This window comes from Henckelia pumila, chromosome 3 (genome assembly GCF_033568475.1).
Source record: "Henckelia pumila isolate YLH828 chromosome 3, ASM3356847v2, whole genome shotgun sequence".
NCBI lineage: Eukaryota > Viridiplantae > Streptophyta > Magnoliopsida > Lamiales > Gesneriaceae > Henckelia > Henckelia pumila.
In genome coordinates, this window is record NC_133122.1 from 19,250,244 (window position 1) to 19,321,641 (window position 71,398).

General features: G+C 34.9%; 8 protein-coding genes across 12 annotated transcripts in view; 3 read left to right on the forward strand and 5 right to left on the reverse strand.

The window, feature by feature from the left end:
• The first annotated feature begins 16,570 nt into the window (after nt 1-16,570).
• On the forward strand, nt 16,571-19,193 carry LOC140887732 (serine/threonine-protein kinase-like protein CCR1). Its single transcript, XM_073295171.1, has one exon. It carries the CDS (start codon nt 16,863-16,865, stop codon nt 19,191-19,193), a length of 2,331 nt encoding a protein of 776 aa, XP_073151272.1. The 5' UTR covers nt 16,571-16,862.
• A 291-nt stretch (nt 19,194-19,484) lies between these two features.
• Nucleotides 19,485-21,233, reverse strand: LOC140887733 (putative serine/threonine-protein kinase). Of its 2 annotated transcripts, none has more exons than XM_073295174.1 (5): nt 20,824-21,233; nt 20,519-20,735; nt 20,119-20,299; nt 19,859-20,009; nt 19,485-19,764 (listed from the first exon to the last, which is right to left on the reverse strand). In XM_073295174.1, the coding sequence occupies exons 1-5, from the start codon at nt 21,016-21,018 to the stop codon at nt 19,492-19,494; spliced, it is 1,017 nt and encodes a 338-aa protein (XP_073151275.1). In that variant the 5' UTR covers nt 21,019-21,233; the 3' UTR covers nt 19,485-19,491. The 2 variants fall into 2 exon arrangements, with proteins under 2 accessions (XP_073151275.1, XP_073151274.1); XM_073295173.1 differs by having other exon boundaries at nt 20,119-20,356.
• Nucleotides 21,234-30,292: 9,059 nt separating this feature from the next.
• LOC140890662 (probable E3 ubiquitin-protein ligase LUL2) lies at nt 30,293-33,584 on the forward strand. The gene is made up of 3 exons (XM_073298605.1): nt 30,293-31,272; nt 32,363-32,849; nt 33,258-33,584. Exons 1-3 carry the CDS (start codon nt 30,806-30,808, stop codon nt 33,372-33,374), a joined length of 1,071 nt encoding a protein of 356 aa, XP_073154706.1. The 5' UTR covers nt 30,293-30,805; the 3' UTR covers nt 33,375-33,584.
• Nucleotides 33,585-36,781: 3,197 nt separating this feature from the next.
• Nucleotides 36,782-44,289, reverse strand: LOC140888189 (uncharacterized). The gene is made up of 6 exons (XM_073295875.1): nt 44,185-44,289; nt 43,970-44,078; nt 38,070-38,242; nt 37,925-37,990; nt 37,609-37,788; nt 36,782-36,856 (listed from the first exon to the last, which is right to left on the reverse strand). Exons 1-6 carry the CDS (start codon nt 44,287-44,289, stop codon nt 36,782-36,784), a joined length of 708 nt encoding a protein of 235 aa, XP_073151976.1.
• Nucleotides 44,290-49,306: 5,017 nt separating this feature from the next.
• LOC140892601 (fasciclin-like arabinogalactan protein 11) lies at nt 49,307-50,354 on the forward strand. The gene has a single exon (XM_073301544.1). It carries the CDS (start codon nt 49,501-49,503, stop codon nt 50,227-50,229), a length of 729 nt encoding a protein of 242 aa, XP_073157645.1. The 5' UTR covers nt 49,307-49,500; the 3' UTR covers nt 50,230-50,354.
• A 441-nt stretch (nt 50,355-50,795) lies between these two features.
• LOC140891021 (dnaJ protein P58IPK homolog) lies at nt 50,796-55,033 on the reverse strand. The gene is made up of 9 exons (XM_073299228.1): nt 54,745-55,033; nt 54,056-54,221; nt 53,433-53,634; nt 53,141-53,301; nt 52,856-52,949; nt 52,567-52,779; nt 52,357-52,437; nt 51,401-51,619; nt 50,796-51,273 (listed from the first exon to the last, which is right to left on the reverse strand). Exons 1-9 carry the CDS (start codon nt 54,860-54,862, stop codon nt 51,082-51,084), a joined length of 1,446 nt encoding a protein of 481 aa, XP_073155329.1. The 5' UTR covers nt 54,863-55,033; the 3' UTR covers nt 50,796-51,081.
• Nucleotides 55,034-57,654: 2,621 nt separating this feature from the next.
• LOC140887650 (zinc finger protein JACKDAW-like) lies at nt 57,655-60,380 on the reverse strand. 2 transcript variants are annotated; one of them, XM_073295049.1, is made up of 3 exons: nt 59,740-60,380; nt 59,252-59,645; nt 57,655-58,881 (listed from the first exon to the last, which is right to left on the reverse strand). In XM_073295049.1, the coding sequence occupies exons 1-3, from the start codon at nt 59,864-59,866 to the stop codon at nt 57,786-57,788; spliced, it is 1,617 nt and encodes a 538-aa protein (XP_073151150.1). In that variant the 5' UTR covers nt 59,867-60,380; the 3' UTR covers nt 57,655-57,785. The 2 variants fall into 2 exon arrangements, with proteins under 2 accessions (XP_073151150.1, XP_073151149.1); XM_073295048.1 differs by having other exon boundaries at nt 59,252-59,651; nt 59,740-60,373.
• Nucleotides 60,381-70,755: 10,375 nt separating this feature from the next.
• LOC140887101 (valine--tRNA ligase, mitochondrial 1) overlaps nt 70,756-71,398 on the reverse strand; it is a 9,258-nt gene continuing 8,615 nt past the window's right edge. For 2 of the 3 annotated variants that reach the window (XM_073294142.1, XM_073294144.1), the window contains exon 21: nt 70,756-71,281. In XM_073294142.1, the coding sequence (XP_073150243.1) occupies nt 71,107-71,281 (175 nt within the window). In that variant the 3' untranslated portion in view covers nt 70,756-71,106. The remainder of the gene's footprint in view (nt 71,282-71,398) is intronic. The other variant, XM_073294143.1, reaches the window with a different exon arrangement.

Genomic DNA, 71,398 nt, shown 5'->3' on the forward strand with positions numbered 1-71,398 from the left:
CCTACAGTTTACATATCTGATTTTCAAGGATCATCCTAGGGTTTCCAAGCCTCTCGACCGCTCTGCAGTTTGAGAAGCTCAACCGAACTGTATTCATTATTGAAGAGACTTGAAGCTACTCTGAAAGCTTCCACCAGTCTGATAAGAACTGAGAATCTTATCTGTGTAAATCTAGGAGTTTCAGATTAGGCATTGGATAAGTCCTAAGTCTGAAGTGGGTGTATTGCAAGACGTTGTAATAACCAAAGTCTTCTAGTGAATTCCTTCCTAAGTGGAAGAAGGGGAGACGTAGAAGGATTAAGCCTTCGAACTTCCATAAATCGTGCCTTAGTCTTTACTGCATACTTATCTTATATATTGCTCATACATCGTGTTATAACTTGTCTTTGCATCACTAAAACCTCTGAACTATTTCCGCACTATTTAAGTTGTTCAAACCGTTTTAGAAGTTGAGAAAACAGATTAAGTGAACTAAACTTCACTTGATCATTTTGAAAAGAAAGAAAATAAGTTTCAGACTGTATTCACCCCCCCCCCCCTCTACCCTCTGAACCGATCCCAACAAGTGGTATCAAAGCGGGTTCCTTTCTCAACTGCTGATCTAAAGTTTTAAAATCATGACTTCTTTCAACAAAATTCCTATGTTTTCTAAAGAAGATTATGATGACTGGAAAATTCGCATGCAGGCACATCTTGCAGCACAGGACGATGACATGTTATATGTCATAACAGACGGTCCTATCAAAATCATGAAGGTCAACCCAGCTCTAACCGATGGTGCAGGACAAATGATTGAGAAACCAAGAGCTGAGTGGACTACTGAGGACAAAAAGAAGGCCAATCTTGACAATGTGGCCCGGGACATTCTATACAAAACACTGGACAAGAACATGTTCAGCAAAATCAAGTCATGCTCCATAGCAAAGGAGATTTGGGAGAAGCTCACTCAGCTATGTGAAGGAAATGACCAGACCAAGGAAAACAAGCTCACCATGGCCATTCAAAAATTTGACAATGCCAAAATGAAGCCAGGGGAAACCATGGCTGAATTTGATGAACGGTTCAGTAGTATCATTTGTGATCTTATTGCTTTAGGAAAAACTTATACTAACCGTGAAATTGCTGTGAAGGTTATGAGAGCTTTGCCCAAAGAATGGGAGATCAAGACAGTGGCCATGAGGGAGTCAAAAGACTTAAGCAAGGTTGAACTGCATGATCTCTTTGCAGATCTCAAAGCCTACGAGTTCGAGCTCAACATGAGGACAGAAGATGAACCATCTACCTCTCAACCAACCAAGGCCTTAACCTCAACGGTGATACGTCCACCAGTCGAGGAAGCTCCAAAGAGATCAGCTGAGCAAATCAGCAACGAAGCCATGACACTCTTTGTCAAGAAATTTGGTATATTTATGCGTAAAAACAATTCTAAATTTAAAAATTATCATAAATCGGACCATACAGACGATGGTCCTACTTGTTTTAACTGTGGCAAGCCAGGCCACTTCATTGCAGATTGCACCAAGCCTAAGAGCAATGATCAGAAGCAATTCTTCGAAAGAAGAAGGGGCAAGGAGGACAAGAGGACGTTTAGAAAAGGAAGAGACCAAAGGGTTCTAGTAGCAGACGAAAGCAAAAGCAAGTGGGCTGAGTCTGACTCTGACAACCCCAATACCGGAAGCTCTTCAGATGACAGCGATGATGAAAAGGTGGAATGCCTTATGGCTGACATCGAAGAAGAAGCTGAGGAGGTATTTGACTTTGGTTCACCTGAATTTACTCACAGTGATCTAGTTACTGCTTTACACGAAATGGCTAATGAATACAAAGCATTATCCAAGGAATTCGAGGAGGTAAAGGCAGAAAGAGCTGACCTAAAAGATAAGTCAAGCGAATCAAGCTGCATGCAGCGAAAAGAGCTTGATGGTCTTAAGGTCGAGCTAAGTCTGCTGGCTACTGAGAATGACACCTTGAAAAGAGTGTTCCAAGCAACCTTGACTAAGAACAAAAAACTACTTGAAACAATTAAGGCTTGGAATAAATCTTCTGTAACCATTGACAAGATTCAAGAAATCCAAAGACCGGCACATGACAAAACCGATATAGGGTTTGGAACAAATGAACAGTCTATGGAATCTTGTATTCAGTCAAGCCTGGACAAAGGCAATCTTAACAAAATAAGATTTGTCAGGTCCAGCACGATATATGAACATGATAAGTGCAGCTTTGACAAAAATCAGAAAGTATCTAACGAACGAAGCTCTAAGCATAGAGGGCTGGGATATGTGGATCCCCAGATCTCTAAACAAAGAGGAACTTGGATTAAACCAAAACCTAATGAAAGAAGAAAGGGAAACCAATCTAATTTCAAAAGGCCATGGAATGAGTCTAACTACTCTAAGAGAAGATGGTCAAAGGAGAAGCCTTACCAGTACTTTAATTGCAGGCCAGTTCAAAAGAGGTACAGGCTAACTGATAAAGATCAAAAAGGCAAGCAGCACACAGCAACCTCACAAGCACACACATTTACTGCTTATCGACCGCACAAATTTCTGGACACACACACGGGCAAACCTGTAAGGGTGTTCCAGGTGTGGGTCCCAAAAGGGCTAATCCGACCTGGAACCTACTAGATATGGGTACCAAAAGTTCTTCACTTTTTGCAGGTACTAAAAGTCCAAACGGGCGAGAAGACCACTTCTATCAAGGACACTACCTGGTACTTAGATAGTGGTTGCTCACGGCACATGACAGGGAATCCAGAACTTCTAACAGAAGTTGTGCTGTGCAAAGGACCAAAGATCAGCTTTGGAGACAACTCCAAAGGTAAAACCGTGGGTAAGGGTAAGATTATCCATGGTAACATCATTATTAAAGATGTGTTGCTTGTTGACAAACTGTGCTATAATTTGATAAGTATTAGTCAACTATGTGACAATGATCATTCGGTCGAGTTTCACAAACACACTTGCATCATCAAAAATGACAAATGTGAGACTCTTATGACCGGTGTAAGAGACCTAAACACCTACAAGGTAAACTGGTCTTGCTCACATATTTTTTCACCTACTTGTCTTACTTCTCATCATGATAAACATTGGTTGTGGCATAAGCGGTTAAATCATCTAAATTTTAAGTCCATCTCTAACTTGAGGAAGCATGATTTGGTTTCTGGTCTGCCTGAAGGAGATTTTATAAAAGACAAAGTTTGTCCTGCTTGTCAACTAGGAAAGCAGGTGAGAGCAACCTTTAAAAAACAAAAGGTGTATGTCTTCTTCCAAATGCTTAGATTTACTTCACATGGACCTATTTGGTCCTACACCAGTAAGAAGCATAGGGGGAATGAGATATGCTCTTGTTGTTATAGATGACTTTTCTCGATTTACTTGGGTCATCTTTCTCTCTTCAAAAGATCAAACTGCACCTCACCTGATTAAGCTTTTTAAACGCTTGCAAAATGAACAATCTACTGTGATAGATAGAATCAGGAGTGATAGAGGGACTGAATTTTTAAACACCACTCTTATGACTTATCTAGATGATCAGGGAATCAAGCATGAGTTGTCAGCTGCTAGATCCCCACAGCAAAATGGGGTGGCTGAAAGAAGGAACCGTACTTTAAAAGAAGCAGCCAGAACTATGATTGCTGATTCAAATGTTTCTCAAAGGCTTTGGGCAGAAGTAGTTAACACGTCTTGCTATACTCAAAACAGATCTATGATTAATAAACGATTTAACAAAACTCCATATGAGATCTGGAATGGCACAAAACCTGATATTTCATACTTCAAAATTTTTGGGTGCAAATGCTTTATCCACAACAATGGCAAAAATCATTTGACAGCTTTCGATGCCAAAGCAGACGAAGGAACTTTTATTGGTTACTCAGCCGTTAGCAGAGCTTATCGAGTGTTCAATCAAAGATCACTAACGGTCGAGGAAACCATTCATGTTATTTTTGATGAATCTACTCTTTGTACAGAACAAACTCAAGGGAGCATAAATGATCTGAGTCATAGACTGGAAAACACAAATCTACAGGAAGAGAGTGACAGTGATCCATATCCTCCAAAGAAGGATGATCCAGTTCCCTCTACCGTGTGTGATCAAACAAGGCCAGAAGAGGATCCACCGGTTGATAACGATCCTCCTGCCAATAATGATCCAGTAAACGAGGGCGTTCGTCAACCAATTGATGACAACCCTTTAGGGAATTATTTTAGGTGGAACAAAGATCATCCACCTGGGTTGGTCATAGGTGACCCTTCTGCTCCTCGAAAAACACGTGGTCAAATGATTAATGAATTCTTGCATGCAGCTTTCATATCTCAGGTAGAGCCCAAGAATATAGATGAAGCTCTATCAGATGCCAGCTGGATTGAAGCTATGCAAGAAGAGTTGAATCAATTCACCCGCAACAATGTTTGGCATCTAGTTCCTCGACCGGAAAATCAAAATGTGATTGGAACTAGATGGGTGTTTCGTAACAAGCTCGATGAACATGGCACTGTTGTGCGTAACAAAGCTCGGCTTGTTGCACAAGGATTCAGACAAGAAGACGGCATAGACTTTGAGGAATCCTTCGCGCCAGTTGCAAGACTAGAAGCAATCCGCATCTTTCTTGCCTATGCAGCTTTCAAGAACTTTAAAGTTTATCAAATGGATGTCAAGTCTGCATTCCTCAATGGTCTACTTCAAGAAGAGGTGTACGTTGAACAACCACCAGGTTTTGTCAATCCTACTCATCCTCAATATATCTATAAACTTGACAAAGCCCTCTATGGATTAAAACAAGCACCGCGTGCATGGTATGATACATTACTAAAATTTTTACTGGAACATGATTTCCAAATTGGAACGGTCGATAAGACCTTGTTTAAATTTGTAAAAGGTGATCATGTGTTACTAGTACAAATTTATGTTGATGACATTATATTTGGGTCAACTAACCCCAAGTTGTGCTCAAAGTTCTCTAAGATGATGCAGGAGAAATTTGAAATGAGCATGATGGACGAGCTAAATTTCTTTCTTGGATTGCAAGTGAAGCAACTTGAAACTGGAATATTTATCAATCAATCCAAGTATGCCAAGGAATTGGTAAAGAAGTTTGGAATGGAACAGTGCTCAACTGTATCTACCCCCATGAGTGCATCAATCAAGCTTGATAAAGATGAATGGGGAATCCCGGTCGAGGTAACAATGTATCGAGGCCTTATTGGCTCATTGCTTTATTTGACTGCCAGTCGACCGGATATCATGTATTCAGTTTGTTTATGTGCTAGATTTCAAGCAGCACCTAAGCAATCTCATTTCATTGCCGCCAAACGAATAATTAAATATATTAAAGGAACTACTAATGTGGGTCTTTGGTATCCCAAAGATTCAAATCTTAATCTTATTGGCTATTCAGATGCAGATTATGCAGGTTGTAGAATTGATCGCAAAAGTACAAGTGGCACATGTCAATTCCTTGTAGATAGACTAATTTCGTGGTCAAGTAAGAAGCAGACATCAATTGCTACCTCGACCGCCGAAGCAGAATACCTTGCTGCTGGCAGCTGTTGTGCTCAAATACTCTGAATTCAACAGCAGCTTAATGATTATGGAATCCGGTCGAGTGAAGCCCCAATCTACTGTGACAATACAAGTGCCATAGCCATCACTCACAATTCAGTGATGCACTCTAGGACAAAGCACATTGATGTCAGGCATCACTTTATCCGAGATCATGTCTTAAAGAAGGAAATCAGGCTGGAATACATCTCTACCGATCAGCAAGCAGCAGACATATTCACCAAGCCTTTACCGGACGCTAAGTTTTCATATTTTCGAAATATTCTTGGCTTAGTAGATCTAAGTTAGTATGCATGCTTTTAGGGGGAATGATTGCTAGTATAACATTAATAGCTTAGCTGTTACATTGCCATAAATGTTGGCATATCATCCGCCTTTAGCTAGTCTCTGACAGGCTCCGTACTAGCAGCTTTGTGCTTTGAACCAAATGACATTGATTGGGCGCGGTGATTATACTCTTCAAAACTTTTTGAATTTCAAAAATACTTTTCATGACATCACCATATGGCCCATAGGTTCCTATATATACTTCCTTACACTCGTATATCAACCTTTCACCGTTGCTAAAGCTTTCATATTGCATTAAAAGTTCTATCGTATTACTATCAAGCTTTTGCTTACTCTCTGCTCGAGTTCTTATCTACAGCTATCATGTCGATCCAGAAGACTTGCCTTGCAATCAACTTTGATTCCGTTATTGAGGCAAACAATGCAGGAATCACTGAGGTCTTCACCATGCTTGAAGCCTCTGGACTGAAGAAGTTTTTGGGAAGCAGCGCCATCTGCGATCTGCCTGTCTTGAAGGAGTTCTTTGCAACCGCTCAAATCGAGCATGGGACTGTCAAATGCTTGATCCGGACAGAGTCCTACTCCTTCAATCAAAAGTTCTTCGCCAGCATATTTGATCTGCCCTCCAGGGGTTTGACAAAATGCGCGGATCTTTCCGATGGTAACTGCTCATACTGGTTGAAGGAATTCTCAACCACTGATGCTCCGATCAAACTGCCGGCTCAGAAGACATCTCTTAAAGCTCCATTCAGGCTATTGACCAACATCGTGGCCAAGAATCTTCTTGCCAAGGCTGGATTGTACGACAAGGTGACGATAGAGAAATTCCAATACATGGCTTGTATCGCCTCCAAAATCAACATCAACTGGTCAGACATATTGTTCACTACTTTATGTGAAATGATCAGGGGAAAAGGGCAATCCGAGGGATTTGCTCTGCAAATTTGCCACACCTTGAGCGTCCTTGGAGTAGACTTCTCCAAGACTGAGCCTCTGCATCCCACCAAATGGCTCAACAAGTCTACAATCTTCAAGTTTCTGAACAAGAAAGAGGTTGCGGTCGACACTCTGCCTTCAACCGCAAGTGTTGTTGCTGTCACTCAACCGCTTTCAACAGTCCCGGTAGCGGCCAAACCAGCCCATACCAAGAAATCTGCCAAGCGTCAACTTATCATAGAGTATGACTCTGAAGAAGAATCACGTGAGAACGTTCCACTGATTCAAGCCTTCAGCAAGTCATCTCCTTCTGTCTCCAAAGCAGCTGTGTTATCCACGCCTGCAGGCGAGAAGAAGAGGCAGCACAAGAAGTTAAAGTCCCTTTCTGGACTTGCTCCTACAGTTCCAACACCAATTCTGCCAACGGTTGAGACTACTACCACTACTGCTACTACTGCTCCACGTCCTACCAAGGGTGTGATAATCATGGAAGGTGCCTCATCAACTCCAAAGGTCACTCTCGCTGATCCCAAGGACAAAGGGAAAGGTGTGATGATCTACTCACCTAAGGCTCAACCAGCAGCTACTGTAGAGCTCAACTTGATCATCTCTCACGTTCTCCGCACTGTCAAGCGTCACCTACAGCGCTTTGACAGATGGCATCATTCCCGTACTCACCTGACGCTTGCTCAAATATTTCCTAAGTGGAAAGCTCTGAACGTTATTGAGCAGAAGATGCTTCTTTTTGCTGACACTGAAGACATCGTGGAGGCTCTGGGAAGAAGACAGCTCATCGACTTGAAGCTTCGAGGAAGCCTGTTATCTCTGTTGATTACTGAGCGTGTCAATAACTTCAAATCCAAGAGTCCTACCGCCACCGATGACTTTGTGATTTTGACTGGACTACAGAATAGTCTACGTCAAATCACTCAACTACTTCAGCACTTCCAAGCTCTTAACAACGTAAAGACGACAGCTTCAGCAGCTTGTATACAGGCTTATGGACTGGAAGCACAGGTGATGATGAAGACTTTTCTTACCCAAGATCAGGGTGAAGAAGACGTCTCTGCTATTACTCTTTCAGATGGGATTCTGACCGGTCTCATCACTGCTGACCTGTTTCAATCATCCGCTCTAAGATCGAGTGTGGCAGCATCTTCATCGGTCGACCCCGCCTCAACCGTAGTCCCACCAGTAATTCAACCGGAAGCAGCTGTGACTGCTCACTCATCTCCAGCGGCGACCGCTCACACCTCTCCCAGTCGTCTACAAGATTTTTTAGAAATGATTGAACAAGAAATTCCTGTCACCTCTGTGACAGAGGCTCCTTGCAGCAGTGAAGCAATAGTGCCTCCAACAGAGATACCAAGCACTATTGTATCACTTACACCTCCAGAACAGCCAGTGACTGATGATGACCCAGCACTTCAACCGTCTCCATCTACTGAAAAGTTTGTGGAAGATCTCCTAATGGATGAACCGAGTGCTGATCCTGCTACTCCACCAACCATCTTGGCTGCAGTCGAGACCCCTACATCTCCAACTGTACCACTATTGGAAGGTCCATCAGCTAGCTCACCAGCCAGATCACCAGCATCACATCATCTTGAGTCTGGCCCGGCTTCACCAAGGAATGACACACAGAGTCAAATGCTTCAGACTGATGACTCATATATTGAAGCCATGGCAGCAGCTCTGGATCACACATTGATGAATAGGCTTCATGAGCTCCTGCAAACAGTTCGATCCTTTTCACAAGCCATCACAAACACATCCTCATGGGTTGACAATTCACGCACGACGATGATTCGGCATTTTGAGACCGTGTCTAGAGACCTTGCTCATCTGTCCAAAGAGATCACTGCCCATCATCGCACTCAAATCCAAACGCTCTCTACCATCTCCGAAAAAGTTGTCAGATCCGAAAACCGCCTTCATAGGCAGTTGAATTATCGGATGGACACTATGCAAGCTACTCTAATTGCTCAACTAGATGCAAAAATTGATACTATGCAAGCCTGCCTTGGCACTCAACTCACTGAGATCATCCTTCGACTCAACCAAGGTGATGCCAAAAAGGGGGAAGAAGAGCAACGAAGAGCAGCAGAGGCAAGAAGATGTGAAGAAGAATCCAGAAGAAAGGAAGAAGTCGACAGAAGAAGAAGAGAAGGCGATAGGTCAGGAGGAGCCAGTTGGTTCAAAAGATGAACAACTTGTCTCTTCTTTACTTATCGCAGCTGTATCTCATTTTGTTTTTCTTAAGTAGGTGTAATAAGAATGCTTATTGTAATTAATGAAATTCATTCTCTCAATGAAGTTCATTTTAATGCTTTCATATTATTTTCGGAGCACTTAAGTTTTGTCATCACCAAAAAGGGGGAAATTGTTGAATCCGACATTTTGGTGATAACAAACAATAACTCATTGTATAGGAATGTGCTGCCAATCTTTTGTATTTCAGGAATCTACTACAACTCCTACCACAACCGTCTAAACCCTTCAAGTTATCTACCGGAAGCTTGTCAATCGCCTGTGTCTCTCGACCGATTGCAGTCACAAGCCTATCGACTGGTTATTCAAACCAGCAGAGGATAAATCTATCTACCGGTAGAATGTCAACTGCTTATCAAGATATCTCAAGAAAAATACTTGAGACAAGACGTTCATTGCAAGATCTTTTATCAAAAGCAGAACCGGCGTATCAGAAGATCTGTTGACTCTTGCATCGAGACAACAGGTTGCACTAAAATGGCAAAAACGCAGAATGGCTACAGATAAAGCATTCGACCGTTTATACCAGTTTTGGACCCTGGAAGTTGTCTGCATTTAAAGAAGTGTACGATCTTCATGCAGAATCATCAATGCATTTATGAAGCATTAAATGTGCATTTAATGCAGCATCAGAACGTTCAAAAATAAAAACGTTGTTGATTGACCTATATAAAGGGAAGATTGCTCAAGAAGTGACAAGAAGACAAGCAACACGAAAAATCTCAATCAACTCAATCACTTGAATACTATCAGAAGTCCTCATCTGATATACTGAAGCAATACTTGAGCATGCTTACAAGATCATTCACTTGCTGCTCAAATAAACCCTCGCCTACAGTTTACATATCTGATCTTCAAGGATCATCCTAGGGTTTCCAAGCCTCTCGATCGCTCTGCAGTTTGAGAAGCTCAACCGGACTGTATTCATTATTGAAGAGACTTGAAGCTACTCTGAAAGCTTCCACCAGTCTGATAAGAACTGAGAATCTTATCTGTGTAAATCTAGGAGTTTCGGATTAGGCATTGGATAAGTTCTAAGTCTGAAGTGGGTGTATTGCAAGACGTTGTAATAACCAAAGTCTTCTAGTGAATTCCTTCCTAAGTGGAAGAAGGGGAGACGTAGAAGGATTAAGCCTTCGAACTTCCATAAATCGTGCCTTAGTCTTTACTGCATACTTATCTTATATATTGCTCATACATCGTGTTATAACTTGTCTTTGCATCACTAAAACCTCTGAACTATTTCCGCACTATTTAAGTTGTTCAAACCGTTTTAGAAGTTGAGAAAACAGATTAAGTGAACTAAACTTCACTTGATCATTTTGAAAAGAAAGAAAATAAGTTTCAGAGTGTATTCATCCCCCCCCCTCCCTCTACCCTCTGAACCGATCCCAACATATTTTCATAATTAATTTTTAAAATTTTATAAAATAATTATTTTTGTTGAACTCGGTAAATTAATTTTAAAAGTAAGTAATAGAATAAAAATAATAATATTTTAGAGAAAGGTTTTTAGAGTAAGACAAAAAATTGTAGGTTGAAGAGAAAAAAAAAATTTAAGATACTTTCCTAATTTAATTGACGTGTAACCCTCTATGTATAATTCTATATACACATAGCATTGTCCTTATAAATATGCGTTAACATTGAATTTCGATGATGAAAATGCGCGTATTACAACATTGATTGGCACAAACCAATTGCAAACATAAATCAATACACAGTTTTCGTATTTTGTGATAAAAATAAAATTTTAATTGTTTTAAAACCACATAGTATAGAATGAATTATATTTTTGCTTATCTATTATTAGTTTGGTTTGCGTGATAGGATAGATAATATATAGATAAGTAATGTAATGTAAATAAAAATAAATAAGAAATTATAGTTAATTTAGTATTTGATTTGATAGATTAAAGTTTATTTGATTTGACTGATTAAATTTTATATAAAGATGAAAAATTATAATTTTTTCTTTTTAATAATATTATTTATAAGGGATAATATAGTAATTTTAATTCAATGATTTGATTCATATAAGATAAATAATTAATGATTTGATTGATGTAAAATAAATAATTAATATATAGATAAATAATATGTTATAAAGAACGCGTGATTGGATAATATAAGTTATACCTAGATTAATAATTTGAACAATCTATCAGTTCTTTATTATTATTATTATTATTATTATTCATCAGTGAGATTATTCTACAGCCAACCACCACAAATAAGCAACTATGCAAGGTAACCTATAAACTTATGTGGAGATGATCATCATCTTTCAAAGCTGCCCAGCATGTTTCTAACTATCATTCCCTAATCTTAAAAAAAAAAAAAAAAAAACACGCACATGCACACACACACAAATAATCACAATGATATTGTGTAGTGAAATTTAGCTAGCATACTCAAAGAAGTCAGATTCGTTTGTAGATAATTTCAGTTCTACCCAAATTGTTGGGATGCAATAATTGTCTCTCGAAACATAGCGCTTGAACTGTTGTACGTTTTTCAATATTTAAGATGTACTCTTACCACTAGCTAGAATTTTTGATAAATCGACAATCGCTCGATCCTACAAATTTATGAAAAAATAATTTCTTTTTTGTCCACTAAATTGTCAATTTTTTTTGGTTTTGATCCATTAACTTTTTTAATTTGGTTTGATACACTAATTTTTAATTTTTGATGATTTTGATCCAAATACTTGTGTGGCACCGAAAAATGCTAATATGACATCGAAAAATGATGGCATGACATCGAAAAATACTGACATATCAAGTTCTCACATCAACAATTGAATCAAAATCACAAAAAAATTAAAAGTTAGTGTGCGAAAATCAAACTTTGAAAATTTAATTGACCAAAACAAAAAAAAATAGACAAGTTAATAAATAAAAAAACATTTTTCCACAGTTTTTGGGAAAAGATTATGCACAATTTGCATATAAGAAAAGAATGGTAAATTCAGCTTGCTCTATAGAACCACCCATATTTAACTCACAATTAACACAAATATATATGGCATGTTTTGAGAACATCTTAAAACTAAGATAATTAATGATGGGAAGATGAACTAAGGACGATCATAAGAAAAGAACATTAATTTATAACACCGATTACACACGATTATATGAGCATACTAAAAACAAGGGCAATTTTTCAAGAAATAGACTAAGGCAGTGTTTGAGCATTGGGAGATCTTTTAAAAATTGTATTTCTCAATTTTTTTTTAACAAAATTTCAAAATTTTGTCAAAGAAAAATTGAAAAGTGATTCACTTTTGGAATGTAAATAACATTATCCTTAAAAAAATATATGAATTTGACATGAGATGGGACCGTATTAATTAATTTTATCAAAGGAAAGGGGGCTACGCACATTGATATTCAAACATTATATCAATTGGAAAGATCATGTCGAGCTGCATTAGAAGCAACTAGATCATGTGGATTGTGACATGTTTAACTTATAATAATATTATAATAATATGTGACTTGTAATAAGTTGAATCCAAAAACACACAAGTATCTCAAATCAATTTTTTTTATTTTTTTTAAAACTACCGCAAAGCAATTAATGTGTATAAAGCATGATAACATTTTCGCTAAGCAAGAACAGTAATCATCTATATTCCTAGAGTCATTACGACAATTAAACTTGTATACATAAAATAAAATACAATTTTATGATTGATATATTTATCAACAACTACAGCTTTTGATACATTATATATCAAGATTTTGATCCAAACTCTTTTTGTTTGTATGAATTTTTGTTCATTGTAATTGGGGAGAGGATTTTTGCTATATATCTTCAAAATTCGAACCTAAGAGAAGAGTATTATGCCACGGGAATTTGTCTAAAAAAATTTAACCAAGGAAAAGAGAAGAGGATTACCCACCCATGGGTGTTTATTTGAAAAAGAATAAAAAATTAACCTAATTCTAACTATGTGATATATATATATATAATGTTTTCTCTCCATAAAAAATATAATATAAAAACAAAACATATATGATTTGTCACATGGTTTGGATTCATATTTGTCTGAACTTTTGGACTACTTCTAATGTTTGACCAATAATCATAGCCAAACAAAGCGTCATACGGATGTGGACTTATCAATGAACACACAATATGCCGAGATATATATTAACCATCAAATTAATTAAATACCACTCTAATTATTATTAAATTTTATCTTAAAGTGTTGTATATTTACGTGGTCTTTGATTCAAAACATTGGTATAGTGAATGAATTGATGAACTGATTGTGAGGAAGTTGACTACAGCCAAATACAAGCTGGTACGTACTCTGGATGTATCACTATTTCAAAAAGTGATTAGCATGTGATAAAATTTGGGCAATATTGGATTTTATTTAATTATTAATAACCAATGTATCTATTTTTTTTTTCCGAACACTCATAGATGCAGTTATTAGGGCATGTTCAATCATGAACCCAAAAAATGGGTTCATTTTTGCCACCTGTACTGCCACATCAAAAATTTAAAACTCATTACTTTTTAAATCTTTCATCATCAATCATAAACCCAACAAAACACAACTGTTGAGGGTCCCGCTATCAAATCACACATTAATTCTTTCATTTAATTTACTATTTTTATTTATAAATTTTGCACATACATATGTAACCAAATATATATTTAAGTAATAATTTTTATTTACGTCATTAGTTAATTAATCATATATTTTTTTAATAATTGATATAGCGTATTATTTTATATTTTAAAAATTCAGAAAATTTGTTGAAAAAACTAATTAAATGAAAAGGACATGTTACTAAGTGTAGTAGCATGCACATATAACAAAATACACTAAAAAAGTTCAAATTACAAGTTTTAAAAAATCGTAATTTTTATAATAAAAAATAATATTTAAACTAAATGTTAATTAAAATATTTTAAATTTGATATAGAGTATTATGTTATATTTTAAAATTTTAATTTTTTTTTAAAACTACTTAAATGAAAAGGGCATGCTACTAAATGTAGTAGCATGCCCATTTAATAAAATACTCTACGAACTTCAATTTTCAATTTATAAAAATCACATTAAATCGTTTATAGTAATAAATTTAAATTATATAACTAAATAGTTTATAATAATAATTTTTATTTATATAATTTAATTAATCATATATCAATTTTTATAATTTAGTAAAATTTATTATCAAAAATAATTTTAAAAAAATTTAAAAAAAATTAAAACAAGAAATATGATACATATATATATAACGTTAATAACTAATAAGTAAAAATTGTGAACAAATTTCTCAAAAAAATGTTTTTAAAAAATTATTTAAAAAAAAAAGAAAAAAAGTAAATATAACAATTTTCCCAAAAAAATGTCAGCAAAGTACATGTATAAACATGGTTCATATATTAGAACAATGTTTGTTTTTTGAATCATAAACCCACTATCCACAATGGCACTGGATTCATTTTTTTTTTGTTCAAAAAACGAACCTCCAAATTTGAACCTCAATTGAAGATGCTCTTATATATTAGTTGCGGCCTATGGATACACACCTTAGAAGATAATGAAAAAAACAGTTATAAATATAGCGTAGTTAAGACTGCGGTTTATTGATACATGCACATGAGAATATAAGTCGATAAAATCTTGATCAAACAAAGATTATATATATATATATATTTTAAAATATATTTTTTCCCTAATAATAATTCTATTATCTATAGTACCATGGTTAAAATCTAGCAATCCATGTATTGATTGAACTTGTTTAGACCTTTTTACATTAAATTGGTGAGCAAGTGAGAAAAAGGTAAAAAGGTACAAGGAGACAATCAGCACATTCAGCCCTTTATGGGGTGACAGAGGGAGGCGAGAGGAGAGAAGCATGTGTATGGCAACAAATAGCAATCGAAAAAATAGAGTTAAGGTTTACTTAATGTGATAAATTGTATATTGTTAACTCAAAATGTTATAAATTATATATATAACCGACATCTCAAATAAAAATACCACGTTTCTTGTTTCGTCACTCTTAAATATTCAGTCCATTTTCTATAATTATTTTACAATTCTTTCAGCAACATACCCTTATCATGAAATACATCAACTATTTCCACCAATTTTTCTAAACATGCATTAGATAAGGTTGAATTGGAATTTTTTATAAAACTAATTTTTTTTTTTGGGACAGAAATTTTAAGTTGCCAATAACTTTCATAATATGTGTGAAAAATATATACAAGCTAAATATATGAGATGGGATGAGACAGTGCATGTGTGCTATATAAATGAAGTTGTGTCGTAAATTTAAGGAGTTGAGTTTTGAGTGTGCATCAAGTAGTCTTTTGTTGGTTAAGCAAAAAACTTACAAATGATTTTTTTTAGAATTGACCTAAATTAGGTTCATCTTTGATCTATATAGAACGGTGGATCGCTTGTTAAATTTTAAAAATAAAACATCACTTTATACGTAACATTTTTTTTATATGAAGTATGATTCCATTGATGTATTTTTTTCGATTTTTTTATTATATTATATTGTTCTCATAAGAATAAAGTAGTATTGATATACGTATTTTAGATATAGATAAAAGTATTAGAATTTTATTAGAATTATGTGCTATCTTTCTCACGGAATCTATATTATTATCCCATATTATTTTTTGAATATGCAAGCTAAGTGTCTGTTTATGCATAATTAGATAAGACATTAATTGCCCAACATTTTTGCAGTGAAAACCGAGAGGTACGTCACTGGATTTGGAAATCATATACCCAACCCAAAAATATGCGTGATTTAAATGTTTGTTAGTTGTTGCTAAGCTAAATGGGCCACTCTATATTTACCAAAAGCTTCATAAATGTTACATCCACTAGAATTTTTTTTTAAAAAAAAAAGTTAATTCACCACATGCGTATGATTTATTTATTAGTAGAAAAAATGTCGGGAGAAAATTGATGAGAGACGTCGAAATTTCGAATAACTCTGGTAGATGAAATCATGAAATTGATATATCAAAGTTATGACAAAATTTAAAATTTATTTGACATATTCTATAACATCATATGAAAACGATTGCTCTAATACGAAAAACCCAATTTCCTCTTGAATAGAATAAAATTATTGAATAAATATTTGGAAGGTCATATTACCATATTAATAAGCAAGACGGCAAAAAACTCTTATAAAATAATTTCACACGTCAATTTGTTGAGATATATCTAACAAATAAAAAAATATTATTTTTTCACGGTCTTTCAATTTCACAAATATAAATTTTAAGACAAAAAACTTACTTCAAAAATAATATTTTTATGAGTATGATAGTAAATTTTTGTTATATATATAAATATAATTTTGTATGATATCCGAATCCAATGGAAATCTAAAATCCATACCGGCACAAGGGAAGAGTGGCCCACTTGGGGACGAAGCATGTGCAAAATCAATGGAACGCCCAAAAACGATTTGTTCAATGAATCTTGAAAGGAAGTCTGCGGAAATTAAGAAAGCTTTTTTCACGCAATTTTCCCAATCATGGCCATGAGTTAACAAGAGACAAGCAGATGAAAGAGACGAGAATATTGGTAAAACCCGGACAGATTTTACAGCCAAAACTCAGCAGTAGATTCGAGCATTCCAACGGCCCACCAAGAAATCTGTGCAAATGGCAACCAGCAACACCCACGTTCTCTACTCATCACCTGCTAAGCTACTCCAATTTCATCTCTCTCACCTCCATGACCATTGTACAATTCCGCTGTACTGCAGTCAACGATCCGATTTATGAGAAATCTTCCCACTTCTCTTCCTGGGTCTTCCTTGAATCCCATGTTCTTTCATTGTTCCTTCTTGTTTTTCCTTTTACTTATGGATTCTGCATCTGGGTTCGGCTCCATGGCTACCATTTCAGCTTCGTTTGGGGATTACGGCATTTTTTGTGCTATTGATGCTAGTGGCAAGCAAGCTGTGATTTGTTGGGACACCAACAATAGCTCCTCTACTGCTTCGAGTTCAATGCAGTATTCAGCCTTTTTGCCTCCTATGGTGGCGCTCTCTGGAGGAGAGGGTTTTTTGTGTGGTATTTTGGCGAACACTTCGCAGGTCTATTGTTGGGATTCTGCGAGATCTTCCGAAAGCTCGGAACTTGTGCCTCCGGTGTTCAAGACGAATGCTTATTCTCATGTCGCTGCTGGTAAGGACCACGTTTGCGCGATTCGGGGATCTTATTACTCGGAAAACGATTCTGGCAGCGTTGATTGTTGGGATATCGTTCGTTTACCCAATGGGAGTGCAAGTTCGAAAGATAGTGCCAGGTTCTATGACCAGAATGCTAGTATACTCGTGTTCAGGAAACTTGTTTCTGGTTATGGGTTTAGCTGCGGTCTTGTCAGAGATGGAGGGATTGCATGCTGGGGACCAAAGTCCAGTACTCTTGTTCCGGACATATCGGATAATTTTTTGACCTTAGCTTCTGGGCTAGACTCCGTTTGTGGTGTTCTGCAGCTTTCTGGTGTGGTCAAATGCTGGGGTGCAAATGATTCATATGGCAGCCCTCCGGTCGGGGATCGATTCGTGTCGCTGACCGCTGGTGCTCGCCATTTTTGTGGAATCAGAGAGGATAGTCATGGAATCCAGTGTTGGGGGAATTTCAATGCTTCCTTGATTCCAACCGGATCTGGTTTTCTTGCCATTGCTGCTTCCAACTTTCTTACGTGTGGTATTAGAGAAGGTGATCTAGTTCTTGATTGTTGGTTTGCAAACGTTTCATCTCCAGTTGATTATGATCCTCCGTTGCAGTTATGCAGCCCTGGTTTGTGTAGCCCCAGTGAGTGTGGGGATAAAATGTTTGCTTTCAATGCGAGCCTTCTCAATGAGCCAGATTTGACTAGCTTGTGTGCTAGAAAAGATCTAAAGATTTGTTTGCCCTGTGGATGGAATTGCTCCGAGGGTTTTTTCGCCTCTAGCTCGTGTACGGGGGATGCAGATAGAGTCTGCACATCTTGTTCTCTCTGCCAGAGTAGTTCTTGTTCGGATATTTGCAAGCTCCAGTCTTCACCAGGGCCACAGCTGAAGCACTGGAATCAGTTGCGGCAACTGCTGCTCATAGTCGGGTCCTCTGCATTAGGATTCCTTCTAATCTTGCTCGGCTGGTGCCTTATACCCCGTGTTGTTGCCAGGGATCAAGACGGGATAAAGAAGAGGCAACTCGTGTCATGCATTCGCAAGCCTGACCAAGAAAGCGATGCCAATACCGATCAACATCCTCTGGCATCTGTTGTCCCATGTCTCGGAGTTGCCCAAGTGTTCCGGCTGTCGGAATTAAAGGACGCGACTAATGGATTCAAGGAGTTCAACGAGCTTGGTAGAGGAAGTTATGGTTTTGTCTACAAAGCCGTCCTTCCCGATGGGAGGCAAGTGGCGGTGAAACGAGCTAATGCTGCCACAATTATCCACACCAATAGCCGTGATTTTGAAATGGGGTTGGAGATCCTTTGTGGTATTCGGCATTGCAATATTGTGAACTTGTTGGGATATTGCACTGAAATGGGGGAGAGGCTTCTGGTTTACGAGTTTATGCCACATGGGACTCTTCACGATCATCTCCACGGAGGCCTGCCGACTCTGAACTGGAGTCTGCGCCTGAAAATTGCTATGCAGGCGGCAAAGGGACTCGAGTATCTGCACAATGAAGTCACACCTCCTATTGTTCATGGCGATGTTAAGAGCTCGAAAATCCTTTTTGATGCTGATTATGCAGCTCGGATTGCTGATTTTGGGCTACTTATTCCAAATGAAAGGGATCTTAGTTCCAACATGAGAATGGATATCTATCGCTTCGGCATCCTGCTTCTTGAAATTTTGAGTGGAAGAAAACCTTATGATGCTGACTGCTCGCCTCCAAATTTAGTCGAATGGGCATTACCGCTTATAAGAGAAGGCAAGGCAGCTGCCACAATCGACCGGCATGTTGCTCTTCCAAGAAACGTGGAACCGCTGCTAAAACTTGCAGATATTGCAGAGCTTGCTTTGAGAGATCATCGAAATGAGAAGATCACCATGTCGAATTTGGCACTTTTGCTGGAGCAATTAGTGAAGGATGGATTGATCTTGTAGTTTCAGATAATTTTTTTTGCATCATTTGATATATTGATTATGAAAAACACAGCATGAGATAAGCAGCTTTTGGCGAGTAATACTCTCTTGCAACTGTAAATTTCTTATGAGCTTGTACATTATGTTGCTTCTAAATTAGCACAAAATGGGTTATTTGGATGTTTTCCTTTTGAAATAAATAAAAAAATATTTTTGGGATTAGCTTTTATTCAAACTACAAGACTTCGGCACCCTTACTAGCCCTATAGTAATGACAATGCTGGTATTTTTGACTTCATGCAAATACTGATTGGAACCTTCATGCTGCGGAAGTGAATGATTGCTTCGGGCGTATTTTGATCTTCTTAAGATCAAGAATGAGTCCCGGGCGTGATATCTCAACATTATCTGTTTCAATCTCATTGTTTAACATCTTCAGTACAGCAGACATTGAAGGTCGGAGCCTGGTCGACTCTTGCACACAAAGCAGTCCAACTTTCAAGAACCGAACGGCTTCTTTTTTTGGAAAATCTCCATTCAGTGCAGAATCCACCAGCTTCGAAAGGTTTTTGCCACTGTAAAGTTCCCATGCCTGCACACGTAAACGTATGAAAGTGTGATCATTATATTTTCTCATCATGGGTTAAATTTAAACTCTTGACTAATTAATCCTGGGAAATTGCTACCTTGTCCACTAAAAACTGCTCTCCATTTTGCAGATGGTAATCAACTATAGGCCGCCCGCTGACTATTTCCAGCAGAAGCACGCCGAAGCTGTAAACATCTGATTTTCTGGTAAGATGGCCACTATGAGCGTATTCTGGAGATAAATACCCCCTTTTTATGCACCCCCAACAAAATAAACATGATGAGAGTTACAAACGAGTATATAAAGAACCATAATTCAAGAAATCGAACTACAGTAACAGAAGTACTGGAAACATACAATGTTCCAGCTACACGAGTACTGATGTGCGACATGTCGTCTCTGAACAGCTTTGCAAAGCCGAAATCAGCAACTTTGGGCGTGAAATTCTGATCGAGAAGTATATTACTCGCCTTGATATCCCGGTGTACGATATGAGGATCCAATTCTTCATGGAGGTAACAAATCCCTTTAGCAATTCCTAAGGAAACATGTTTTCTCAAATTCCAAGTGAACTTCACCCTTTTAGTCTCACTTTCTATCAAGAAGACAAACATATCAAATCTATGTCATGTCATAATTTCAACAAAATATTGTGTTACAAAGATTAATCTTGAACCAACTCACAAATTAAATTATAATCAAAACTAGATGGCAGATGCCAAGAAAGTCTAAAGACTAAAATAGATGATTTTTATACCCAAGAAACAATGGAAGAGGCTCTTATTTTTCATGTAATCATACACCAATAGTCTTTGAGCTCCATCTACGCAACATCCGCGTAGAGTAACAAGATTTTCATGTCTGATGTCAGACAGTGCAGCTATCTCAGATAAGAACTCCCTTTCCCCGCGCATTGAATCCAATTCGACGGATAGAACTTTGACAGCCACAAAGTTGTCACCTATTAGCCGCCCCTAGAAATTTTTTTGATAGTTGACCAATAAGGAGAACTAGCTAACTTTTGCATCCATGATCGAAAAAGATAAAGATCTTACAGTTTACCTTGTAAACAGTCCCGAAACCCCCCTCACCAATCTTGTTCTTAAACCCCTGAGTCGCAGTTTCGAGTTCGCTGTATGAGAAAACATGAAATTTTGGATTTGAGATTGTTTGGACGTGCTCATCTTCTGTAGCTTTGGCTGCTAAAATATTTGGGGAGAATTTGAAACAGCTTAAAATAGAATAAATCAGTTTCATTCTTGATTATGTGTTTGGTTTTATGTGTTACTTGTTTTTTGAACTTATGCTATATTTTCTTGGTCGTAATATTCGGATTTTCTTGATGGGATTGGTGAATTTGTAAGGGAACCGAAGAATGTAGGTAGGCTTTAAAAGAAATCGGATCAAGGAGAGGGGAAGGAAGACGGAGATCGAGTTTATTAAATTTATAGGCTATAGCCGTTAATCAAGACACATTTAATTTGACTTGGAAATGAGAATATTCACAAGCTCTTCAAATTGTGTAAATTCTTAATGAATTTTTTTCCAGCAAGTAAATGCTATGTACTTCGTACGACCTGAAAATCGTTATGCATGTGAAGTCAAACGGAAGAAATGAGCTCAAGTGGATGAAGTTGGCCAATATTTATAATAATATCGGACACGGAAAGAATTTAAGGAAGAGGTGAAAGGTAATTTATAATTTATAATTTTTATGGAAACCAAATATCATATACAAAAACTCTTACGAGACAAGCCGTACAATGAATCAAATATCGTGAGACGTAATTCTGACTCACGAAAAAATTATTTTTTTCATGTCAACAATAATTATTTTTAACTGTAAATATATACAAAAACTCTTACGAGACAAGCCGTATAATGAATCAAATATCGTGAGACGTAATTCTGAATCACGAAAAAATTATTTTTTTCATGTCAACAATAATTATTTTTAACTGTAAATATAATTATTTCACTAATATTATATGCATGTATACATGAGTGTGAAACCATCTCGTAAGAGATTAATTTAGTGATACACATTTATGTGAGATCACGGTGAGTTTGAGACTTGATCATAACTAGGACTGACATACCGAATCAAAATATCGAATTTTCGGCATATCGTATTGAGATTTTTTCGATATATAAACATTTTTTCGGTATCTATATGATATCAATATGGATTTTTCCGTACCAAAATTTCAAAATTTTAATATCAATATCGATTTGAATTTTTTTCATACTCATATTTTTGAATTTCAAAAACCACTCGTCTTATTCTCACCATGTTAGTTCCAATTCCACTATAATCTTTCACCAATTTGACGAGAGAATCAACTTCGAGAAAACTTTTGATTTTTGTTTGGATTAAGAGTTTGAAAAATGACCTTGGTCAACCAAATTTTTTGATTTATGACCTACTTTCAAAAAAAAATTTGCAAAATAACCTTCAAATACAAAGAAAATGCAAAAATAAAACAAAAGAAAAAAATTGAGAAGGTTATATTTCCAAATCATGGTCAAACGGAGGTTATTTAGTTAAATAAATCCAATAATAAAATAAATTAATAGCCCATGACGAAATATTAAATTTGTCATTAATCGTGCTGTAAGTCTCGTTAGTCCTTAAAAAAAATATTGAATTCATTTGTAATTTTCAGGAAATTGACCGAAGACCTAACTCTCTCTTTAGGAGGATCGAGTACTTGAGTCATCGAGGGGAATAATGTAAAGATTTGTTCAAAGTATGGGGACTTTGAACCTGTGAAATAGGAGACAATATGTCGATATCACACGCACAATTTTTTTGGTGTAATTTTATTCTATTCTTCGGGTGTGCTTGTGTATTTTTGGATTGTGCTTAAAATTTATTAAAAAATATTCTTTCTGATTATTTCCACCTTTTGGCATTGTTTTCAAATTGCAACTATAGATTGTACGTAAAAATTTGTGTATGGGAAAATATGGGTACTGCGACACATCTACTCGAACTAACAAAGGATGAAGATTAAAATGATAAAATTAAATTGTTTTGTGTCAAAAAAAGAATATGGTGAATGCTTTTGAAGAAAGAAATATTCGTTCAACTTTGAATTTTATGATGTTGAAATTTCTGGTTGAGACCAATTGAACAAGTTCAATGAATTGAATTTTACCATTAATTTTCCTTATGTATTTAATTATTAAAGCGTAGAGAAATAAATTTGTTCACTAAAAGACAAGACCGACTTCTCAAATTCTCCTCTCATCACATCATTATACATCATAACTAGAGCCGTCAATTTGGGTTAGACCCGTCGGGTTGGCCTGGCCCGCCATACAATTTAAGTGGGTTGGATTGAAATTTTTTCAACCCAACAAAAAGTGGGCCTAGATGGGTCAACTCACCTAGGCCCGCGACCCGCGCGAGTTGGCCCGCCGCGGGCCTAGAGAATTAATAATTTATTTTTATTTTTATTGTTATATACGTATTTTTTAATAAAAGTTTGTGAATTTTTTTTGTGTTAATTACTTTATATAAAATTTACACACATGAAATCAATAATTAAAATTTTTATTAATATGTTTCTATTAATATTTATTTATGAAATGATTTTTATAATTAATTATAATATTATTTATTTATTTTTATTTGTCGTGATTCAACCCGCGGGCCGACTCGCCTAACCCGCAACCCACCTTGGGTTGGGTTGGGTTGATGATTTTGAGCCCGTCAGGATGGTGGATCGGCCCGCCATCGACCCGCCAAAAGGTGGGTTTTTGGTGGGCCGGCCCGCCCCGCCATAAGTTGATCCGTTTGACAGCTCTAATCATAACATGAAAAAAAAATTTAATTCCAAACAATGTTTACGTATATGTGTCATATATGAACTCTATACACTGATATATATGGTAGACGTATCGATTAATTTTTTTTAAAAGTACAAGAACAATCTTAAATTCAGATTAAAACTATAGAATCGATTAAATTGAAAGCCATGATTTGTTCTCTCAAAAATAGAAAGCCATGATTTGGTTTATAAAATTTATTTGTTAATTCTTATTCTCGTGATGCTACAGTAATCAACTTACTCATGCTTATTGTCACCAGAAGGAATAATTTATTAGTATATCCTATTTTGAAGAGTATTTTACCAATTCTATCTGGAAATTCTATTTTATAATCTGACCGATTTAATTATATTTAAAAACAAATCAAAACTTCGATTTTAAAAATAATATGATAAAATCTCAAAAAGACGCATGTAGCAAAATAATTGAGCATTCATTTTTGAATACATATTATTTATTTATATATTTAACATTAATATGATAATATCAACGTCAGGTCTATGTTCAATCCTTTTGGAATTATTAAAGTTTAAAGTTTAATAAATGCTTGAATTAGCTAGTTTATGTTATAAAGTAATTGAGTTAAACGCTTGGAGGTTTATGAACGTTTTTCAAATATAAAGGCTTATATATCATCCGTCAAAACGGATTAGGTCCGTCGGACTAGCTCGTCTCGTCAAAATTTGACGGATTGGGTTAAGATTTTACCGACTCATCTAACAATTTTAACCAAAAGTAAGAAGATATTGCTTTATTTTTCGAGGAAAGATTCTCGACATTGCACACTATTTGATCCAAAATTATAGATTTCTCATCTCTCTTTTTTTTTTAATAACCAAAAAACAAGAGGAAAGAGGCCAACGCATTCAAGATCGAAAATCTATTCCATTATTTCGTTTTATTATTATGTTGTATGCTATACTCGAGTTCAATGAAACAAACTAGTTAGTTCCATGATAGTCTTCTTTTCAAGCTCTGTTTGGTAGCATATGTTATTAATCTGTGTATAGTTCATCTTATACAATCTCGCGTTTTTCTCGTCATATTATTTATTCCTCTATTAATTATTTATTTTACATCATTCAATCATTAATTATTTATCTTACATCAATTAAATTATTTAATTTAAATTACTATATTATCCTTTATAAATAATATTATTTATTTATTGTTAAAAGTAGGGGTGAGCATCAACTCGGTTAAACCGAATTAACCGACCGAACCGATCTAAATCGGAAATTTGGTTCGGTTAATTTGAAAATTCGGTTTTCATTTCCAAAAAATTAGGTCAAATCGGTTAAATCGATTCGATTTCGGTTTTTGCTTTTTAAAAAATCGGTTAATCGATTTAACCGATTTGTCAAAATAGTTTTTTTTTTACATTTTTAATAAAATTGGTCATGACCCATGGGCTTCCAAAATTCAAAACTAAGCACACATGACCGGCCCACAACCTCAATCTCTAAATCCGGCCCACAACCTCAATCCCAAAATTGCAGACACAATCGATTTATCTCAATTCTCTCTGCAGTTTGTTCTCATCATTGGTAGAGCTGCCAAACGGGCCAACCCATGGCGGAGTGGGTCGGCCCACCAAAAATACACCAAAAAGCGGGCCGACCCACCATCCTAGCGGGCTGAAAATCCTCAACCCAACCCAACCCAAGGTGGGTTGCGGGTTAGGCGGGCCGGCCCATGGGTTGGCTAACGACAAATAAAAATAAATAATTAAATGTTATAATTAATTATAAATATTATTTCATAAATAAATATTAATAGAAACATATTAATAAAAATTTTAATTATTGATTTAATGTATGTAAATTTTATATAAAGTAATTAACACAAAAAAATTTCATAATTTTTATTAAAAAATACATATATAACAATAAAAATAAAAATAAATAATTAATTCTCCAGGCCCGCTATGGGCCAACCCACGCGGGTCGCGGGCCTAAGCGGGTTGGCCCATATAGTCCCACCTTTTGTTGGGTTGAAAATTTTTTAACCCAACCCACTTAAATTGACTAACCCGACGAGCCTAATCCAAATTGGCGGCTTAATCATTGGTCATCGTCCTTGCTCGTTGCTTTGATCTTTCGACTTTCATCTCTGGTCATCGTCCTTGCTCGTTGCTTTGATCTTTCGACTTTCATCTCTCAAAGAAGTCGATTTTTCTAAGGTGAGGTATGATTAAAATTTCTTTAAAACTGTCACTCAACCCTTCCAGTAATTTCTCAACTCTTGTGCTTTTGGTAGACCAATTTTTAGGCTGAAATGAGATTTGGGATAACAATTATCTGGTTTTGCTGCTAAACTTTAATCAGCGAAAGTTTCTGGTTTTGTATTCCTTTTTCAGATTTTTTTCTTTTCTCCAGAAAAAAATCGGTTAACTCGGTCACCGACCGAATTAACCGATTTTTATTCGGTTCGGTTTTGATCGATTATCATACATAAATCGGTCGGTTTGGTTATATAAAAATAAATCGATTCGATTCGGTTATTCCCAAATCGATCGAATGTTCACCCCTAGTTAAAATGACAAAATTGTAATTTATCATTTTTATATAAAATTTAATTAATTAAATCAAATAAACTATAATGCATTAATCAAATCAAATACTATATTCACTATCATTTTTGATTTATTTTTTATTACATTATATTACTTATCTATGTATTATTTATCTCATCATACCTATCAAATGGTATCTAAATGTCATATCTATCCTTAAAATTGTGATAGTTATAATGTTACTTTATTTGATATATAATATAATATAATATAATTAATTAATTAGTTCGAGGTCGAAAGATCCCAAGTCTCCATAACGAAGCAAAGTTTGGAATCTCGTGAATAATAGCGAAAACAAAAGAGCTCATATGAGTTATCGGTCAATTTTTGTGATATAAATATCTTTATTAAAAAAATATTATTTTATATGTCAAAATTATTATTTTTCATCATAGTTATGAATCAATTTAACTGTCACGTAGATATAAATCTATGAGACCATCCTACCAAATATCTTAATGAGAAAAAAATAATTTATGATGTCTAAATTAGTGTGAACCCCAGTATAACTCCTAGAGAAAATAAATAAATAAATAAATAACTCAAAATTCTAAATTCTCCTGGCTGATATTTCATTAATGGACAGCACGGCTATGTAGAAGGCCTTCTAATAACCTTCCAATCATGGCCCAAAACCCAAACCCAAACCCAAACCCAAACCCAAACACAAAGAGTAATAAATACATTTTTCTCATGGTCTTTTTGTCTTGTTGGTAATCTCAATAACATAGTTGAGTAGATGCTACCCGCAGGGTAGTGTTCTGCGGGCGGCATATACTAAATCCTCCACATCATCAAAAGGCATGGACTCCATTGTTAATAACACATATATCTTAACGGAAATTTCGAACCTACCCATAAGATATTACCCTATGGGTGGTGTGGAGTGTTGTGATTGGTCTAAATTATGTAGGTCCCACATATTTTATGTGGGTCCCACATGATTGGACCAATCATGTGCTTCCACATAACCCATGGGGTAATACCCCATGGGTAGGGTCGAATGAACCTATCTTAACACTCACGGAAGAGTCGATGCTACCCCACCCGGGTAGTGCCCGGGTGGGGTAGCAACAGCCTAGATGTTGTTGCAGGTCAAATGATTTGACCTGCAAACAACATCCGGGCCGTTGATCTGACATCAGGGGTATTACCCTGATGCCAGCATCGACTCATCCAACACTCACAACCCTTTTAACAACAACAATCATTATTTATGGGTCCAACATTCCACTCAATTAATATAAAAATATTTTTATATTAAATAACTACATTTTAACTATTTTAAATTATTATTTATTTTCAAAATAATAATTTACTTTTTTAGTTTTAATTTTATTAATTTTAAATATATAATAATTAAAAATAATTATTTTTTTAATTTTATTACTTTTTTAGTTTTAATTTTATTAATTATTTATTTACCGTTTTCAATATTTTATTTAAATAAATTTTTTTTAAAAAAATAACACCCACCCGCAATGCATTGAACACAAATTATTCTATGTTACATCTGTAGTACTTCTCCACACATGATGTGGTCAAATATTAATCATTGGATCATCAATACATATGTCAATTTCCATAAAAATATATGGGTCCCACGTGATCTAATGGTATTGAAATAGGAGGAGAAACACTTCAGGTGTAGTATAGACTGACCCCAATAAACACCCATTGTGTATGCTCTAAGAAATTCACACATACTATATGGATTTTCTTTTTGAGCCATTTGTTAAAAAAATATTATTATTTTTTTTGAGAAGAAAAAATAAAAAAAATATTATTTTTTATATCATAAAATTTTATTTTTTTTTATATCATAGAAAAAGAAAAAGAAATTCACAACAACAATACTGTTTTAATTAGGCAGTGTTTTCGGAACTGGACCGGACCGACCGGTTCGACCAATTCGACCGAGAACTGGTCGCCGGACCGGTCCGGCCCGACCCCAAAAACCGAAAAACCGGTCCAACCGATCAGAACCGGCCAAAACCGGTCAAGAACCGGTTGGACCGGACAAAAACCGAAAAACCGGTTTTTCGAATTTTTTTTCATTTTTTATTTTGAAAATTTAAATTTTTTTATTTTTAAACCTTAGATTTAATATTTTTAAATATAAATACATTATTATTTGAAATTTCTACTTCATTAAAATTTTTTTAAAATAATTATTGGTTTTTTTTAAAATAAATAATTTATTATTTAAATAATTTATAACTATAATTGATATTTTAAATATATTTACCTATTTATTTATCTTTTAAACTATGTTAAATATATATTTTATATCTATTTATATAATTTTTGAGTTTTTAAAATTCCAAAATATATTATTTATTATATTAAATTATATAAACGGTTTTTCGGTTCGACCGTCTGGTTAAAACGGTTCGATCGGTTGGACCATTTTTTTAAGTAAACCGGTTCGATCACCGGTCCAGTTATAAAAACATTGTAATTAGGGACCAACCATATATGTCGGGGCCTCCAAAATACAATAAAGGCTTATCTACAATGATTTAAAATTTTAGTGAGATACGTATCAATAAATTAAATAAAAAAATTCTTATGAGATAATTTCATAGTTGTATTTCAGACCTAACTTTAAATCATAAAAATATATTAATTTTTATGTTAAAAATATTATTTTTTTAATATAAATATAGATTGAATCAACTCTTAAAAAACCCTAGTCCTTAATTAATAAGGTTGCACTTGAAATGAATTGATGAATTTGATTTAGGGTTGTATTTCAAATTCAAAACACATACATATCCAGTGTACTTAAATTCAGTTGAAATTTGAAATCAAAGAATTTGAAATCTTAAATCTCTATTTGTCGTTTTAACAAAAACTATAATTAGTGATAATGATATAAGTCAGAGTTTTTTAAAACCTTATAACCTCTCAAATAGGGATGACATACCGTACCTTACCGAAAATCGCATACCGTATATCGTACCGAAAATTATGGTATAAAAAAATGCATATCGATACCGTACCGAAACTCTCGGTATACCAAAAGTCGGTAGACCGAAATTTTCGATACATATAAATAGCATATCGATCATACCAAAATTTCGGTACGGTATCGGTATATACCGTTTTATACCGAAAAAAACCTTATATTTTTAAAAATTTATTGTTTATAAATATTATATATTTTTAATTTTTTAAATATTTTTTGGTATTTCGGTATACCGTTATATACCAAAATTTTCAAATTACATACCGTTACCGTACTGAAAAATTCGATATCTTTACCGTACCGTACGAAAATTTTCGATATACCAAAAATTCAATATTTTTCCGGTACTATAACTTCGGTATACCGAATTCGATATTTTTTACCACCCCTACTCTCAAACAATATGATTCAGTCATTCTACTCAATAAAGACAATAATTGCATCTCAAATCCAACATACAAGAGCATCTCCACCCGTTTTTTATTTTGGAAAACATCTCCAAAATGTATAAACCCAATTCACTCGAACTCATCTCTTTTTTGGTTCTGAAAAAATTTTATTACGAAAATGTCATTCTCAAATATTTCAATTTAATTTTTTTGTATTTTTTTTGTATTTTTTAATTCGATCATATATATATTTGTTCATTTCAACCCTTTTATTTAATTTAATTTTTTGGGTGTTTTTTTAAATGAAATCAATGTTTTATTCTTATTTATTTATTCTAATTAAATTATATTGAAAAAAAAATAGAATAATGATTAAATAAGACCGTGAATAAAAAATATATTACATATTTGCTCACGAACTGAAATCAAATTAATTAAATTGAAATAAATATGCAATAACATTAAAATATAAAAAAATAGACGATTATTAAAAGATATAATAGTAATGATTTAAATAATTTGTAATAAAAAATAGTAAAATAGAGAATTTTTTTAAAAAATAAATAATATAGATTGGAAGAGATTTTTAAAATAGAAAATTCAGTATTTTATTTTAGATAATAGAATACTCTGAAATGAAGAATTGCATTGGAGATATCTAAGAATTTTAATCTTTTATCTTATGACTAAGCACTAATTAGTAATAGGATTTATCTTGATATATAAATATAATACTCGAATAAAAGTTGTAATCGCGAAAAAAAGAAAGAGAGAGAGAGAGAGACAAGGACGAAAGTGGAAAGCAAAACTCGAAAATGGTGAAGTTGGCATCATTTTGGATTTGACCCTTTGAATAGTGTAACTATTGCAGGTGGGGAGCTTCACGCTACCCAAACCCCAACCCCACCACCCTTTTCTTCATCCCGTTCCCCTCTCTCATTATTATATTCTTCTTCCAATTCCTTTTTTCTTTCAATTTATTATTTGTTTTTGCAAATCCCCACCAATCTTTGAGCAGTATTATAATTGTCATTTGCAATTTTGCACTCTTTCCTTGTGTAATGCATTATGCATCTACTTTCTTCCCCCTTTTCATTACATCCACGCAATTAGCAAAACCCACATTCTTTCCTCTTTTCTAAAAATATTCTTGGCCTCCATTATTGCCTTTGTACGCAGAAGGAGTTTTTCTTGCCGAGACTCTTGATTTTTGTGTGTTTCTTGAGGAAAGGTGGTGTTTTTCCTTTTATTCTTTTGGAATTTGTACGCGATATGGGTAATATAGGGAGCAGCGGGGTGCACGGGCGGAGAAGGAGCTCCGGCAGGCGGAGCCACCCTCCACCTCCGCCGCCGCAGGATCCGCAGCCCGAGATCACGGCTAACCGATACGTTTTCGCAGCTGCGACGCCGTACCCTCCTGCACAGTACCCTAATCCCAACGCGCCACCTTATTACCAGTACCCGGGTTACTACCCACCACCGCCTGCATCGATGCCGATGCCTCTTCCTGCGCCATACGATCATCACCACGCGGCGGCGCATGCTAGTTGGGTTAACGGGAGGTACCCCTGCGGACCCATGATGCAGCCGCCGGCGCAGCCGTACGTTGAGCACCAGAAAGCGGTCACCATCCGCAACGATGTTAATCTGAAGAAGGAAACTTTAAGGATCGTGCCTGATGAAGCAAATCCTGGAAAGCATCTCGTTGCATTCACTTTCGATGCCACTGTGACTGGAAGGTATAATTTTTCTATAAGACCTTTCTATTATGTTCAGTTTTATGTAGATTGTGGAATGATTAGCTTCAATTTTGGCTTTATATGAATATGCTATGGTTCGTTTGACTGATCTTGTGGAAATTTTCCTGACGCGTGAACTTGTCCTTCTATGGGTATCTTATTTCTTAGAGAAGCAACTAATGTTGAATTTTAGTTAATCTTGGAGTGGGAATGTTTTTTAGTTTTATGGAACAAGTTTAAACCTTGATACAAATCTTGGGCTCGTTCCAAAAACTCTGCAAGAATTTGGGTTATTGGTTACAAGTTCCAACCTTGTAGTGATATTGCTGCACATATTACTGAAAAATAAATCGGCCAAGCTTGAAAATGTTTCTTGACTTTCTAGGTGTCAATTTAGCTTTGATTGCACGGACAATATATTCACGTGCAATTAGGGTGTTTGTTGTTCCCATGGTTTCCAACTTTCCCAACTTTTATTTCCTGGTATTTTCAAAGTGTCTGTTATACTTCTTAAACGAATCGAGGTAATGGATGTGGAAAAATATAATTGTTGGGAGTTATATTTGGTAAAACATTTGGAAGCTGTTCTTTAGGAGGTTATATTTTTGGAGAACTTAACGTTAAAATCTTACTTCTCACCCCTGTGAATTTAGTTGAGAATTTTTTTTTTGTATTTGAATATGTCAGTGGACTGATTGATGTTTGATAAGTTTATGAACTATGGAATATTTTTCTTTGGGAACTTGGATCAATCATTTCTGTAAGGTGACAGTGAATTGAAATGCATCTAGTGGAATCCATTGGGTAGAATCTCGCTTGTGTGGCTCTGAGGCTCATGGCGTGACACTTTGTGCGGGTCTGGGGCTCATGGCATGGCTCTTATCAGTTATCCTCTCACCCAACATCTTTGTTTTTTTCAACGTGGGACTGACCTTCAAATACCAAACTCATTTTATAGGCGTCCTTTTCCAAGAATCATTTAAAACTCAAACTTGATAATTCGAGTTTTTTTTTTCTAGTATTTTTGTCCTATTTTGTATGTTTCTCTTGATGAAGTGTGATTTTAACTTGGTTTCCTTGGTACATGCAGCATTACAATAATTTTTTTTGCCAAGGAAGGTGAAGATTGCTGCTTGAGTCCAACAAAGGAAAGCTTACATCCATCAATCACTGTTCATTTTCAACAAGGTTTAGCCCAGAAATTTAAACAATCATCGGGCACTGGAATAGACCTTTCGATGTTCGAAGATGGAGAATTGTCAAAAGACAGTGACTTGGACGTGTACCCATTGGCAGTTAAAGCTGAGGCGTGCTCAGATAGCAACAGTGGCAATCCGGACGGTGGATCCTCAAACTCCCAGATAACTCAGGCCGTGTTTCAAAAGGATAAAGGCGAATATCGTGTTAGGGTGGTGAAGCAAATACTATGGGTGAACGGCATGAGATATGAATTACAGGAGATTTATGGGATTGGAAATTCGGTAGAGGATGAATTTGATGCGAATGATCCTGGAAAAGAATGTGTTATATGCCTTTCGGAACCTCGAGACACCACTGTGCTTCCATGTCGACATATGGTACTCATACACTCTCCCCCAGCATTACAATTTCACACCACTTAATACTTTATATCTGGAATATTTTTCAAGGCAGGTGGGCCAGTTATGGCATGGGGTATAAATGAGATCTTTCAGGGTTGGGCAATAATAGTTACATTTTCATTATTGTCAAAATAAGGACTACCTAAAACGAATTTAGTAAAATCCATGGATTTTGTACACCATAAATCTTGAAATTATATTGGAGGCCATTTTCCCCAAAAGCTACATCTCAAGTGAGGAAGGCCAACAATGCCTTTTATCTTCAACTAGATCTTTGGTCTTTCCTTGAACACTTGATTTCTTGTATTCGTGAAACTACGTTTCTGTGAAGGAGCCTGTTAGTAGCTTATGAATGATGTTTCATTGTTTTTTGTTTGGATGCAGTGTATGTGCAGCGAGTGTGCCAAAGTTTTGAGGTTCCAAACGAACCGGTGTCCAATATGCCGGCAGCCAGTGGAGCGTCTTCTAGAGATCAAGGTCAGCAATGGTACCGATCAATGAACTAAATCAGCTGCCGCAGTTTAATGTTCTGTAAAGTTGTTTTTCTTTGTTCTTTTTTTTTTTTGCCTCGGTGGTTTTGGTGCCCTCTTCTGTTTTTGCCTCAATGAACAGAAGGCTCACACTGTTAAGCTATTGCACCTGCTATACGCTAAGGTTTTGGTTTGTTGACTGGATTTGAAATAATAATTAGTAGTGCTAAGTGACATTTCCTTTAAATACTTTGGCATGGCTTGCTTTACATCCAAATTAAGCAACATGCGATTTTGGGATGATGCCATATTAGAAATCATACATCGACGCTATCGACGCAAAGCTTGTCCTACAAACTCTTGATGTGTAACTAGACATGACCTGAGGTTCTTATCGTACCCAAGAAATAGATATGTTCACTTGATGTGTAACTAGACATGACCTGAGGTTCTTATCGTACCCAAGAAATAGATTTGGCTGAACATAATAATGCAACTGAATTTGATTACGATTTTCTTCTAAGGTAGTGATTGGAAGAGGTTTTAGGAAGTATTTCTCAATTTTTCTTTCATTATAAAATTTTATGAAGGAAAAATTGATAAATGCTTATCAGAAGCTCTTTCAAATATTACCTAAATCTCATACGAAAAACAAAACTTGTCCAGCTTTTAGGTGATAACCCAGTGAGAAAAGCGCTATCATTTTAGTGGAAAGTATACTCGAAGAGTTGTGAGTGCACCAGATGAGCTAAAAAAACACACACAAAAAATTTAAATAGGAATTTAGAAGAGAGGTGGCTCCTAAGTTTTTGTATGTGAAAGAAATTTTTTTTATTCAACTATACTTCCTCCTTTTTATTTATTTATTTATTTTACTAAGTGCATTCGAATTGACCCTTCATCAAACATGTAAAAGAAATTGAGAATTAAAGAAAAAAAAATAGTTTTTATTCAACTATTCTTGCTCCTTTTTAATTTTTAATTTTTTTTTTTACCAAGAACGTTTGTGAAACATATTCTTTTATATCCAAATTGACCCTTAGTGGTGTATTAAAATTCATACATCAAAGCAAGGCAATGAATTTAAAATGGATTAAACAGAAAAGTCAATCTGGATTAATTATTGTCAATCTTGAATTGTTAAACTCTAAAACTTTGTTACAAAATAAAATTTAGTTTATGAACTTTCGAGAGCCTAAAATACATACAAAATTTGTATTCGTATATTTATGAACATTGTATTCCCCTACTAGTTTCAAATAAGCTTACTATCCGTTTTTTTTTAAAGAAAAAAAATTATTTCTGAAGTATGCTAGTGCTGTCTCGATGTGGCCCTAGCGTCCAGGCGCTCTCCGGTGGCACCTGTGTGGTAGAGGTTTCCCCAAAACCTCTTTTAAAAGTCTTTTTAATGTCCTAACCTATTTTTAAGGTGTTGGAACCCGTGAGAAATCTTGATCCGTTAGACGGTTTCACACAAATTTTTACCTTTTAAAATTGGGTGCATAGAACTAGAAAAATGAAAAAATAAATAAAGGGAGGGAGGGAGAGTAAAATAAATTAAAAGTTACTAAGGTAGTGTTTTCAGCCTTTAAAAATAAGTGATTATAAATTTTTTTTCCACAATTTGTTAAGAAAAAAATTCATAATCACTTATTTTTAAAGGTTATAAATACTACCTAAATAACCAAATGTATGATAATAGATTATCCATTACAGTAATAGCATATACTGGTGTGGGTTAATATGATGCACAAGCCTATGTTGCAACATGAAAATCAAAATTTAAACCACAGTGAAGATTCGAGCTCACTTTCAAAACAAATAGTCTTCAACTGATAAATGTAAATGAGACAGATCCACAAGTATCACATAGTGAAATTAAAAGCTCCCACCACTTTTCTTCAATATATTTCTGCAATCAGTGGAAAATGGCAAATAGTGCAGGCCATCTTGGTTGATGACAAGAAGAAATTGCAAGAAAGGTAGCTAGACTTTCTCTCGGCGTGGTAATATTAAAGATCCATTTTGTTTTTTTAAATGCATGTCTTTTATGATATTATCCCTATATTTTCTAGTTTTACATATACTAGTGTTGAAATAAAGAGCACATTTGTTAATTTAATAATTGAAAAACTTTAAACTTTTTTATTTATACTTTTAGATATCTGTATGTATGGGGTGGGGGATAACATAGAAACATAAGTATAATAACTTTTTTTTTAGTACAAACACCATCGAATATCAAATTACATCAGATTACAACACTAAAGAATAAAACTGCTCGCACAACCGACGAGACTTGAGCTTTGACTCGAGACGTGCTTGTCTCAAGCAAAGAAAACTAAATCTACCTAAATAAATTAAGAAATCTACACGCAGTCAGCGAGAATCGAACTTGAAACTTCTTGGTCTCAGGACCTTAGTCTTAGCCACTAGACTAAGACCACATTGGCCATTTTATAGAAGTTTTCCTGCTACAGGTTCGAGAAAAAGTCGAGACCAAAGAAAAGATAACGAATGTTGTCCGCACAATAAAGGAAATTATTTAAGAAGGAGTTATACCGAGTAAGTTGATTTATTTAGTGCCACTATGAAATATTTTATATACTAGTCGTATAATTCCTTCTTCAATCATTGTCTTTATGATGTGGACGACATTCGTACCTTTTCTTTGGTCTCCACTTTCCCTCTAACATGTAGCAGAAAAACATTTACCAAATGTGTATACTATCTATCTATCTATCTATCTATCTATTATCTATCAATTATTATTATTATTATTATTATTATTATTATTATTAAGTGTGAAGAGTGAATAAAAATGTAAAATTTTTAAATTGTGAATTAACAACTTTACTCTTTATCCTACACTATTTTATGTAAACAAAAAAATATAGGGATATAAATGTAAAAGTAAAATATTAGTTAGGAATTAACTACTTTGCCCATTTTTTTTAAATATTGTACGTATAAAACTAAAAAAAATATAGGGATAAATGTAAAAGTAAAATATTAATTAGGATATTGGAGTAATAATATATTTTATATAAATACAAAATACAATCATTAGTTTTTAATCAAAGTAATATATTAATATTGACCGATAAAATAAATTAGTAATAGAGATATATATTTAAATTTTGAATAATATAAATTAAGTTATTATACTTATGTTTTTATGTTATCCCCCTCAATACATCTATTTCTATTAGATATATTAAGGTGTAAATAAAAAAAGAATAAAAATTTTCAATTACAAATTAACCTATGTACCCTTTATTTCTAAACTAGTGTATGTAAAACTAAAAAATATAGGGATAAGATCATAAAAGGCATGCATTTAAAGGAACACAATAGACCTTTAATACCACCACGCCGTGAGAAAGTTTAGCTACCCTTCCTTTCAATTTCTTCTTGTCATGAACCGAGATGGCTTGCTTAGTTGCCTTCAAGAATCCCTTGCTCGCTTGATATCTTATTCAAGTGAATCAAGATGAGAGGATTCTCCATTTCCTGTAGTCGCCAAAACACAAAAAGAAGAGAAAAGAAAAAAAAAAACTTGACCTAAAAGACATTTGGAACAAGAATACATTTGAATGTGTTTAACTGAATTATTGATTGATTCTTGAAAGAGAATTAAAACTGGGATTGTGCATAACAAATACAAATAACAAATGGACACTTGCACATTTTGTTTTTCTCATTTGTTATGAAGGATGGGGAAATGAAGCCACCTGCCAGCTTCATTCCCTTCTCGACCTGAACTGTTAGGTCAATGGAATCCGGATATCTCCACAATGATATGATATTGTCCACTTTGGGCACAAGCCCTCATGGTTTTGATTTTTGGAAACACACCCAAAAGGCCTCATACCAATGGAGATATCATTCCATATATTAATCCATGATCTTTCTCTTAAATTTCCAATGTGGGACTTTGGTTGATCATTCCTAACAATCCTCCCCTCAAACGAAGTCCCACCAGGCCTCCCCTCAATCCGTCCCTCCAATCGAGCCTACTCACCTTCAATGCGTTGTAGCACACGCCTTACATGAATTTCCGGGAGCATCCCTCGAGAGCTTTTTCACGGATCTTTAATCATTTAATCGGGGTCTCAAACTTCTTCTCCTTGAGTCTCCGAGGATTCCACCCACATTGGTTCCATCAGACCATGACTCGTTCCCACAGACGGCGCCATTTGTTAGGTCAATGGAATCCGGATATCTCCACAATGATATGATATTGTCCACTTTGGGCACAATACCTCATGGTTTTGATTTTTGAGAACACACCCAAAAGGCCTCATACCAATGGAGATATCATTCCATATATTAATCCATGATCTTTCTCTTAAATTTCCAATGTGGGACTTTGGTTGATCATTCCTAACATGAACTGCCAGTTTCATTATCTTCTCAACTTGAAGCCCATGTGTGTTTGCATCCTTGAGTAAGAAAAATATTACTCATTCGCAAGTTAAAAAGCTAAAAAAAAAAATACATGTTCTTAAGTAGAATAAATACATACTTCAATCGTAACAGCGGCATATCTATGAACTTTATCAATGGATATCTACCAACTTTATCAATGGTCTCTACAATCAAGTGGCCAATGTCTTCGTCGCCACCAGCATAAATAGTGGCGACCTACAATTAGACTGTCAAATTATTAAAAGGGAAAAAAAATACTCAGAACGAAGCAGAGTAGGGTAGAATAAAACCTAACCTTGGCAATCTTTTTAGCATCACAATGCGTCGTTATATCATTTAAGATGCGGACCACATCATTCACAGCAATGCGCATGCATGTTTGTAGTAACTTTGGTGGCATCCTCGCGAGCCGGCAATGACTGGCATACTCATGCAAACATTTTATGAGCACAATAGCACAAGTTCCATCTATGCAAGAAGTAATCAAAACAATCAAAATGATAAAATACTGAAGGTAAAAATACAGAGAGAATTAGGTGAAGTTTTCATTCCATTTCTTAGTTTGGAAAGTCTTATTTATAGACCTAAATAGACTAATCATGATTAACTACATGTGTTAACTAAGTCAAGCATTTAATTAAATAAGTAAACTACAATATGTATGAAATCATATTATGCCCAAATGACTCATACACGCCCAAATGAAATAGAATCTGCTAGAGTTTTCAATATTGTGGCACCAAATTCTTCATTTTTTTGTCGAACACTATGATATTCGTCACGGTGATGTCATCCTTAACCACTTGGCTGCCACCATGTTTGTCTAATATCAGTACATTCACTTCTTTCGGTCCCATTGTAACTTACACAGCGTTTGCAAGATCTGCCACAACTGGCCTCCACATGAGATAACGTGGTTGGTCCTGTCGACTGTCCATACCACAAGTTCGGGTACCCGCAGGAAAAACCCGAATTGGGACGGGTTCAAGGAGGTGTTATTGTTTTCGGGGTTTGGGGATTTTTTAAAATCCCCACATCAGACTAAAGTGGGTATATGTATGCTATCCCCACCCCGAACTCGCCTTGATAGACCCGATAATAATAAAAAATTAATAATATTAATAAATTATATAATAATTTCAATAATATTTAAAACTTAAGCTTTTACATCCTGTAAAACGAAAACCTAATATACCAATCTCATTTCTTTCCTTCCTTCACTCGTCTCCCGCACGATCGCCCCTCAAGCACAAGATCAGTGTGGAGTCTTCTGTGACGGATTTTAGCTTTGGAGAATGGCGTGGTGCTTGTGAAAACCTCAGATTCATAGGTTAAGGTGATTTTTTTTCTTTCGTGTTTTTAGATGAGTTGAACTGAACTGTTGTGAATTTTGGTATTTTGTTTTTGTTTTAAAAATAGTCAAAAAAAACTATAGATAATAAAAATTCTGGAGAGCAAAGGGGAATGACTTTTCAGGCTAGGTCTCAAGAGGAAAATGATCTCCTCGAAAGAAGTACAAAAAATCGGAGGAAGAAATTTTTGGTGAGGACGAGGAAGAAGACGGATGCCAAGTTATTAAACTTTCAATGGAGAAGAAAATCAGGATACTCATTGTTAAAATTATTTGTAGGACTATGGAATACTATCATTTCATTATCTTTTCACACAGATCAGATCTAACGTAACAATGAACAAAAAAAGCCCAGTATATGTTTATTCATTGTATATTCACGTAATTTATTCATCTTTCTTTGTGTATTTTATTCATCCTAAATGCTAATTTGGTGAAGGTATTAGAGGATTATTTAGGAGTACATATAATTCAAAAGGGGGCGTTGGAATTGCTTTCATTTTTTAAAAAATATTAGCAGGCGGGATATTTCAAGCGGGTTCGGGGATTTAATCCCCACGAGTTTGGGGATCCACCCTATCCCTACCCCAATTTAATCTCAACAACAGGGATTGGGACGGGGATGGGGACGGGGACGGGGTTTAATCCCCATAGGTTTGAGTACGGGGATTCCTTGATTAGGTAGAACCGAGGATTGGGACGAGAATTGGGTGGACATTTAATTCAGGAACGGAGATGGAGATAGCAAACCCGTCCTCACCCAGCCCCATTGTAATCCCTAATTGTTACACCTACTTTCGAATCTAAAAAATAAGATGCAATGTCCAACCTGTTGGCTAGAGTTTCTGCAGACAAGAAAGCAGCCACGATTGGAAAGACAACTGCATGTTGCCCGGTGGTGACTGGTGATTGGTGAACGCCAAATGGGCTGGAGCTTTGGAGTTAAATTGGGGTTGTGAGTTAAGATTGGGGTTATTTGGATTCATACCACGTCCAAATGAAATAGAATCTTTTCAACATTGTGGCACCAAATTCTTCACTTTGTTGTCGAACACTATGGTATTCACCACGGTGATGTCATCCTTAACCACTTGGCTGCCACCATGTTTGTTTAATATCAGTACATTCCATGCTTTCGATCTCATTGTAACTTACATGGCGTTTGCTAGATCTGCCACAACTAGCCTCCACACGAGACATCGTGGTTGGTCCAATCGACTATTCATACCAACAAATTTTTCTACCGAACTGAATGCAAAAAAGATCATTAGCCTACTGTCACGAATAAAGTTAAATGTTGAGGGGGAAAAACAGAATGAACGGTTCAGAAAATTTTATTGGTTTTTTTATTCTTCTTCCACCAAATTATTTCTCATTTTCCATTGTAATTTTCTGTTTGAGATACTTATGTTTTTGCACATTCATTCTAGAAATATATTGAGTTGTTACACCTACTTTGGAATATATAAAATAAGATACAATTCCAAACCTGTTGGCCAGAGTTTGTGCAGAAAAAGAAGTAGCCCCGATTGGAAAGAAGACTACACGTCTCCGGTGGTGACTTGTGATTGGTGAACGCCGAAAAGGCTGGAGCTGTGGAGTGAAATTAGGGTTGTGAGTTAAGATTGAGGTTATTTGGATTCAAACCATGCCCAAATGAAATAGAATATTTTAAACATTGTGACACCAAATTCTTCACTTTGTTGGCGAAAATTATAGTATTCGCCACGTTGATGTTATCCTTAACCACTTGACTGCTACCATGTTTGTCTAATATTATTACATTCTCTCCTTTCAATCTCATTGTAACTTACACAGCGTTTGCAAAATCTTCCACAACTGACTTCCACACGAGACATCGTGGTTGGTCTAGTCGACTGTCAATACCAACAAATTTTTCTACCGAACTGAATGCAAAAAAAAAAAACATTAACCTTCTGTCACAAATAGAGTTAAATGTAGTGCGGGAAAACATAATGAACGACTCATAAACTTTTGTTGGTTTTTTTTATTCTTCTTCCACCAACTTATTTCTCATTTTTCATTGTAAATTTTTGATTGAGATACTGATCTTTTTTCACAATCATTCTGGAAATATATTGAGTTGTTACACCTAATTCTGAATCTAAAAAATAAGATGCAATGCCCAACCTATTGGCCAGAGTTTCTGGAGACAAGAAAGAATCTTCGATTGGAAAAACTACTGCACATCGGCTGGTGGTGGCTGGTGATTGGTGAACGCCGAACGCGCTAGAGCTGTGGAGTTAAATTAGGGTTGTGAGTTAAGATTGAGGTTATTTGGATTCATACCACGTCCAAAAGAAATAGAATCTTTTCAACATTGTGGGACCAAATTCTTTACTTTGTTGTCGAACACATTGGTATTCGCCACGGTGATGTCATCCTTAACCACTTGGTTGCCACCATGTTTGTCTAATATCAGTACATTCCATCCTTTCGGTCCCATTGTAACTTACACAACGTTTGCAAAATTTGCCACTACTTGCCTCCACACGAGACATCGTGTGATATCTCTAAAAATATATGGGTCTGGTCCGACCAAAACCTGATAACCCATGTACGGAAAAGATATTCCAAAAATCCACAAGTTTCTATTAGGTGTCAAGTCCCACGTTTAATAATAGTCTAATACAAACAAAAATGTAATATTTATGGTCCAAACCTTAACTGTTGAGCCCATTGGACCGAGCCATGACTAGGTAACACAGAGACCCGACTCGGCCCAATATATGGGAACTTAGATATCGGAAATATTTGAGGATTTTTAACAGATAAAAATAAGCTATGACAAATTTGAGATATGATCAACTATTAAGTCAGCCCAAGAGTCCTAGCCAGCATGATGACTGAGTCCTACCTACTACCTTGGGTAGAATTTTGCCCTAATAAGAATTTTGCTACAACAAGATAATTCATCCCTCCAGCCCCTATAAATACACGTATTGTTTATGATTTTACACATTCACTTTTGCTCACGCATTCGCTCCCTCATATTCTCTTGTTCTCTCGTTTTATTTCTGAGAACTGAGTTAGGCATCAGAGGGGTCACGCCAAAAACACCTTCGGTGTCCCCTAACAAAGTTTATGTCTGTGCAGAACACCGTCATGCCCGACCCGACCTGATCTGTTGAAGATTTGAAGGTCCCATTGTAACTTACACAGTGTTTGCAAGATCTGCCACTACTGGCCTCCACACGAGACATCGTGGTTGATCCAATCGACAATCCATACCAACAAATTTTTCTACCGTAGTGAATGTAAAAAAGACCATTAGCTTACTGTCATGAATAGAGTTACATGTAGAAGAGGAAAAACAGAATGAACGACTCAAAAACTTTTGTTGGTTTTTTTATTCTTCTTTTACCAACTAATTTCTCATTTTCCATTGTAAATTTCCGATTATGATATTGATGTTTTTGCACATTCGATACTTGAAATTCTGGAAATATATTGATTTGTTACACCTACTTCGAAATCTATAAAATAAGATGTATTGCCCAACCTGTTGGCCAGAGTTTCTGCAGGCAAAGAAGCAACCCCGATTGGAAAGACGACTGCACATCACTGGTGGTGACTGGTGATTGGTGAACGCTGAACGGGCTGGAGCAGTGGAGTGAAATTAGGGTTGAGAGTTAAGATTGAGGTAATTTGGATTCATACCACATCCAAATGAAATATAATCTTTCAACATTATGGCACCAAATTCTTCACTTTGTTGTCGAACACTATGGTATTCGCCACGGTGATGTCATCCTTAACCACTTGGCTGACACCATGTTTGTCTAATATCATTACATTCCCTTCTTTCGGTCCCATTGTAACTTACACAGCGTTTGCAAGATCTGCCACATCTGGCCTCCACACAAGACATCATGGTTGGTCTAGTCGACTGTCCATACCAACAGTTTTTTTACCGAACTGAATGCAAAAAAAACCATTAGCTTACTATCACGAATAAAGTTAAATGTAGAGGTGAAAAAAGAGAATGAATGGCTCAGAAAATTTTGTTGGTTTTTTTTATTCTTCTTCCACCAACTTATTACTTATTTTTCATTGTAAATTTCTGATTGAGATACTGATGTTTTTACACATTCATTCTGGAAATATATTGAGTTGTTACACCTACTTTAGAATCTATAAAATAAGATGCAATGCTCAACCTGTTGGCCGGAGTTTCTGCAGACAAAGAAGCAGCCCCGATTGGAAGGACGACTACACGTCGGCCGATGGTGACTAGTGATTGGTGAACGCCAAACAGACTGGAGCTGTGGATTTAAATTAGGTTTGTGTGTTAAGATTGAGGTTATTTGGATTCATACCACTTCCAAATGAAATAGAATATTTTTAACATTTTGGCACAAAATTCTTCACTTTATTATCGAACACTATGGTATTCTCCACTGTGATGTCATTCTTAACCACTTCGATGCTTCTATGTTTGTCTAATATCAGTACATTCCCTCCTTTTGGTCCCATTTTAACTTACACAACGTTTGCAAAATCTGCCAAAACTGGCCACCACACGAGACATCGTGGTTGGTCAAGTCGACTGTCCATACCAACAGATTTTTCTACCGAACTAAATGCAAAAAATACCATTAGCCTACTGTCACGAATAAATTTAAATGTAGAGGGGAAAAACAGATGAACGACTCAAAAACTTTTGTTGGTTTTTTTATTCTTCTTCCACCAACTTATTTGTCATTTTCCATTGTAAATTTTCGATTGAGATACTGGTGTTTTTGCACGTTCGATACTTGAAATTCTCGAAATATATTGATTTGTTATCCCTACTTCTGAATATATAAAATAAGATGCAATACCCAACCTGTTGGCCAGAGTTTCTGCAGACAAGGAAGAATCCCCGATTGGAAAGACGACTGCATCTTGCCGGTGGTGACTGGTGATTGGTGAACGACGAACGGGCTGGAGCTGTGGAGTTAAATTAGGGTTGTGAGTTAATATTAGAGTTATTTGGATTCATGCCACGTCCAAATGAAATAGAATATTTTCAACATTGTGGGACCAAATTCTTTACTTTGTTGTCGAACACTATGGTATTCGCCACGGTGATGCCATCCTTAACCACTTGGCTGCCACCATGTTTGTCTAATATCAGTACATTCCCTCCTTTCAGTCCCATTGTAAGTTACACAACGTTTGCAAGATCTGCCACAACTGATCTCTACAAGAGACATCGTGGTTGATCAAGTCGACTGTCCATACCAAAAATTTTTTCTACCAAACCGAATACAAAAAAGACCATTAGCCTACTGTCACGAATAGAGTTAAATGTAGATGGGGAAAAAAAAGAATGAACGGCTAAAAAATTTTGTTGGTTTTATTTATTATTCTTTCACCAACTTATTTCTAATTTTCATTGTAAATTTCCGATTGAGATACTGATGGTTTTGCACATTCGATACTTGAAATTTTGGAGATATATTCACTTGTTACACCTACTTTCAAATCTATAAAATAAGATGCAATGCCCAACCTGTTGGCCAGAGTTTCTCCAGACAAGGAAGCAGCCCCGTTTGGAAAGACGACTTCACATCGGTCGGTGATGACTGGTGATTGGTTAACGCCGAATGGGCTGGAGTTGTGGAGTGAAATTAGGATTGTGAGTTAGGATCGAGGTTATTTGGATTCATACCACGTCCAAATAAAATAGAATCTTTTGAACATTGTGTCACAAAAATCTTCACTTTGTTGTTGAACACTATGGTATTCCCTACGGTAATGTCATCCTTAACTACTTGGCTGCCACCATGTTTGTCTAATGTCATTATATTCTCTCCTTTCGGTTCCATTGTAACTTACACAATGTTTGCAAGATCTGCCATAGGGATGGCAATGTGGCTCCCCGTCCCTGAATTCAAACCCGATCCCCATACCCGCCCCGATATGTTTCGTGGATTTTTAAAAATCTTTGAACCCGAACCCATACCCGAAAATACTCCCCCAAAACCGCCCCGTTTTGGGTTTTTCCCGCGAGTATCCGAACACGCGGGGAAAAATTGCCATCCTTAATATGCCACAACTGGCCTCCACACGAGACATCGTGGTTGGTCCAGTCAACTGTCCATAAAAACAGATTTTTCTACCGAACTGAATACAAAAAAGACAATTAGACTACTGTCATGAATAATGTTAAATGTAGATGAGGGTAAAAAAAAGATTGAACGGCTCAAAAACTTTTGTTGGTTTTTTTTATTCTTCTTCCACCAACTTATTTCTCATTTTCTATCTATTTTAAATTTTCGATTGAGATACTGATGGTTTTGCACATTCGATACTTGAAATTTTGGAAATATATTGAGTTGTTACACCTACTTCCGAATCTATCAAATAAGATGCAATGCCCAACCTGTCGGCCAGAGTTTCTCCAGTCAAGTAAGTAGCCCTGATTGGAAATACGAATGCACGTCGCCGGTGGTGACTGGTGATTGGTGAATGCCAAATGGACTGGAGCTGTGGAGTGAAATTAGGGTTGTGAGTTAGGATTGAGGTTATTTGAACTCAAACCACGTCCAAATGAAATAGAATATTTTCAACTTTATGACACCAAATTCTTCACTTTGTTGTCGAACACTATGGTATTATCCATGGTGATGCCATCCTTAACCATTTGGCTGTCACTATGTCTGTCTAATATCACTACATTCCCTCCTTTTGGTTCCATTGTAACTTACACAGCGTTTGCAAGATCTGCCACAACTGGCCTCCACACGAGACATCATGGTTGGTCGAGTCGACTATCCATACTAACAAATTAACTGAATGCAAAAAAGACCATTAGCCTACTGTCACGAATAAAGTTAAATGTAGATGGGGAAAACAGAATGAACGGCTCAGAAACTTTTGTTGGTATTTTTTTATTCCTCTTTCACCAATTTTGGAAATATATTGAGTTATTACACCTACTTTCGAATATATCAAATAAGATGCAATGTCCAACCTGTTGGCCAGCGTTTCTCCAAACATGGAAGCGATTGGAAAGAAAACTGCACGTCGTTGGTGGTGACTGGTGAACGTCGAACGGGCTGGAGCTGTGGAGTGAAATTAGGGTTGTGAGTTAAGATTGGGTTAAATAGAATCTTTTCAACATTGTGGCACCAAATTCTTCACTTTGTTGTCGAACACTATGGTATACTCCACGGTGATGTCTTCCTTAGTCACTTGGCTTCCACTATGTTTGTCTAATATCAGTACATTCCCTCCTTTCGGTCCCATTGTAACTTACACAGCGTTTGCTAGATCTGCCACAACTGACCTCTACACGAGATATCATGGTTAGTATAGTCGACTGTTAATACCAACAGATTTTTCTACCGAACTGAATGCAAAAAAGACCATTAGCCTATTGTCATGAATAAAGTTAAATGTAGAGGGGAAAAAACAGAATGAACGACTTAGAAATTTTTGTTGATTTTTTTTAATTCTTCTTCCACCAACTTATTTCTCATTTTTTATTGTAAATTTCAGATTGAGATACTGATGTTTTTGCACGTTCGATACTTGAAATTCTTGAAATTTATTGAGTTGTTACACCTAATAGAATTGTTACACCTACTCCCGAATCTATAAAATAAGATGCAATGTCCAACCTGTTGGCCATAGTTTCTGCAGGCAAGGAAGCATCCCCAATTCGAAAGACGACTGCATGTCGGCCGATGGTGACTGGTGAACGCCGAACGAGCTGGAGCTGTGGAGTGAAATTAGGGTTGTGAGTTAAGATAGGGGTTATTTGGATTCATACCACGTCCAAATAAAATAGAATTTTTTCAACATTGTGACACCAAATTTTTCACTTTGTTGTCGAACACTATGATATTAGCTTCGATTTTGGCTTTATATGAATTTTCTATGATTCGTTCGATTGATCTTGTTGAAATTTATCGTCGTGTGAACTTGTCCTTCTATGGGTGTCTTATTTCTTAGAGAGTCAAATAATGTTGAATTTTAATTCATCTAGGACTGGGAATGATTTTTAGTTTAATAGAACAAGTTTAAACCTTGATACAAATCTTGGGCTCGTTCAAAAATCTTCTGCAAGAATTTGTGTTATCAATTCCAACCTTGTAGTGATATTGCTGCACATATTACTGAAAAATAAATCGGCCAAGCTTGAAAATGTGTCTTGACTTTCTACGTGTCAATTTAGCTTTGATTGCACGGATAATATATTCACGTGCAATTGGGGTGTTCGTGGTTTCCGAGTTTCTGACCCCTACTTCACATTTGTTTAGTTGATTTGAATATGTCAGTGGACTGATGTTTGATAAGTTATGGACTATGGAATATTTTTCTTTGGAAACATGGAACAATCATTTTTGTAAGGTGACAGTGAATTGAAAATTGAAATGCACCTAGTGGAATCTATTGGGTAGAATCTCGCTTGTGTGGCTCTGAGGCTCATTGGCGTGACACTTTGTGCGGGTCTGGGGCTCATGGCATGGCTCTTATCAGTTATCCACTCACCCGACATCTTTGTTTTTTTCAACTTGGGACTGACCTTCAAATACCAAACTCATTTTATAGGTATCCTATTCCAAGAATCATTTAAAACTCAAACTTGATAATTTGAGTTTTTTCTAGTATTTTTGTCCTATTTTGTATGTTTCTCTTGATGAAGTGTGGTTTTGTGCCCTTTCTATTTTTGTCTCAACGAACAGAAGGCTCACACTGTTAAGCTGCTATACGCTAAGGTTTCGGTTTATTGACTGGATTTGAAATAATAATTAGTAGTGCAAAGTGACATTTCCTTTAAAATACTTTGGCATGGCTTGCTTTACATCCAACGTGCTTAAGCAACATGCGATTTTGCGACGACGCGATACTAGAAATCATACGAAGACGTGATCGACGCAAAACTAGTCCAACAAAACTCTTGATAAGTAACTAGACATGTGACCTGAGGTGCTTAAAATTAACACCAAGAAATAGATTTGGCCGAACATAATAATGCAACTGAATTTGATCAAGATTTTTCTTCTTACTCTCATTCGAAAAACACAAAACTTTTCCAACTTGTAGGTGATAACCCTGTGAGGAAAGGGCAATCATTTTAGTCGAAAGTATACTCGAAGAGTTGAGAGACTGAGTGTGCATCAGATGAGCTAAAAAAACTCTCCAAAAACGTTTTAAATCGGAGTCTAGAAGAGAGGTGGCTTCTAAGTTTTTGTATGTAAAAGAAAAAAAAAATTATTCAACTATACCTCCTCCTTTTTAATTAATTAATTTATTTATTTTTACCAAGTGCATTCGAATTGACCCTTCATTAAACATGTAAAAGAAATTGAGAATTAAATGAAAAAAAAATAGTTTTTATTCAACTATTCTTCCTCCTTTTTAATTTTAATTTTTTTTACCAAGTACGTTTGTGAAACAGGTGCGTTTATATCCAAATTGACCCTTAACCAAGCATGTAAAAAAATAATTCGAGAAAAAATTGACGATGACTTGTGGAATTAGAAGAATGAGATATGATTCAATGTTGAATTCAATTAACTTGAGCTTGGATTGATTTGATTTGGAACCAACGATTTGATTTGTACAGTATTTGAGAAACGAATGTTACATCACTATAATTGCTATTGAAATTATATAATTTTAACAAGTAAAATTAAATTTCATACATCAAAGCAAGACAAGGAATTTAAAATGGATTAAACACAAGTCAATCTTGATTAATTATTGTCAATCTCGAATTGTTAATCTCCGACTATATGCCCAACTTTAAACTCAAAAATTTGTTACAAAATAAATTTTAGTTTATGAACTTTCGAGAGCCTAAATACATGCAAAATTAGTATTAATTCGTCCCAATCTGCGAAATTTATGAACAATTGTATTGCCCCAATAGTTTCAAATAAGCCTATCCTTTTTAAAAATAAATAAATAAAATCTGAAGTATGCTAGAAAGGCAAGTAGATGAATTATCAAGATATTGTTGTAACCTAGTGAATAGTGAGTGAATGCTTGAAGAAAAAGATTTGACAAAAGACTGTCCCAACATCAAGCACACCCCATTTGTTTTTGTCGACTTCAATTCTAAGCAATGCAGAAGTTGCTTCGAGATTTTCTTAGTAATTTTTTCCACCTTAAAATCCAATATCCCGCACCTAACTAAATACAATACTATTTTCCCACCAAGTAAATAACATTTTTACATGCCCAAGATTTATTAGCTTTTATTTGTCTAAAGTGGGAACCAGATTTCCTCCCTCTCAATATATAAACCAAAGCTCAACTTCTCTTCTTTTCCATTCAAGATATCCAAGAACGCTCCACTCTTTTTTTCATGAAAACCAATTAAAAAAAAAAAAAAAAACTTCACAAATCTACAGAAATGAAAAGGCTTTTCTCCACATTCCCCCTTATTTTCCTCTTCCTTATTCATTTCCATCCAATCTCCGGCCAGTCACCAGCAGCCGCTCCAGCACCACCGGGACCAGACAACCTCACTTCCATACTTGAAAAGGCCAGTCAATTCACCACATTCATCCACCTCTTACAGAGCACCAAAGTAGGAGACCAGATATATATCCAACTCAACAATTCAAACCAAGGGCTGACCATTTTCGCTCCAACCGACAACTCCTTCTCCAACCTCAAGCCAGGCACACTGAACTCCTTCACAGATCAACAGAAAGTCGAACTTATTCAATTTCACGTCATACCTGTACTTTTATCACCACCACAGTTCCAAACCGCGAGTAATCCCCTACGCACCCAAGCAGGTGGGAGCGAAGGCCAGTTCACATTAAATGTAACTGCAACAGGAGATCAGGTGAACGTCACAACCGGAGTGACTAATGCAACAATAGGCAACACAGTATACAGAGATGACCAGTTAGCAGTGTACCAAGTGGATCAAGTGCTGCTCCCACTGAGCTTTTTCATGCCTCCACCACCTGTTTCTGCACCATCAAAGCCCAAGGAAGGTGCCACATCACCAGATGCTTCATCGGATTCTGATGGAGATAGTCCACCAGATTCTTCCGGGGCAAATTATCGGTCAGGATACCTGTTTCTTGCAATCTTCAGTTTGATGCTAGTTTTGGCTGCATTTTCTTGATGGGAACTAGTGCTGCGGACGGCTGATTGTGATCCACCATTCAGATCATTCTTTCCTTTATTATTATTATTATATAAGAAACATTACTTGTAATAATTTCTGAAGTATTCAGTTATTTAAGCTCATGCCTGCAATTAAAAAAGTATACCCGAACTTGTTGAATTTGCGTAGAATAACAAGACTTGTTTAATTCATCGAGAACAAAGCCATGAGAAGAAAGGTAAACAAAAAATGCAAAAAAGAAAAAAGAATAAAATAATACGTGAGAGAAAAATAAGAGCAACTGACGAACTTAGATGAAACCGAAGGGCAGAGCATTTCAGAATTAAAGCAGATTCACCACATGCAAGCTGATAAAATGGATACAATATTCAGTATCACTAGGCAAAAGATTTCATTGGCCATCATGGCTCTTTGGACACAGAAATTAGCACAAGATTGGGAAAATTCTTTACATAATATGCCAGGAGAAGTTGGTTAGACAGTTTATGGACATGTAACTTTAAAGCAGTAACTTTAAAGCAATGCACTCGTTATCCATGGTCAGGTGTTATCTGCAAGTTGCAGGAGCTAAAAAAATTTTCATAAAAATTTATGTGCACCAAGTAACTGCGCCATATTCCTTCGATCATCTGTTACAATAACAATTTTTACTTTAGTTTTTTCCATACAGAGACTTCGTAAGTGTACAACCTTTTGAAACTAGAACATTTGGAAAAACTGCCTAAGAAACTTTTAAAGAATTAAAGCTATCGACTGTTAGTCAAAATTCCTATGCTTAACAAAATCAATGCTCTATGCATCATTCCCAGTAAAATCACAGGAGAAATATGCTTCCATACTAAGTGGAGTTTAGAAATGAAAGCCTCCAAATCCACCGGGAAAGCCCCCTTCCCCTCCCCCTCCAGGAAACCCTCCTTCAAAGTGGAATGTGAATTGCTGGCCTCCTCCGAAAGGATTAAATCCTCCTCCACCCATGCCTCCCATCTCCTCAATATCTTCACCTCTGTCATATTTCGTGCGTTTATCTTCATCACCAAGAATCTGCATGCAAATATATGATATTTTTGCAAAAAATTATATATTACAAGAAAAAGCACATATTCAAAAAGTGCATCATCTAACAGCGTGAGCAATTCAGAATAATGATGAACAAGGTTAATGAATATACCTCATACGCAGCTGCTATTTCTCGAAATTTGGCTTCTGCTTCTTCTCTATTGTCGACATTCTTGTCTGGATGCCACTGCAAGGCAAGCTTCTTGTAAGCTTTCTTAATCTCTGACATGGATGCGGTTTTCGAAATTCCCAAGATTTTGTACCAATCCTTCCGTTGGCTCAATTTCAATGATTTTTCAGCTCTCATTAAAGCTTCACGGATATTCATATCCTGTAAAGGTTACAAATTGAGTTACCACATAAAAAAGTGCTAGTGTAAGCATTCCCATAGCTAAGCAAGCATGAACCCAAGCATCACGACAAGGCGAGACACTATCATCAAGGCAACTGACTCGCATATTATGGGATCAGTGCCCAGAAATATTGTAGGCTCTGAATTAATAACCAATTATCAAGAGAAAAAAATCCAATAAGATGACACAGCGGTTTTAAGAATCCAAAGGCAAACTCCATGCAGATTCTAAATTATTGCAAGGATTAACGTCTAACAAGGCAAGAAGATCAGAGAATACTATCGCGTAGATTGCAGCAAATTTGTCTCGACACTAGTGGTAATCGTCCATACAACATTGTAGTAGAAGAAAAAGGAAATACTCTGACCAGATAGTATTCAATAGTTAGAGATGTCATCATGACATTAAACCAGAATACTCCCACAATGAAATAACAGCTATGCACACGATGCTGCACATTAATTAACTGAGAGAAAAATGGTTGAGCTAACAGAAAGACGGAGAAAACCTGAAAAAAACAGTACTACATATGAAAAAGGCTAAATCTTTTTGAGGTTTAATAATTTATTAGCCTTATATAAAACATATTTTTTCACAGTAAAAAAATCAATGACCGTCAACGTCCTAGACATTACTTCCAACAAAAATGGACACCCGGTCATAAGTCAGAAAATATGGAATACATTATTATATATTAGAAACCAAAGTGACCAACCTGGGGTGACTTCTCATAGGCTGATTTTAGATCAGCCACAGCTCCTTCCCAATCTTCAATTAAAAGCTTAGCTTCACCCCTCTGGAAGATTTGGTTCAAAATTAAAAAACTGAACTTAAAAGATGTAGTTTAATTCAGGAAGTGCGAAAAGTATCCATGCGACTTTTAAAACAGACAGCAGAAACATTAGCAATAACAGAAGACACATACCTGTGTTAGAGCTTCAACTGAATCCCCATCAATTTCAAGTACTTCAGTGCAACTTGTCACAGCATCCTGCCCCCTACCAAGCTTCACCAAGACCTTACACAGACCAAGATGAAGGTTCACATTATGTGCAGTGTGGTTTGGATCTAAGGCAATAGCTGCTTTATATTCCTCCACCGCCAGGCGAAGCTTACCCTTGCTTGCATTATCATCTGCCTGTGTGATGCATAAAGCAATACAAAGATTAGATCAAATAAATGTCACATACCTTGATGTGGAATAAATCACTCACACTTTTAGTCTTTTTGATCAAGTTTTTCAATCCAAAATATGCTTTCTTCAATTCACCATGCTCGGGGTCGAGACGAAGACCCAACTGGTAATGCCTAAGGAGAGGAAAGTGAGAGAAAAGGTTTAGATAAAATTTCCAAGTTCCAAAATAATTACAGCAGCATATGATAACCGCTTCTACCAATCCTAATCCTATTCCTATTCCTATTCCTATTCCACTGCCTCACAACTCATGGGTGGAGTTGTGGGGAAAATGAAAATCATTTCATGATTATTCATAACACACCTGGTGGCAACATCGTGATCAGCTAAATAATAGTACGCACGTCCACGCAAGAGTAAGGCCTCTAAATTATCATCCTCCTCTTTAAGAATGTATCCTGCCTCAGATATAGCACTTGAATAATCTTTGGATGCTATTAATAGTCGAGCTTTAAGGAGTTTGGCCTGCAAGACAGCATCAGATAATGACTCTAGCATCAAGCAATGGTTGAGAACATTAAGATAATCCGTAGAAAGAAAGGTCACCTACACAAAATAAAATTGGTAATCAGTTGTCGGGAAGATTAAGAAGATACCTTGGTGCATGCTGGGGAGAATACGAGAACAACTTTATCGATATATTCCAGCGCTTTAGAAAATTCACCTGTCTCAAACAGACTGTTAGATGAATCAAAGGCATTCTGAGCTTGATATAACTGAGAAAGCTCCTTTTCAGCTACCGAATTCCCAGGTTTCATCTCCAGAAACTTTTTGTAGCTTTTCTCTGATTCTTCGTATCTGCATTAGCCAAGTACTAATCAGAATCATGTGGAATTTTAACCAGGATTATGGGAAGGGGGAATAAGATACGATCAAAACATATATAGCAGACAATATGTTAAATGATCACCGAATAACGAATATTAACTAAAATTCCTTCTTCCGTCTGTGAAAGAACCTCAATGTTGCACTCTTTCGAAGTGAAAAGTATGTGTGTCATTCAATATACCGGTATATATAACAATTTTTTTAAAGACAAGAGAACATAGAGAATTCTAAAGAAGGCGAGCTTCTCAAAATTCAGTGTTTGGTCTCAGGGAAGCCGCATCTATCCTTGAAGTCTTTTCACTATGAAAACAATTACTGCATTTAATTTCATTTCACACGCACTCAAATTAGAGTGTACCTAAAGTACAAAATTGAAAACCATAAACAGAACCTGCACAACTGACGAAGAACAGATGCTCGACGCCAATACGCTTCGGAGAGCGCGGGATCTGCTCCTATAGCAGCATTAAGGTCAGCAAGAGCTTCACTATATTTCTTCATTTTTATACTCTCTGAAACTCTCTCAAACAGAGCAGCAGCATCACCAGTTTTGCCATCTGCACATCAAATATACAGCTCAACTCTTGCACAAAAGAACTCACAAGGCTTACTTTGACAGTAGGATTTGAAAAATATGCAACAACGACAGCCCGGTGAGATCAATATATACTCATTATGCATATTTCCAAATTCATCAGTCAATGCACATCATCGAACAGGTATTCTCAGTTGATGTGACCAGATTTTAAACCTCATCCTGATTAGCACGTGCTAGAAATGATCGCGCGCAAACGAGCAGATACAAACAAGCAGATACAAATACACAACCGCTTGAAGCATGGTATTGAATAAAACAACTTATAGTAACGAAGGTCATTAGCTAGACGACATGAACCACAGTACAAATTAATTCCAGTCTCATCTAACTAAAATGCACATTAAACTCCATTAACCAAAACAATTAATCCCCCGATCACTTTCAATCAACCAAGAAACAGTGCCAAAGTAAAGCCATCGCCTTTCCCACGGTTAACCAAAATTTCTAAATCCCGAAAACAGAAATCGAAGCGTAAGGATTACCTATAGCAGCAACAAGCGGTTGCAGGAGTATAAGCTGGCAACAAAACACGAAATTGAGAATAAATAGCGAGAACATAAACCCCCTCCATGCCACCAAATCAAAACCGCAGAATTTCATCCCAACAACAATCTCACAGCTCCAAAATGCTCGGCACTAAATCAGATCATATATCAAAACAATACATTCAGATATCGATACAAAAGCTGAGTGTAACTCCTTGATCGAATTTTTCACAGAGGCTGAGTTTTCAAAAATTTTACGGCGTGCTAGCTAAAGCCTCGAACACAGCAAGCAAGCGTGTCATTCCACGTGATTTGATCCAATAGATTCTTTCCACGTTTCACTCTGTAGCTGCATCGATGTCGTGGCTAAACCAATTGAAATATGCCACGCATGATAACGTTTCCTGTGGCCCATTTTCATTGGGTCTGTTGTAGACGGCCCCGGCCCAATAATATCTAATGTTATTCAGTAGCCCAATATTGTTATTATGCATTTTGATGGGGGGTGCCTCGAAACATTATGAAGCCCGACCCATAAGTCCATAAGCTTGGAATTGGTTCTTCTGGGTTCGTTAACGGTTCCCTAAGTCATATATGGTTGTTCAAGTTATTAATATTTTTTTAATAACATGACAATCTTTGAATACGCACTGAGTAAACTAATGGTCTAACGCAATAGTTTGTGAATCACATTAGCCAGATATAATGCATCGAGAGGTTCGTCCGAAAAAATGTTAGCAGAAAAAATTAAACCATGACCATTGTCCACTGGTCAAAGCTTTATCTACTCCACCAACGTATTGTGCAATGAAATTTTATATTTTATCTATATATTTATTTAAGGATAAAAACATTAATGATGTCATGCTTGTCTATTTGTTGCCAAACGCCTGTTTTCATTTTTCTATTTTTTAAAAAAACAAAAAACAAAATTAATATAGATGAATGGTCTGCCATTACATTCAGATTTCAGCCTGATGTATTGATACAATGAGATTTTAGTTGCTTATTTATTCAACAGACATCTTGTGACTTTTTTGTACTGTGGTACTATATCTACGTACGCCATTGCATGACTTTACAGTTACAGAGAATCCTAATTATCACATCATTCCAAAATTAATGCACAAATATTTTTCATCATTACGAGTACAACTAGTATTTTTCAACACGTGATTCGTGTAGATGTTAACATTCAAATATAAATTATGGTTATTATATTTGCATATATCGAACTTTTAGTTCTAGTTTTTGTTTAGTTTAGTTTTATTTTTGATAAAATTAGACTATTATGAAAGGGGTTATTCGATTTGAGAATATCTTGTACTTATAGCTACAGTATATATAGTTCTGATATGATGAACACTCGTTAGAAGCATTTTTGTGAGCAATACTGAGATGATTTTCTGTATATCAAATAGGCGGACACCATCTCAGCGGCTCAGCCGATGCATACTCTTTATATCTAAATTATGTGTGTGTGTTATGTGTATAAAAGACAAAATGAAAAAGTAAGAAAGCTTTATAAAGATTGGAATGGTTTCACTTTTTGTGCAATTTCATGTGCTTTCTCTTCTAGTGAATTTCAATGGCCACTCGTGACCTTTCTGCAAAAGGGTCCCCATTATATTCCTTCACCCCACATGCACACACAATATTATTTGAAACTAGAAATACTAAGGTCTTGGCTATGTGAAATTAAATTTGGGTTCCAAACAAAAGTACGAGACAAACATTTAGGTCCCCGAGAATCTTTTTTTTCGGGTCCAATAAGTTTTATTGCTTTATCTAACATCATTCTGCCCTAATTCCAAGGGTTGTGAAAAATTGTGAAAAGTTTCAGAAACATTAAAATTCGGAAGTCAAAGATCCGTGACTTTGTAATAATTCTCGTTACCGATGATGATGTAATAAAATAGTACAAGATAAATATTACCACATTGTATACTATATAGTATGGTTTTTGGATTTTCAAAAAAGAAAAAGTGGAGTTTCTATGAATTCATGAAGGTTTAATGATCTATATTATATTGTAGAAAAAAGTTACAAAATAGTCATGCAAGTTGACTAGTTTTGACTTTTGGATTGTATAATAAGTCCGAATTAACATGTGACACATACATCAGGTTACATAATGATTTTTGTAATTTTCCCATATTATGTTATGTATATATCCTATCAATTTATTATATCAGCATTTTAAATCATTTATTATCTACAAGTAAAACGATATCTTGGTTAATTTCAGACACAAGGAGTTATATATATATATATATATATATATATATATATATATATATATATATATATATATATATGTGTGTGTGTGTGTGTGTGAAGAAGTATTAATTATGCTTAACAATAAATGGCTTCTGAGTGTATATGTGCAGGATAAGAAATATTGATCATTTAGATCAACCATAAAAACTTCATGTTCTTTATCTCTGAAAACGAACTTATGCAATTATACTAAATTACTAATATACTATAGAAAATTACCAAATTCAATTATAAAAAAAATCCTAAAACCACATTAGTTTTCACTAGCTAATTGTGTATGAATTTGTCAAGTTAACCTACTCAATGAGCCAAATTTACTATAACGTGATCAATGTTAATTCGAGAGCGGTGTAAATGCATTAACAAAAGCACTTGATTTCATATGTTGAAAGAATATCTATATAGTGAGGAATTTTCAGCTGTCCAACCAATGATGTTCAACTCGTCCCCGTGATCGGAGACGAGATGGAAATATATTGTTAGGCAGCTGAAAAGTTCTCTCTACATACAAGTGTATCCTTTAATGTGGTTAAGAGAGAAGAGGCCATTTTTTTTAATTCCTAATATATATGTATGTATATATACGTACATATATATTAAATATATATATATATAGAAACCCTCACGTATAAGACACATAAATTCATTTGGTTCAAGAAACGATGCATGCATTTCATAGTACGTAAATGTTACAAAATTATTTTTATAGTACAAACGGACTGTAACAAAAACACAAAATTACCAATCAAGATTTTTTTTTAAGAGAGCTGATGATGATTGCTACTGAAGTGGCTCAGCACCATAGCCGAACTCATCGAAGCCAAATTCGCCAGCTCCTGCGGGAAAAACATAGGGCCGCCTCCGCCTCCTCCTCCGCCGCCGTCATCTCCGCCGCCCATACCAAGAAAATCCCTCGTCAAACCGTTCTGATCCACCCCACGCAACCCGGAATCCAAATTCATCAACGCACCACTCGTAGAAGAGCCGAAATTCATCATCTTGTTCCCGGAAGCTTCTTTCATGCAGGTGGGATTGACGCTAATCTGATCCGGGTTCTTCCCGAAAACCTGGTGTAATTCGCTTCTGTTCTGAGTAAAAGGATTGTTGAAAGATAGAGTGTTTGCAGAGGGAGAAGCTGCAGAAGATGAAGAAGAAGAATTCATCAAACCGACGGCATGAGTAGTAGTGTTGCCGAAGAGAGCCGGATTGCTTTTGGTGGAACCCATTTGAGCTGCTTTCTGTAGCAATGCGGTGGCGGACATGGGAATCGAATTGGAAGATTTTGATGGATTGTTGTGGGTTTGATTTTGATGATCGGAGTTGTAAAGGGATGCTAAAGAATCCGCCATTAATGTGTTTGTGCAGCTCCCTTTGTTCATGATCATAGTCTCCTCTTTCAGCTGGTTTTGCGGTGGAGGCAATGGAGATAAGGAGAGATTATTATTCGCGTAGTTTGAACCGAAATTGGATGACATTTGCATGATTTGATCAGGAAATGGAGTTGGATTATTCGAGGGAATATAAAGATTTGAACTTTGATGATCCATGGGATTATTGTTGTTGATGAGTTGAGAATTTGTTTGAAGATCCAACCACAGTGATAATCTTGGCTTCTGCTGATGATGTTCCATAAGTACTGAGTTTCCTGCACCCACGAAACTAGTTGGATTGAGATGATGAATCCCTGATCCGGAATTCGAAAATCTTTGAGCCAAATTGTTGAGCTGTGAATTCATGATCAGATTCGAATTTGAGTCGTTGCCGAAGTTCAGATTCGGTGCCGATGCTGTGATTCTTGAACTCTCCTCAGCTAAAGCATCACAGAAAGCTCTGTGTGTGATGAAACTATCTCTCCTGTAACATTTTTTTTTTTAATCAACAGAAACAAAAAAATTCCCATATAACAAAAAAAATCTCGAAAAATGTGATAAAAGTGAGTACTATCTGTCTGATAAATCAGTTACTACAATTACTATAGATGAAATGTAAATTATAAAGAATGTGAAAAATGGGAGCAGATCTAATTGCAGAAGTACTACCATACATGATGTATTAATACCTAATCATTTGAGGTGCAATAAATTGAAAGAAAAAAACCAATTGGGCTGGAGGGGACATTAACATTAATTAATTGAGACCATTTTGCAGAAACATATATAAGAAAGCATTAAATTCTCCTTCCCAAATCTGGAGTATAATTAAATTTTAAAAAGAAAAAAAAAACCTGGAAAACAGTGTGCCACAGTCACATTTGTACTCTCTAGTCCCACAGGTCTTGGAGTGAGCTTTCCAATCAGACTGGACTGCATATTTCTTGGAACATTTCTCACATTTCCACTTCTTCTCGCCATGTTTCCTGCTGAAATGTTTCTTGACTCCGGTCAAATCCCCAAGGGCCCGAGCCGGGTCGTGGTGCACGCAGGTTTTTTCTGGGCAAATGTAAACTTTCTTCTTGATCTGGTCTTTGTTTGCTCTTTGCTTCAGCTTCCATGGGAGGTTGTGGCCTCTTCTGTGGAGCTGAAGGTTTTGGTCTCTCTGGAAACCTTTGTTGCAGATTTCGCACAGGAATCTGTTCTTAGCCATGAGTGTGGTGGGTGAGAGGGCGATGACTTCTGCATCTGGATCTGTCCATCCATTAATAAGTAACATATATCATAGAAATTAACCATATATATATATATATTAAAAAGAATTGCATGAATTGAATCTCACCAGGGGTTCCTGGTAAGTTTCTTCTCTTCTTGTTTGAGGTGGGTTTAGGGTTAGGGTTTTGCTCTAATTCTTGAGGGAAGATTTTGGTTGAAGAAATGGGTACAGAAAACACATCACCAGACATCATTTGGAGAAGATTATATGGAGTTTGATTTTTGGCTTCTATGTTACCAAGAAAATTTTGTGAAAAATTCTCAAACTTTTGGGAACAATTGTATAAAACAAAAGAAACAAAGAGTTTCCACAAATACAAACAGATAATTCTTGTTGTTTATATATATATATATTATTTATAAATCACAATCTTGAGCTAGCTATCATATATATATTGTTTCCAAAAGAACAAGTAAAGGAGCAAAGAACCCAAAAAACCCCCAAAAAAAAAAAAACTTTGGATCCTTACAAACAAGAAGAATTCCAAGACAGATAACCTTAATTAAAGGTGGGATTCTCTGTTACACAGATATAGTGAATAAGGAAGGGAGGGGGGTACTGGGTTTGTTTGAATTCAAGAAAACAAAAACAAAAATCTTTAAAAAAATGGGGGAATTAAAAGAGAATATTTCGTTTCACTCAGTATCGGATTTCTTCTCTCTTTCACCTTCAATGGGAGATTTTATCCCTTTATTATCTCTTAAATTTTCAAAGTCGGGTCAGCCATTGATTTAGCTTGCATGGGGCCATCTCTCTCTTTCTCTCTACTTTTCTTCCTTTCTCTCTCTACAATACACTCATTTGTACGTATGCATTGGCTGTATGCTGCTTGTATCTAGTTACGAAAGGCGGTCCCCCTCTACTGTTACTTGATAAATATTGTTTCATATTTTAAATATTTCAATGATAAATGTTGAATTTTCTTAACGAAATAAGAAATATGTATTGTATTGGTTCCCCTTATTATTGTACTAACATATATCATGAGATCATTTGTAAGGAGCTAATTAGAGTACAATTTAAAACAAATAAAGATCGAGAGAAATGATCCCCATGCTCAATTTGATTTTGCTACATTTACTTAATTCTTTTTTTATGACGTGAGAACTCGCAAAAGCTACTTTTCGGTGCGCACTGGATAAATTTTTTGGATTAACGCAATAGCCTGCAAACTATGTTAGCTAAGTAAACCACACAAAACAAGCTACTTAATAGATTATGATGAAATATTGATTTGAATTTGAAAAAAATATTTATTTATTATGTTATTTATTTATGAAATTAACTTCATACTATAAAGTTGAACGTTTGAGTATTTGTTACTATAGATTATTAAAAAAGAATCTGCAGGTTGTATTATCTTTTTTTTTTTTACGTGGAAACCCGCAGTCGCTACTTTTGGTGCGCACTGGGTAAATCCCCCGAACTAACGTAATAGCCTGCAAACTACATTAGCCAGATAAACCAGACTAGACAAGTTCTGTGTGACAGGCTAGTCCAAGAAGGTGTTGGTAGGGAAATCGAACTCCTAACCTCTGGTCAAGAGTTCATATACTCCACCAACTTGGACACCCTAATGTTGTATTATCTTATTTCTCCATTTCCTTATTTTATACTTTTTTTAATACAATAAATTGTATTTTTTAATTTAATGTCAAATTACATGCATTGTATTTATTTGAAATTATAAAATAAACAAAGAGTTTCCACAAATACAAATTTCGACTTACATGCTGTATTTGTATTAAGGGCCGAGCTTTCCATCGAAAACTTAATAAATTTAAATTAACATTAATTTTGAATATGTTTAAGCTCATGGTGAATTATCATTTGATAAAATATGTCCAAGGGTTTCCCTCAAGAGTTGTCCGAGTGAGTAGATCGAAGTGAGCTATTGTTGCTTAATTATTTGTTTGATTCTCTATACTAAGATTTTATTATACGTGTATGTTACGTAAGACTTCTTCGGTACGGTTTACTAAATTAACATTGTTTGCAAAGCTATATATTTATCATACTATAAAGTGCATGGTTTGCGAAATATTATGTTTATCCAAAAATTTACTCAATGCACATAAAAAGATATAAATAACGAGAGATTCTCATGTCATAAAAACAAATGCCTAAGAGTTTTTTTTGGTTAAAACGGTTCGTTATAATGATCATTATTTTATTTATCGTTAAAGATTGGGAATGTGAAAAGTCGCGATAAAAGGTCAAATAGTTTCTAGTTCAACACTTTCACTTTTGACAAGCGTGGGGCTGTGTGTGTTTGCTGATTTAATATTTATACTTTAAACATTTTCCCAGCTTCCTTGAATTTGAAATTGTATATTATATACAACAAAAATGAATTTTGTGTATTATATAACAATATGTGTGTGTGTGTGTGTTTGTGGACAGGATAAGTAAAAAGTGAAATGACCTTTACTGCTGGTACCATCAGAAATCAAATGATAACAACATAATTAGAACTTCGCAGTAAATCTTGAAATTTCCGTATTTTTTATTGAGTTTGGAGCTAGCTAAGGTCTAGACAAATACTTTAAGTAAGATATATTGCTTCAAAAGTTATTTTATATATAACTATATATCTATTTTGCTCGTGAAATAAAATGATTGTGTTATAATTATTTATTATACACAATCTATATATAAGTTCTTTTATCCGATACATATACCAAACAGTAACAATATAAATCTTGATACATTGGTGAAAATTTTCCATAATAAAATCATAACTTCGCCATATTTTTTCAAAACAAATGAAAGCGTTGGGTGTGATGGTGTTGATATAATATTAAAAGAGTATTTGTAATCACGAAAAAAATATTATTATTAGATTTTGGATGATCTTAAAACAATCACCCTATGTTTTTCTTAAACGCATATTTTGTATAATTTGCTTCTGCTTAAATTAATTAAATTTCAAAAGCTTGGCTATATATGGTGATTTGATTCTCCAAAATTTTTACTTTTTATAATAAATAAAATTGACAAGTTGACGTTAAAAACATTATAATCACTAATTTATCAAACACTACTCAACTTTTATTTTTGAATTTTCATTTTTGTTTTCAAACAATACCCACCACTGATTTTTCTTTATTTTTTTATAATTAATAAATTTAATCACTTCTATAATAATATTTTTTTCACTAATAGGTATACAAGTTTCATGAACGGAAAAACTCAGACTTCTTGTGTTGGTACTTGATAGTGTGTGTATATTTTGGGCAAGTATTTTACAAAATAAAATAAATACATGTTTGATTTTATTTCATTTTATTTTACATGTTTGAATTTATTCAAAATTAGATTGGGAAAAAAAATAAATAATGTAGAAAGCAGAGAGTTGTCAGTTTTGCCATTCCCGATGAATGTTTCAGCCACCCCGTGACACCAACCCCACCCCCCAACTGTACATGTTGTGTACAGCATTGCGTTGGCCGAAATATAAATTTTAATTTTTTTTAAAACAAAAATATAAATGAACTTTATTTCCACAAAATTATTAAAAACTATACAAAATTTATAATAACGATTTTTTTATTAAAGTATTGAGATGTAGCAATGTGACTAGGTAGCTATATATAGATTTCTTATTTTATCCGATTAGAACTTGATGCCAGTCAGCCTCTCATTTAATTTTGATATATATAGATTATAATAAAGTATATATCTATCGAAATAATTGTGCAGTATATTTTAATTTCCGTTGGTAATAAATAATATTCTATTTTAACTGCTTTTGGAATTATGCAGTTGGATGTTTCTACAAAACGAATTATTCTTTCTTCCTCATCTCTCACGTATATTATTATGCCCCACCATTTGCCGATCTTCATCTCCCTCAAATTATAATATTATTACACTTATTAATTATAATTATAATAAACTATATATATGTCTATTTTTAAAATGTGTGTGTGTGTGTAACGATAGACGACAATACGGCCATTCACGGACGAAATAAGGATATATATATATATATATATATATAAATAGGAGGGGGGCCAAATTCAATAATAAATTTTCTAGAGTAAAATTTTTAAAAAAAAATTACAAAGAAAAACTATTGGATAGGTATATACTCGAACTTTAAAAAACTATAAAATTATTTGATTTAATTCCAATCAATGCATGTATGTGTACGCTTTGTTAAATGAATCCAAAAAAGAACGCATTCGTTCGATAAGATCATACAGCTAGCAGTCAAAATGTAATGTTTCGATTGCTCTATTTACACAGAGACACTTATTGTATCTCATTAATAATCATCTTTCGATAATTGCACTTCTCTTGTTTGCTATGAAAATCAAACTCGTGATCTTGACTCTAATGTAAATTTCAGAATCAAGCCCTTGATATTTAACGAAAGTTAGTAACTTTCAACTCAAATCTTTTAGATTGTACAATAAATAAATGTCGTATTTTAATAGTTCTTGTACTTCAACAAGATAACTATTAGTTTATTACACCATTTAAATGAACATGGTAAATACCATGCAATTACTGATACTTGATTTTTAAAATTAAATTCCTAATTTATTAAAATCTAAAAAACTTTTTACTAGCATAACATAGTTGCAAGAGCAAGATCATAGGTCAATTATTATAATTATATTAGAAGTTGAAAATGGAAAAGGTAATTTACTTTTCAAAGAACAAAGAACCATGCATGCACATGCACACGTAGGGACACGTTATGGGGACCTAAAATTGGTGTGTTGTCCAAACAAATACGACACCGTGTTGCATAGATTCCTCTCTGCGTTTCCCAATGCGATTATAAAACTTAATTTCTTTTCTTTTCTTCTTACAACCTTTTTATTGATCTCGAGAATCATTAGTTGAAAATCGTTCTTCATAAAAAAGCGTTTTTAGGGTTTAATTTTCAATGTCCCTAGCTAGACCCTAGGTAGAATTTGTAAACCCCTACAACGATTGGATGACATGCATTCTCTATTTGATTTTATAAACCTCCTAATTATTTTGTTTATTTGACTCGAGATTATAAATATTTGAACCCTAAAAAAGAGCACGGTTTTTTGTGAGACGAGCTTAATTATACGACTCATATCTATAATAAGGAGTATATTTTTTACATAAAAAATTAGTAATATTTTTTCATGAGTCGGATCAAATAAAATATACGTCTTATAAAAATATTAATAAGTGAGACCGTCTTATGGTAGTTTTATTGCATAAAAAATACTAATCATTAATCACTCTATTATTGAGTATTCGATTAACAAAAAATAATCTCTCGTAGACCGATAATTTGGGCACCATCGATCGTGTTGTGTTATTAACTAAGCAATAAAAAATGGCAATAATTGTGGCTTACTATGCTTTAAAAGGATGTCCGATGAAATTTAAACATAAATTTAATCATTTTTTTAAGACTTAGGTTCTATCCATTCAATTATTCAACGATATATATATCACGCTCAAATATCTACACCCAATCAATCAATATTAGAAATTTCAAAGTAATAGTCTATGTGAAGGTCGAGAAAATTCAAGTTCATATAATCTAAAGGGAAAATTGGAATTTTTATTATGTATGAGTCTGTTTAAACGTAGATGTTTCATATTATCAAATTTCGATCATGGTCATATATCTCTTAATTTTGAGCAATTTTAAGTATATATGTTGACGTGACTCTACATATGTTCATATCATGTGGGTACAATAATAGAAATATATATGACTAAAATTATATTTTGTTATATTCAAAATTTAATTTAAATTGTGATATTGAATAAGATAGCTCTACGTACATTATATTCCATCTCGCAAGTCAATATATGTCAAATAGATGTATGCAATTCGACTTAAATCGTTCACATTTACACGCCATTAGGTCCATAGATTGTCTCATATATTTCGAATTAATTTTAAAATTAAGAATATTTTTCCAGGTTGCAGCACAAGTGGACTTTTGAAACGGAGAAATAGATGGAGACATTTCAATTAATTAAATATAGAGAAAATGAGATAAATATATTCTTGAAGCTAATTAATCAAATTTGGGTCATTTTTTTGTGATTTTATAAATAAACAAATAAAAAAATCCTAAAAACACAAATTACACGTTTCCCCGTACCAAACAATTCCTTCTTATTGGGACTAGCCACACGTGCCGCTGTCTATTTATCGAAAAATTTAAATAAAGAACAAAGGAGCATCCAATGCTAAATTTATATATATTCGACCCCAATTCATGCTTGCCCATCTCTAAAATTTTAAAAACCTACTATTCCATTAAATTTGTTTGGGATATATAATTTTTTGAGTTAGATAAGAGTAGAATTTTTTGATCAAGCTAGATAATAAGAATTGTTTGTCATGAAACTCCGAGATTGTGTTTGGCTCGATTGATCTGGATTTCATCAAAGAATTTCAAAATAGATCGAATCATTCCAATTTCGGGAAAATTCAAACCATTACTGTTGAAATATTGTTCCATATCGGTAGGATAGAGTTTTTGGGAGCTCTTAATATAGACAAGAGCAACCCTCACATCTTGAGCTAGCTTTTGATGTGAGTTAGATCCAAGTCAATTTCTTAACATGATATCAGAACTCAGGCCCTCCGTGTGTGTTGAACCGCCCATAATTGGATTTCCTATATTTAGGCCACCTGTTAATATCTCCACGCTCCAGATGTTCATTCCTGGACGTGTGAGGGGTGTGTTGAAATATTGTCTCACATCGGTAGGATAGAGTTCCTGGGAGCCCTTAATTCAGACAAGGACAACCCATACCTTTTGAGCTAGCTTTTGAGGTGAGTAGGTCCAAGTCAATTTCTTAACAATTACGAAGACTAAGGTAGCGTTTGCAACCTCTAAAAATAAGTAATTTTAAGATGGTGGAAGAGGGCTTTGAAATCCATAAACATATTGATATAGTTATCCAAACAAATGTAATTGATTTAAATGATAAATATGAAATATTGTCCCACATCGGTAGGATAGAGTTTCTGGGAGCCCTTAATTCAAACAAGGACAACCCACATCTTTTGAGCTAGCTTTTGATGTGAGTTAGGTCCAAGTCAATTTCTTAACAATTACGAAAACTAAGGTAGTGTTTGCAACCTCTAAAAATAAGTGATTATGGAGATTTTCTCGTATTTGCAACCTCTAAAAATAAGTAATTTTAAGATGGTGGAAGAGGGCTTTGAAATCCATAAACATATTGATATAGTTATCCAAAAAAATGCAATTGATTTAAATGATAAATATGAAATCTCTTCACTTCACCTTATTATATTATTATAGTATAGACCTTTTAATTTAACCTAATTGCAATTAATTTGTAAAATTTGAAATAAAATTATCATTATGTCATAATTTAATTCACAAAATAATAATTATTAGATAAATTAATCATTTTATATGACCTTATCTTTTATTAGCCATTAAATTTCACTTATTTACCAAAATTACATTAATTTTGTTACATTTGGTTTAATTTTATGGGAATATATCTAAAATGGTCCTGTAAGTTTGCTCATTTTGTGTTTTGGTCTTGTAAGTATTTAATTTTGGATTTTGGTCCTATAAGTTAAGTTATAATTGATTTTTAGTCCTTTCTTCATAGAGTGTTGATGTGACATCAGAAAATGTTGAGGTAACAGCTAAAAATGTTTAAGTGGCATTGAAAAATAATGATGTGTCTGTTGTGACATCAATAATTAAATGTTATGTTTTCAAAATCGGACTGTACCGACTGGTTCAACTGGTTCGATCCAAAACCGGTCACTGATTTGATCTGAAACACTCCCAAAAATAGTTTTAATGGTTGAACAGGCAAACTAGTCAAGAATCGAAAAAATGATTTTTTGATTTTTTTTGAAAAATTAGTTTTTTTATTGTAAAACCTTAATTTAATATTTTATTATTATATATATATGATTATTTGAAATTTTTTCTTCGTTAAAAATATTATTTATTAATATTAGAGTTTATTATTATTTTTGAATATATTTATATAATTAATTAGTTTTCAAACTACGATAAATATATATATATTTCTATTTATATAAATTTTTTAGGTTTTTATAATTAAAAATATATTATTAATTATATTATACAAACGATTTTTCAGTCCGACTGTCCGATTAAAATATTCCAACCAGTTGGATCGTTTTTTTAAGTTAGATCGGTTTAATCACACGTCCGGTTATAAATTAAAAAACATTACTAAAATAAAAAAGGACTAAAAATCAAAATATAACAGAAACTTACAGAACCAAACCCTAAAATTGAATACTTACAGGACCAAATCACAAAACAAACAAACTTACAGGACTATTTGGCTATTATCACTTATTTTATTTACGAAAATATCACACCTCTAAAATTGATGTATTTGTTGTGTCTGATTGCCTATTTATTTATGAAAGCATTTTTTAAATTTTACAATTTATGTTTTATTTATGTTTATTTTTAAAAAAAATATGAACTTTACAAGCATACATACATTAGCCTAACACCGCACTCTTGAAAAAATGCAGAATTATAGATTCGTTGGGCTTATGAATAATAGCTATAAAAATGTGAAAATACAAAAAAAGTTATTGCCGGTCTGTTTGGATAAAAACGTTAAAAATATTTTTAGTGTTTTATAATTTTTTAAAAGAATTAAAATATATGTTTGCACAAGATTTTTGTAAAAAAATTTGAAAAATATTTTTAAAAAGTGTTTTTCAAATATAGTTTTCAAAGTATAAATAAGCTGTTTTTTATGTTTTTATAATTGAAAGCAACAATAAGAAACAAAACACTCTATTTTTCAATTATGAACGCGTTTTTAAAGAATTGTTGTTCACATATATATTTATTCTTAAAACAACATAAAAAAAATATTTTAAAATTTTTTTGAAAAAATATTTCAATAGAACTTTTTATAAATTCTTGTTCAAATGAGATAGGGCTAATGGCATTAATCTCTCCTATGAAAAGTCTAAAAATCATAAAATCCCCTAAAAAATATTAATAGGCTAATGCATCCCTCAGTTTTTTAAAATGTAGCACATTTCACCCCTATGTTATACAAACTCGGGCACATTTATACCCTTTCATAGGGGTTTTTATGCTAATTTTTTTAAAACATATGGTCTAACATGCTATTAATTTTACACATGATGTTTTATGTCTTTTAGACTTTTCACAGGGGGTGTGAATGCAATTAGCCCAAATAGATATGATATTTCAGATTACTTCAGTTTATCCATAAAAAAATACTTGTAATGTCACCAATTTATTTGTGAAATTCAAATCAAATTCTCTCGTGCACCTGACGTTGGTCTATGAGTAAATTTAGACAAGGAGACTGTGGGTGATCATCGCACAATAATGGGGAATTTTGATGTAGTGCCCAAGTTGGAAAGTAAATCACAAGTCAAGGGACAAGATATCTGGACATCATATCATGGGGAGGGTCGATACTATCCCATCCGGGCAGTGTCCGAGTGAGGATTGGACGGTCCGAATCTCTTTGCAGATCAATTAATTTGATTTACAAAGATGATCCGGACCATATTGATCCTGGTTTTAGAACAATACCCTAAATCCAGCATCGACTCATCTCATATCATGTAAGGAGGTGGGCCCATTATTCACATTTGGTGATTAAAAAAAATTAGGAAATAATTTATTTTTTCAAAAAAAAACATAATACACAGTTTTTTTGTATATATATTCTCTGAGACCACATTTTAAACATAGATAATCTAAAAAAAGGTAGATCTCAACTTATATATAGGCAATACCCAATGATAGATCTAATGTTTCATGATTTGTCATATTAATAATATATAATTAATTACGCATATGTGTAAAAATACGAACCATTGAATGCATGATTTGGATATTACCCATATGATAGGATCTCGTCTATCCTAAAAAAATGCAAATATTAATATAGTTTACGAAGTAACATGGGCATGACTTGGCCTGGAGCTGTCGGTATTGTATACCAAAGAGTATTAATGTTAGGTGAACAATATCATTCCCCGCTTAAATCTAGCAGGACATTTTAAATTCCTCCGCAAACATCTCTGACCTAAAATTGGTTTAATATTATTATTTGATTTGACGTTTAATTAAATTATGAAAAATGGTCTCATTTCTTCTTCTTTTTTTCCCCATTGAGTACCGTCCAAGTCTTTGGTCACCTTTCTTTTCCAAACCTAACATAATAGGCGATGTAGCTCGATCGGAAACTTGGGTTAAAATGGATTAAAATTATGAATAAAAATGATTTATAATGATAGAAAAACTATTATTTTTTTCCAGATAGTGGACAAGGAATTCCGTTAAGAGCAAGTTGTTTTGATAAGTCGTAATCAAATAGAAAATGAACCAAATAGTAACATATTGCCTAGAAAGGAAGACTGCTGACAATTACTGTCGATTGCATAAATTAGTTAATTATAAAGTATGTTATATTTTTCAAAATGGAATTTAATTTCTTAAACGTCAAAGAAACCTATGCCCGACGGAATTGGGTGTGTGCCGAGTCAAGGGGCCCTAACAATGGTTCAAGCCTTCCCAATTCGAGGGTGCAAAACTCGACTCTAATTATTTTAAGCTACAGGTTTGTTCTATGCTCCATGTCCACTGCGGGTCGTAATTTGCACCGGCATACATCTCCATCTTATGAGCAAAGGGTAAATAAGAAGTCCCGATATAGCAGAGGTCGAGTACATAATATCAAGTACATAATTGACGATAATACGTTGCACGCACGCTTGACTCCGCGTAAAAATAAAAATGCAGCAATGCTATCAGATTTCTATTATTTTCTGTGTTTGTGCATTTAATTGTCCATGATGGGATTATGTGACCTTCGGGGACGAAGGAAAAAGGGAAATTGGTCAGAAATGGGGCACTAAAATTCTCCCACGCTTTGAAAAGTTTCTTTATTTGTAGTTGCGCCTGGTCCTCTTGAATATGCCTCGATGACACTCGATTCTTTATCCAATAATTTTTGGAGGGACAAAGCTCAAAAGGCAAGAACCAAAATTTTTGGTTGAGTTATTGCTCGATAGAAACAAGATATACGCACGAGTAAAGGCGAAAAGTGCAAAGGGGGACCGAGTGTAATTAATGCACAACATCCAAAGACAGCACCACAAACACCAACAACTTGTGCGGAAGCACTCATCAGGAATGGCAAGTGGTTTTATGATTTCGATCATAAGGAAAACATGCTACGGTCTACGGATACATAAATGAGCACCAAATTGATGTTTCAATCTCTATGTTTTCAAATAAATACGGTCTTGGAATCAGATTTGCTTTAATCCCATCTCATTTATCTACAAACACCAAACGAGAGATGAAACACGAGCTAAATAAATTTAAAGGGAATTTAGAAGGCACAAACTGCTCCAAAACCTGAAAAAATGAAGGTTCTTTTTCAAGATTCGTGAGATGCTGCGTTTTCTCGTTCTAGGTGCTCACTAGCTTCCTTTAAGGACAACAGTTCTTGCAACAATGTTGCCAGTTTAGCCTCATTGTTTGCACGAATATTGGCGGGGACCTTTTCTTGGTATCCAGGAGCACTTGTTTTTTTCTTCAAGCCATCACATTGGCTGCAAAAGAAATTCAGAGTCAACAAGAGAAATGAATACTTTAATTACTCATCATAAACATGGCTCGAAAGCGTAGGGATAACTGGGGCTAAAAATTCTAACATAGCACAGAAAAAA

What these genes read in the sequence shown, in the direction of transcription:
- LOC140888189 (XM_073295875.1), bottom strand. Translation starts at nt 44,289, where the DNA reads ATGGGACTGAAAGGAGGGAATGTACTGATATTAGACAAACATGGTGGC. An exon ending in CCATAGTGTTCGACAACAAA is followed by an intron (nt 44,079 to 44,184) that starts GTAAAGAATTTG and finishes TTAACTCCACAG; the next exon opens with CTCCAGCCCGTTCGTCGTTC. An exon ending in TCAAAAATCAAAACCATGAG is followed by an intron (nt 36,857 to 37,608) that starts GTATTGTGCCCA and finishes TGGCGACTACAG; the next exon opens with GAAATGGAGAATCCTCTCAT.
- LOC140892601 (XM_073301544.1), top strand. Translation starts at nt 49,501, where the DNA reads ATGAAAAGGCTTTTCTCCACATTCCCCCTTATTTTCCTCTTCCTTATT.
- LOC140887650 (XM_073295048.1), bottom strand. Translation starts at nt 59,866, where the DNA reads ATGATGTCTGGTGATGTGTTTTCTGTACCCATTTCTTCAACCAAAATC. An exon ending in AAACTTACCAGGAACCCCTG is followed by an intron (nt 59,652 to 59,739) that starts GTGAGATTCAAT and finishes ATGGATGGACAG; the next exon opens with ATCCAGATGCAGAAGTCATC. An exon ending in TGTGGCACACTGTTTTCCAG is followed by an intron (nt 58,882 to 59,251) that starts GTTTTTTTTTTC and finishes AAAATGTTACAG; the next exon opens with GAGAGATAGTTTCATCACAC.
- LOC140891021 (XM_073299228.1), bottom strand. Translation starts at nt 54,862, where the DNA reads ATGAAATTCTGCGGTTTTGATTTGGTGGCATGGAGGGGGTTTATGTTC. An exon ending in TGATCAAAAAGACTAAAAGT is followed by an intron (nt 52,780 to 52,855) that starts GTGAGTGATTTA and finishes TGCATCACACAG; the next exon opens with GCAGATGATAATGCAAGCAA. An exon ending in CAGTTGAAGCTCTAACACAG is followed by an intron (nt 52,438 to 52,566) that starts GTATGTGTCTTC and finishes CAAATCTTCCAG; the next exon opens with AGGGGTGAAGCTAAGCTTTT.
- LOC140887732 (XM_073295171.1), top strand. Translation starts at nt 16,863, where the DNA reads ATGAGAAATCTTCCCACTTCTCTTCCTGGGTCTTCCTTGAATCCCATG.
- LOC140887733 (XM_073295173.1), bottom strand. Translation starts at nt 21,018, where the DNA reads ATGAAACTGATTTATTCTATTTTAAGCTGTTTCAAATTCTCCCCAAAT. An exon ending in CCTCTTCCATTGTTTCTTGG is followed by an intron (nt 20,357 to 20,518) that starts GTATAAAAATCA and finishes TCTTCTTGATAG; the next exon opens with AAAGTGAGACTAAAAGGGTG. An exon ending in AGCAGTTTTTAGTGGACAAG is followed by an intron (nt 19,765 to 19,858) that starts GTAGCAATTTCC and finishes TTACGTGTGCAG; the next exon opens with GCATGGGAACTTTACAGTGG.
- LOC140890662 (XM_073298605.1), top strand. Translation starts at nt 30,806, where the DNA reads ATGGGTAATATAGGGAGCAGCGGGGTGCACGGGCGGAGAAGGAGCTCC. An exon ending in GATGCCACTGTGACTGGAAG is followed by an intron (nt 31,273 to 32,362) that starts GTATAATTTTTC and finishes TGGTACATGCAG; the next exon opens with CATTACAATAATTTTTTTTG. An exon ending in TGCTTCCATGTCGACATATG is followed by an intron (nt 32,850 to 33,257) that starts GTACTCATACAC and finishes GTTTGGATGCAG; the next exon opens with TGTATGTGCAGCGAGTGTGC.